Source organism: Schistocerca gregaria, chromosome 8 (assembly GCF_023897955.1).
Source record: "Schistocerca gregaria isolate iqSchGreg1 chromosome 8, iqSchGreg1.2, whole genome shotgun sequence".
Classification (NCBI taxonomy): domain Eukaryota; kingdom Metazoa; phylum Arthropoda; class Insecta; order Orthoptera; family Acrididae; genus Schistocerca; species Schistocerca gregaria.
In genome coordinates, this window is record NC_064927.1 from 427,134,212 (window position 1) to 427,206,300 (window position 72,089).

The window sequence follows — 72,089 nt, forward strand, 5'->3', positions numbered from 1 at the left end:
TAGAGGTACTCAGGGTACCCTCCGCCACACACCGTCAGGTGGCTTGCGGAATATGGATGTAGATGTAGATGTAGAGCGCCTGCGATGGTGTACTCAACGACTAACCTGGGTCCACGAATGGCAAAACGTCATTTTTTCGGATGAATCCAAGTTGTGTTTACAGCATAATGATGGTCACATCCGTGTTTGGCGACATCGTGGTGAAGGGAGAAAGGTGGGGTGGTTTCTCTTGTCCGCCGGGAAGACAGGTCGAGTTAGAAGCGAGGCTCCACTCAAAACGCACGGTCGAGTAACGGGAGCGGCTTTAAAAGAACGGTCGCGAGTAAATATTTCTTCTGTTAAACAAGATATAAAGTAAAGGTATTTGTTACCAGAACGGCACATGTCATGGGCAGTGTCTATCAAGAGAGTGGAAAAGGAGAACTGCGTTAATGTGTTGTAAAGGGTTGAGTATAAGGGCGTAGCCAAGATCCGGCAAATTTCGAATTCTGTGACGTGTGTGCCAAAGTGTTTTCTCTATTAAAACAAGTATAATACAAACGTTGTTAACAATTAACAACTGGCATCCCTAAACACTCCACTTCAGCAGGATCTCAACCTACATGGAACCTGTCGCATGAGCGCTGTGCGACGAGGGACTACCGAAGCAGCAAGACACCAGATTAGCGATACAGCGACCAGCAGCAAGACACCAGATTAGCGATACAGCGACCAGAGAAGTACTTCCTTCTCGCTACAATGCCACTGAGGGCATTGTAGAGTGAACCAAAGCGATGTTGTTCGAACATGGAGGAGATACAAAGAGACAGGAACTGTCGATCGCATGGCTCCTACTCGGAGGAACCCTGACAGCAACGCCACCATGTTGAACAACGCATTTCGTGCAGTCGCAGGACGTCGTTTTACGACTCGAGCTGTGTGCAATAGGCTGCATGACGATCAACTCACGTTCTCTTCACCGATGAGTGTCGCATATGCCTTCAACCAGACAATCCGCAGAGACGTGTTTGGAGGCAACCCGGTCAGGCTGAACGTCTTAGACACACTGTCCAGCGAGTGCTTCAAGGTGGAGGTTCCATGATGTTTTGGGGTGGCATTATGTGGGGCCGACGTACTTCGCTGGTGGTCATGGAAGGCGGCGTAACGGCTGTACGATACATGAATGCCATCCTCCGACCGAAAGTGCAACCATATCGGCAGCGTATTGGTGAGACATCCGTCTTCATGGACAACAATTCGCGCCCCCATCATGTACAAATTGTGAATGACGTCCTTCAGGATAACGACATTGCTCTACTAGAGTGGCCAGTATGTTCTCCAGACATGAACCCTATAGAACATGCCTGGGATAGATTGAAAACGGCTGTTTATGGACGACATGACCCACCATCCACAATGAGGGATCAACGCCGAATCGCCGTTGAGCAGTGGAACAATGGGGACCAACAGTGCTTGGATGAACTTGTGGATAGTATGCCACGACGAATATAGGCATGCATCAATGCAAGAGGACGTGCTACTGGGTATCAGGGGTACCGGCAAAGCCGGTCGCGGTGGTCTCGCGGTTCTAGGCGCGCAGTCCGGAACCGTGCGACTGCTGCGGTCGCAGGTTCGAATCCTGCCTCGGGCCTGGATGTGTGTGATGTCCTTAGGTTAGTTAGGTTTAAGTAGTTCTAAGTTCTAGGGGACTGATGACCACAGCAGTTGAGTCCCATAGTGCTCAGAGCCATTTGAACCATTTTTTGGGTACCGGTGTGTACAGCAATCTGGACCACCATCTCTGAAGGTCTCGCTGTATGGTGGTACAACATGCAAAGTGTTGTTTTCATGAGCAATAAAAAGGGTGGAAATGATGTTTATGTTGACCTCTATTCCAATTTTCTGAACAGGTTCCGGAACTCTCGGAAACGAGGTGATGCAAAACTTTTTGATGTGTGTAGAAAGGAATAGTCCATAGAATTATCACTACACCGGGACCCCCAGTATGGCACAAAGCATGTAGACTAGATCCTCAAAAACTCAACGCTGCAAAAGAAGCAGTTGATCAAATGATGTCGCGTGGTGTGCTTCAATAATTCAAGAGCCTTTGGTCCTCGCAAATAAAAGCCGGTCTAAGGAAAAACAGATCGGTTCGCATGTGCGGTGACTGTCGTACATTGAATGCTTGAAGTGTGCATGATTATTACCCATTAGCGGACATTCAAACTTTACCCCCTAAGTCGCAGGGGCTGCAAAAGTCGTCTGCTACTTTAAGTGGCTCATTTCCTAATCTAATTTCCTCAGCATCACCCGATTTAATTCGACTACATTCCAATAGGCCTGTCCTCGATTCACTTTTGTTAATGTTCATCTTCATCCTCCTTTCCAGACACTGTCCATTCCGTTCAACTGCTTTCCAGGTCCTTTGCTGTCTCTGACGGAATTACAATGTCATCAGCAAACCTTTTATTCCTACTCCATGAATTTCAATTCCTACTCCAAATTTTTCTTTTGTTTCCTTTACTGCTTGCTCAATATACAAATTGAATAACATCGGGGATAGCCTACAACGCCTTCTTACTCCATTCCCAACCATTGCTTCCCTTTCATGCCCCTCGACTCCTATAACTGCCTTCTGGTTTCTGTACAAGTTGTAAATAGCCTTTCGGTCCTTATATTTTACCCCTGCCACCTTCACAATTTGAAAGAGAGTATTCCAGTCAATGTTGTCAACAGCTTTCTCTAAGTCTACAAATGCTAGAAACGTAGGTTTGCCTTTACTTAATATATCTTCTAAGGTAAGTCGTAGGCTCAGTATTGCCTCGCGTGATCCAGCGTTTCTACGGAATTCAAACTGATCTTTCCCGAGTTCGGCTTCTACCTATTTTCCTATTCGTCTGTAAAGAATTCGTATTAGTATTTTGCAGCCTTGACTTATTAAACTAATAATCTTCACACCTGTCGACGTTTTACAATTATTTACAATTTTTTTAAACACTGCTTCAACAGGTGCGTTTGAATCTGAGTCTGTAGTTTGATTATTGGAATGTAACCGCTGCTATTGCGGCATTGTCCAGCGCTCGCACTTCCAGTGACGTATGCTGCACGCGCACTTGAGGTTGTTAACGCTGCAGTTCAGTTGAGCTGTCCATGAATGTGCTTCAGTTAAACTTGTTTACCCAAAACCAACAAAAGTGTTCATCCCAATGCTGAAACGTGGTGTGCTGAAACTTGGGTATAGTGAAACCATCGATGCTGTGGCGAGGAAGTTCCATCATTTGCGATCCAGGCGTTCGTTCCTGTCATTATCCACATGTTTCAGCGGTTGAACCAGGCTCACGCTATCAGCATTCTGAAGTTCCTTGAATGGGTTTAAGGCTAGTCTCCAATGCCTCCTTCGTGGTAGAATGTCTTGTCGTTACCCGATTCCACCGAGGATAGAAATGTCTGTTACTCCCCAGCACTGGCACGCGTTTTTCTTTTTCTTCTCTCTCTCTCTCTCTCTCTCTGTGTGTGTGTGTGTGTGTGTGTGTGTGTGTGTTTGTTGTGGCTTTTTTTAACGGGATCACACACGGAATAACGGGTTCCAACCCTTCACAAACTGTTCGCAGCACATTTACAGTTATTAATTGATATATGTAGTTCTAGAAAACACATTCAGCTTTCCATTACGTGGTAGTTTTTATATTTCATCACTGTTGCCATAACCTGAGTATTTACATATTGATACACCGGGTTGGCGTATTTCGTACGTGTTAGTTTTCATATGGCTTTTATATTTCTTTAAATAAATATTAGACAATAGACTGTAGAGAAATTATACGTACAAGACAGTTAACATTACGTACATCTCTTGCGATTTTATGTCACATAACATATTTCTGGTTTTACATTAACATTTTTGTCACATTTTGCTCACGGTCATTACCTTTTCATTTATTACCAATCTATATTCATAGCCTCATCTTACTTTAACATTACACAGGTTCTGTTTTTTTCAGTCTCATTTTTCAGTACTGACAAAATATTTGCATATAACATTATCAAATGATGTGCATGAGTTTTGAGCTCATACACCCGCACCTGACGCGAGTATCCATCGTTTCAGATGAGGAGGAATAAACGCTTCATAACACGAAATCGCGAAAAGCCTACGTAACTACGCTTATTACGAACAGGAAGAACCTTTCATTTTTAATCTGCTACTGCAATCCTTCGTTCATCACGAGCAAACTACTGAGTACATAATTTCATGGCTGGCTACTGGTGTTAATCCACTTACTTCGAGTTTACTGTGTACTTATGGATTCTGGCAGTACGATATTGTGTTATACGAGCGTCATTATCGACTGTAAACAGTGTACCTCAGTGTCGGTGACTTATTCTTCCTTTGCTACATGATATCACTGTTGTGTATTCTGTTTTGCATGAATATGTCCCTACGAGAATTTTGCAGATGAACAAGCGTAAAACAGTGTTGAGACAATTTGTGTTCGTGTGCAAATATACTGTACTAACTCCTGCTTGGCGCTCTTCTCGGTCACATGGACTTGTAATGCTTGGTCTGACCACTTTTCATTTGGTAACACAAGACCTAAGTTCAATCTTTTTATACTTCTTGTGTACCGTAGCTTTTTTATACACACATTCACACCATCAAACTCACACATATTTTTGCACATATAATTATTTATTTTCGGTCCGGCCCTTGTGCTTTTGTGCCGAACATCTAACTACTGTGTTCTCTATTTTACCCAGGGCGTAACTCTGTATCGTTCGCTGCTAGGACACCTAAACACTAACTTAAAACTACCTGCAAAGTTGCTCTCTAGCTACTAATGCATCCCACTTTCAGTATTCATATATTCAGTTTCTGTCAGTATGCAGTTGATTCTGTATCAGTTTTAATGAGTTTTAAGAACGCACATGTCCGTACTGTTTTGACTTACCTTTTTGCACCTGGAAAGAAAAGTGCTGTCATAAGCAGGGCACAATCCAGTCTTTCGTAGTATATTCAAGTCTTTAATTTATATTCCTTCATTCCTCACATACATATTCCCTTTCGTGTAGCGTGTAAATATCCACTTGTATAAATGTAAAGGCCGGCCGGTGTGACCGAGCGGTTCTAGGCGCTTCAGTCTGCAACTGCGCGACCGCTACGGTCGCAGGTTCGAATCCTGCCTCGGGCATGGATGTGTGTGATGTCCTTAGGATTAGTTAGGTTTAAGTAGTTCTAAGATCTAGGCGACTGATGACCTCAGATGTTAAGTCCCATAGCGCTCAGAGCTATTTGAACCATTTTTATAAATGTAAATTACTTGTACGTGGTGTAGTGTGTAGCTGGTTTCTGTAGATACTGTTTACTCCGACCCCTGTATACGTATTTCTTAGCTTAGTTCTTCCTAATTTCTTAATCTTAGTTTAGTTCCCAATGTAGATGTTTTATTTCCTTACTAGTCAACTAAATTTACAAAGTTTCTCTAAGTGTAGACTCCTCGACGTTTCTTTGCTAAGCTACGATCGCTGTCTCTCGGCGATCCGTCGGCTTACACTACGCTCTCGGAATGCGCGGAGGTTGTCAACCTTAAAGATAGCTAGTGCGCGTACGCTGTTCTGTCCCCACTCCACTTTGCTATTTACGTGCGCTGCGTTTTAATCGCACACGTACTGTGTGTTTAAACAGTAGTGTCAAATAATTTCTCACCCTCGGTGAGGGTAATATTTTCGGAGCTTTTCTGGCCCGTAAACACACAGTTAAAAAGTCTTATATAACTAAATCTTACAGACATGAAATAGTCAAAACGAAATCTTCCCTTAATGCTAGACATCAATCGTAACAAGTATATTCTAGCAGACAGTATGCCATCTCTTATGTACATCTATATGCATTGCCCTTAGCTGAGCTTGGTCAGTGTCAAATTCTCTTTAGTGCACAAATACACATAAATATTTTTTTGAGTAGAGTCCTTTTCCTTACCATTGTTTTATACATTAACTTATAGGCTCATGGGTAAGATACTTTTGCTATAACAAATGGCCCTGTGTACAGCAGTTGCCACTTGCAATTCAACTTACAATAATTTGCCGATTTTGGACGATTCCTGAGCAGCACTTGTCCTTCTTTAATGTTGTCAAAATAAGTTTGGCATTACTTGGTCCATAGCTAGGGGCGGTTCTTCCACAGAAGATTCAATAGAGCATCACTGTTTAAAAGCTGCTGTGGTTTAAATTTTCTGATGAAAGATACTAATCCAAGATATCCCATCAACTGTTTCTCATTTTGAGGTACAAGTTGGATAGCGTCGAGCTTCTTAGGGTCTGGAAGTATTCCTTGAGGTGATATTATGGTACAAGGAATTTAACCCTTTCCTTACCGAAATGTGGCTTTGTTAGGTTAGCTGCGACTCCATATTCTGAATAACTGTACAGGACTTGAGCTAGCAGCCTTAAGTGTTCTGATCACATGGAATGAGTAAATCACCAACGTACATTGTGACTCTGCTTAATAGTTTAGGTCTTGAGACTGGACCTATAGCATAAATAAGGCTCCTTGCAGTGACTTTAAATCAAAGGGGACAACACAGAACTCATAGCTTCTGCTTCCATGTATAAAGGCAGTTACTTACGGCTGTCTTCATGTAGTGCAATTTGCTAGTATGAGACTTACAGATCTTTTATGGTGAAGTACTTTACGTTATGCAATTTTAGATGTTGTTCTTCCATGTTGTCAGGCCACATCCTGACAGGCACAACAATTTTGTTTATTCCTCGTGCATCGAGCATGAAGCTGACAGTACTGTCTGATTTTCGAATGCCCAAAATGTGGCTACAGTGTGGAGATAAGGATGGTTGTATTATTTCCCACTTGATCTCTTTCCTCACAGCCTCCTTCCTGGCCCATGAATTGGTAAAACGAAAAGGAGAAGGTTTTGTATGGGTATGTCTCCATTATGTGGTTGTATCCTTCATTTTTACCCGTGGTCTAGGGGTAGCGTCTTTGATTCATAATCAAAACGTCTTCGGTCCCGGGTTCGATCCCCGCCACTGCCTAAATTTTGATAAAAAAATCAGCATTGGCGGCTGAAGACTTCCGGCATAAGAAGTCAGCTTCTTTGTGCCAACGGCCTTGTCAAAGAGGGCGGAGGATCGGATAGAGTTTCAGGGCACTCTCTTGTCCTAGGGGTGGGAAATTGCCCCTAAAGGCGGAAGAATCAGCAATGATCAACGACATGAGGATGCAGAAGGCAATGGAAACCACTGCATTAAAGACACGTAACGTGTATCCACAGGACATGTGGCCTGTAGTTGAAGAAGTGTCATGATGATCTCTCCATTGGCAAAAGATTCCGGAATAGTCCCCCATTCGGATCTCCGGGAGGGGACTGCCAAGGGGGAGGTTACCATGAGAAAAAGACTGAATAATCAACGAAAGGATGATGTTCTACGAGTCGGGACGTGGAATGTCAGAAGCTTGAATGTGGTAGGGAAACTAGAAAATGTGAAAAGGGAAATGCAAAGGCTCAATCTAGATATAGTAGGGCTCAGTGAAGTGGAAGGAAGACAAGGATTTCTGATCAGATGAGTATCGGGTAATATCAACAGCAGCAAAAAATGGTATAACAGGTGTAGGATTCGTTATGAATAGGAAGGTAGGGCAGAGGGTGTGTTACTGTGAACAGTTCAGTGACCGGGTTGTTCTAATCAGAATCGACAGCAGACCAACACCGACAACGATAGTTCAGGTATACATGCCGACGTCGCAAACTGAAGATGAACAGATAGAGAAAGTGTATGAGGATATTGAAAGGGTAATGCAGTATGTAAAGGGGAACGAAAATCTAATAGTCATGGGCGACTGGAATGCAGTTGTAGGGGAAGGAGTAGAAGAAAAGGTTAAAGGAGAATATGGGCTTGGGACAGGGAATGAAAGAGGAGAAAGACTAATTGAGTTCTGTAACAAGTCTCAGCTAGTAATAGCGAATACCCTGTTCAAGTGTCACAAGAGGAGGAGGTATACTTGGAAAAAGGCCGGGATATACGGGAAGATTTCAATTAGATTACATCATGGTCAGACAGAGATTCCGAAAACAGATACTGGATTGTAAGGCGTACCCAGGAGCAGATATAGACTCAGATCACAATGTAGTAGTGATGAAGAGTAGGCTGAAGTTCAAGACATTAGTCAGGAAGAATCAATACGCTAAGAAGTGGGATACGGAAGTTCTAAGGAATGACGAGATACGTTTGAAGTTCTCTAACGCTATACATACAGCAAGAAGGAATAGCACAGTAGGCAACACAGTTGAAGAGGAATGGACGTCTCTAAAAAGGGCCATCACGGAAGTTGCGAAGGAAAACATAGGTACAAAGAAGGTAGCTGCGAAGAAACCATGGGTAACAGAAGAAATACTTCAGTTGATTGATGAAAGGAGGAAGTACAAACATGTTCCGGGAAAATCAGGAATACAGAAATGAAATAAATAGGAAGTGCAGGGAAGCTGAGACGAAATGGCTGCAGGAAAAATGTGAAGACATCGAAAAAGATATGATTATCGGAAGGACAGACTCAGCATACAGGAAAGTCAAAACAACCTTCGATGACATTAAAAACAACGGTGGTAACATTAAGAGTGCAACGGGAATTCCACTGTTAAATGCAGAGGAGAGAGCAGATAGGTAGAAAGAATACATTGAAAGCCTCTATGAGGGTGAAGATTTGTCTGATGTGATAGAAGATGAAACAGGAGTCGATTTAGAAGAGATAGGGGATCCAGTATTAGAATCGGAATTTAAAAGAGCTTTGGAGGACTTACGGTCAAATAAGGCAGAAGGGATGGATAACATTCCATCAGAATTTCTAAAATCATTACGGGAAGTGGCAACAAAACGACTATTCACGTTGGTGTGTAGAATATATGAGTCTGGCGACATACCATCTGACTTTCGGAAAAGCATCATCCACACAACTCCGAAGACGGCAAGAGCTGACAAGTGCGAGAATTATCGCACAATCAGCTTAACAGCTCATGCATCGAAGCTGCTTACAAGGATAATATACAGAAGAATGGAAAAGAAAATTGAGAATGCTCTAGGTGACGATCAGTTTGGCTTTAGGAAAAGTAAAGGCACGAGAGAGGCAATTCTGACGTTACGGCTAATAATGGAAGCAAGGCTAAAGAAAAACTAAGACACGATCATAGGATTTGTCGACCTGGCAAAAGCGTTCGACAATATAAAATGGTGCAAGCTGTTCGAGATTCTGAAAAAAGTAGGGGTAAGCTATAGGGAGAGACGGGTCATATACAATATGTACAATAACCAAGAGGGAATAATGAGAGTGGACGATCAAGAACGAAGTTCTCGTATTAAGAAGGGTGTAAGACGAGGCTGTAGCCTTTCGCCCCTACTCTTCAATCTGTACATCAAGGAAGCAATGATGGAAATAAAAGAAAGGTTCAGGAGTGGAATTAAAATACAAGGTGAAAGGATATCAATGATACGATTCGCTGATGACATTGCTATCCTGAGTGAAAGTGGACAAGAATTAAATGATCTGCTGAACGGAATGAACAGTCTAATGATACACAGTATGGTTTGAGAGTAAATTGGAGAAAGACGAAGGTAATGAGAAGTAGTAGAAATGAGAACAGCGAGAAACTTAACATCAGGATTGAGGGACACGAAGTCAATGAAGTTAAGGAATTCTGCTACCTAGGCAGTAAAATAACCAATGACGGACGGAGCAAGGAGGACATCAAAAGCAGACTCGCTATGGCAAAAAAGGCATTTCTGGCCAAGAGAAGTCTACTAATATCAAATACCGGCCTTAATTTGTGGAAGAAATTTCTGAGTATGTATGTCTGGAGTACAGCATTGTGTGGTAGTGAAACATGGACTGTGGGAAAACCGGAACAGAAGAGAATCGAAGCATTTGAGATGTGGTGCTATAGACGAATGTTGAAAATTAGATGTACTGATAAGGTAAGGAATGAGGAGGTTCTACGCAGAATCGGAGAGGAAAGGAATATGTCGAAAACACTGATAAGGAGAAGGGACAGGATGATAGGACATCTGCTAAGACATGAGGGAATGACTTCCGTGGTAGTAGAGGGAGCTGTAGAGGGCAAAAACTGTAGAGGAAGACAGAGATTGAAATACGTCAAGCAAATAATTGAGGACGTAGGTTGCAAGTGCTACTCTGAGATGAAGAGGTTAGCACAGGAAAGGAATTCGTGGCGAGCCGCATCAAACCAGTCAGTAGACTGACGACAAAAAAAAAAATCCTATTATTATGCCAGGATGTCATTCATAAACATGAGCATAACATAGTAAAAGCTCCTACTGCTTCCTTCAGTTCAACTATAAGAAACGATGACTCCCTTGCCTTGGAATGCACGATCTCAGGTCCTATGTCTTCTTCCTGTGATTTTTCAATTCTGTGTGTGGTTACGAAGATGACGCTTGCAAAGAAGAATTGTATTCGAACGTCAGTAGTGTGTTTTTGTTTGCTTTCTCTGGCGTTTGACTTGACTAGGTTCACTGTATATTGTTGGTCGTTTACAACGAAATAATACTTCCCCTTACCAATGTCATTTTGTGCTTGGTTCTTCCTAAAGGTGACTGCTCCGATAAGGAAGTTTACGGTTGCCTTTCAACCACACAAAAAATACACTACTGGCCATTAAAATTGCTACACCAAGAAGAAATGCAGATGATAAATGGGTATTCATTGGACAAATATATTATACCATAACTGACATGTGATTACATTTTCACGCAATTTGGGTGCATAGATCCTGAGAAAACAGTATCCAGAACAACTACCTCTGGCCGTAATAACGGCCTTGATACGCCTGGGCATTAAGTCAAACAGAGCTTGGTTCAAATGGCACTATGGGACTTAACATCTGAGGTCATCAGTCTCCATAGACTTAGAACTACTTAACCCTAACTAACCTAAGGACATCACACACATCCATGCCCGAGGCAGGATTCGAACCTGCGACCGCAGCAGCAGCGCGGTTGCGGACTGAAGCGCCTAGAACCGTTCGGCTACAGAGGCCGGCAAAACAGAGCTTGGATGGCGTGTACAGGTACAGCTGCCCATGCAGCTTCAATACGATACCACAGTTCATCAAGAGTAGTGACTTGCGTATTGTAACGAGTCAGTTGCTCGGCCACCATTGACCAGACGTTCCCAATTGTTGAGAGATCTGGAGAATGTGCTGGCCAGGGCAGCACCAGTCTTAAGTTCCTCGTCTGTTCTGACTCCCTGAGTGCCCTTCAGACCATGCAACACTTGTACCCAGCGGGTACGGTCGTCCAGAACATCCATGATTCCCTGCTCCACCTGCAACGGCAGGGGAAGGAGGTTTCTTTCTGCTGGGTGCCGGGGCACGTAGGTATTAGGGGAAACGAACTGGCGGATGTGGCTGCCAAAAATGCATGTTCCCTCCCTCACGTTGTTGAATGTGCCGTCCCCCTCCATGCTGTAACCTCCCTTTTGCGTTTTCGTGTTATGCATCAATGGGAAGAGGAGTGGCTGGCAGTTTCTGACAATAAGCTGCGTCTGGTCAAGGCCACTACGCGACCATGGCGTACGTCCTACCAGTCAGACAGGCGGGATGAGGTTCTGCTCACTGGCCTCCGCATCGGGCACAGTCCCTTAACGCATGGTTTTTTACTCCGGCGGGAGTGCTTGTGGCTTCCAGATTACTGTCCGCCACATTTTACTTGACTGTCTTTTATTCTCTGACCAGAGGGCGGTGGTTTCTTTGCCACCGGATTTGCCCTCTATTTTGCAAGACAACGCAGCGACTGTGGTTAAGGTCTTACGGTTTTGTGTCCTGTCCAATCTGTTGCCTCGGATTTTAGGGAGAGGGTTTTAATGTGCTGCTGGGTGACTGGCTCATCCAGGTTTTAGGTAAGAGGTCCGCCAGTCACGATTACCTCCTTGTTTCCCTTCCGTTTCTGTTCTCTTTTCCTTGTGTTTCCTTTCCTTTTTTAGTGTGTTTCTTCTCCTCTTGTTTTGCCTCTGTATGTGAGCATTTGGAACTGCGTCAGGCCTGTGTCTTTTAGCCGTTCTCCTTGTTTGGTGTCCGTCTTCGTCCCTTCACCGCATGTGTTCCTGTTTCTTTGCGTTTGGGCGCTGATGAACACGCTGTTTAGCGCCCGTAAACCTCAAACACACACACACACTCGAACATTTTCTGTATCCAGAGAGACCCGTACAGGACCTGCAACATGCGGTCGTGCATTCTCCTGCTGAAATGTAGGGTTTAGCAGAGATCGAATGTAGAGTAGAGCCACGGGTCGTAACACATCTGAAATATAACGTCCACTGTTCAAAGTTCCGTCAATGCGAACAAGAGGTGACCGAGACGTGTAAACAATGGCACCCCAAGCCATCACGCCGGGTGATACGCCAGTATGGCGCTGACGAATATACGCTTCCAATGTGCGTTCACAGCGACGTCGCCAAACACGGATGAGACCCTCATGATGCTGTAAACAGAACCTAGCTTCATCCGCAAAAATGACGTTTTGCCATGCGTGCCCCCAGGTTCGTCGTTGAGTACACCATCGCAGGCGCTCCCGTCTTCGAACTGTTCGTGCAGATGGTTGTTGTCTTGCAAAAGTCGCCATCTGTTGACTCAAGGATCGAGACGTGGTTGCACGATCCGTTACAGCCATGCGGATAAGGCGCCTGTCATCTCGACTTCTAGTGATACGAGGCCGTTGGGATTCAGCACGGCGTTCCGTATTACCCTCCTGAACCCACTGATTCCATATTCTGCTAACAGTCATTGGATCTCGACCAGCGCGAGCAGCAATGTCGCGATAAACCGCAATCGTGATGGCCTACAATTCGACCTTTATCAAAGTCGGTAACGTGATGGTACGCATTTCTCCTCCTTACACGAGGCATCACTACAACGTTTCACCAGGCAACGCCGGTCAACTGCTGTTTGTGTATGAAAATCGGTTGAAAACTATCCTCATGTCAGCATGTTGTAGGTGTCGCCACAGGCGTCAACCTTGTGTGAATGCTCTGAAAAGCTAATCATTTGAATATCACAGCAACCTCTTCTGTCGGTTAAATTTCGCGCCTGTAGCACGTCATCCTCGTGGTGTAGCAATTTTAATGGCCAATAGTGTACATTGTAAAGAGACCGATAAGGTAGTTTACTATTAAAATTTCAACCACAAGGAAATCATATTGTAAAGAGAAGCTATCAATTTGAATAGGAATCCACGCCTGCAGTTTTTTGCATTTAAACTTACCTCCTATAGCTGTTTTGGATTTTACAATTTTGGACCGGGAGTGTCAGTATGTGTTGTCGTTTTTGTAAATGGTCGAGCAGACACTGTGAAATTATATTCGTGGCAGCTCTAATGTCCAGTACTATGGGTACTATTAAACCAAGTATTTGTGCATTGACTTCTGCCTTTGCTGTGTCTTCATTTTCATACGCAGTTGGTAATATCTTGCAGATACAGGTCATCTTTGATATCATCATAGGTGTCGTATCTAACAGCTTTTAACTAGTTCCATGCCCCCACCCCTATTACTGGTCATCGAATGGAGGGCCTATCGGCTCACGTTTTTCCGAATCACCCTGAGCACTGACCTCCTCGATAGGTGTAACCTAAACTATGTGCATATTATGCATCTGGTTTCGCCAGTTAGTATCTTGCCCGGCACTCGATTGGAAATTTCGTTGTCCCTGGCAGCTATTCGAAATGTAACTCTGATTGTGCTGCCGGTCGCAGGTTCGAATCCTGTATCGGGCTTGGATGTGTGTCATGTCCTTAGGTTACTTAGGTTTAAGTAGTTCTAAGTTCTAGGGGACTGATGACCTCAGATGTTAAGTCCCATAATGCTCAGAGCCATTTGAACCATTGTCTGATTGTGCTGATTATAGTCAGGCGTCGGTGGATTATTTTGTCGCCCGTTTGCGTTCTGCCCCGGCCAGTGGCTATTCGGGTCATTGTACCCTTTCGGCGGCGCATTGTACGTTTGTCGACTATAACCATTCTGGCCATGAAATACTGACCGATTGAAATTCTGTCCTTGGTTATTTTTGAATCCTGCTTTGAATTTTTGTGGCTTTACGTTACCAAATTGGTTCCTGTTGGCATTACTAAAGGGCGATAATGCTGCCAGCTGTATTTGTTGTTGTTGCCATTCCCACTGCGTTGTTCATTAGTTCTTGTGGGGTCTGCTTTCGTGTTGTCACTTTGTGTTTGCGCATGTCTCTCTCTCCGTAGATAAAATCAATGGAATCGAGAATTGAGAGGAAATGCTCTACATTGTGCTCAGGAAGGGTGATTAATTTCTCACTTATGTTATCATGTAGTCGGCTTTTCAAAATTTGACTTCTACGTGTGATATCGTGTTTGTCCAATAATGGGTTTACTGCCGAATGGCTCAAGCGTTAAACGCTTCGGGCCTCAATTTTTCTTGTACTGCGATGGACCATAACTTGTCTAGAAACGCCCTTTCAAATTGTTCGTAGGTGTCACATTCGCCGGCCGGAAGGCCGAGCGGTTCTAGGCACTACAGTCTGGAACCGTGCGACCGCTACGGTCGCAGGTTCGAATCCTGCCTCGGGCATGGATGTGTGTGATGTCCTTAGGTTAGTGAGGTTTAAGTAGTTCTAAGTTCTAGGGGACTGATGACCTCAGCAGTTAAATCCCATAGTGCTCAGAGCCATTTGTCACATTTTCCCGCCACATCACTCTGTGTATAACCTACGGCAAAGAATATCTTGTGCTCTTCGATCTTGTTCGTTGGGAAAACGTTCCGGAAGGCTGGTTTCTTTCACTTACATTCGGAAGAAAGAAACGGAAACTGCCTTTGTCGTAATAAGCTCTCATCCAAGAGCAAAGTGGAATGGCAGCCAGCACTGCCCGTTACCGACGTGGCATTGTTTTGATGTATCGGATCGTACTCCGAATACCTCTGCGCGACAGGGCAGAAGTCGGCAGGGCCTGGTGCATGTTATAGTTCCAATCAATTTCACCCGGCTGGTTAGGGTTCAAGTGTGGACAGTTGTTTGGATTATCTATCCCGTCTGTTGACACCTGACAGCTTGGCGTTGAATGTTCCCTTTCCTTTTCAATGTTACTAACGATCTTAGTCACCAGTTTTTCCTCCTCTGCTTTCAACCTCTGATGTTGTTCTGCTTTTAGTTCTGCCTTCTGTACCTTCATTGCTTCCTCTATTACATCTACGCACCCTTTCGTTCATGGACTACCTTCTTGTGCCAGTGTACAGCCTTGGCCTAGGATACCAACCTTGGCTCATTTCTTTATTTCCTTAATCTTTTTTATCTGTCTTTTCTCAGTTCTTTCTTATGAACTGAGTATCTAAACTTGTGCTGCTTAGTTGCAATGACAAGTCTTTTACCAGTTCAGGTAGACATTTGTACTCTGTTTGAAACCCGTCAACGGTACCGGAAAGAGCATTTACTGTATATTCTGGCACAATTATGACTGTCCCTGTTGCATTTTTGTCTGAGCCTCAGACACCTCCTTCACCTTTTCCGCGAACTGTTCTTGTGTCTCGCCTACTCATGACACTTTTTGGTTTGAATTATTTATATCTTTTGACAAATCCCTGAGCAACCGTGTTTTTGGGTCTTTCACCATACTTAAAAGTTAATCCGATAACTCATTCGAAAGTTCAGCAAGCAGATCTTCTGCCAAGTCATTGAACTGTTATGTTATGTCGCTTTTTAAATCATAAAGAATTTGCTTTTGTTGTTCAAGTAACTCTCTTTCTGTAACTGCCTGGTGTCTTAAAAACTCATTAAATTTTTCGATAATACTTCGTTTGATTGTTTGTTCTTGCTTCCTTAAACACGACTTAAAATCATTGTAGTCTTGTTTAAACAATTGTTGCAACATTTGCCTCTTGACCGGGGTTTCCAGTGTGCCCAATGCACCCTGTCCAATCACTTTTGCTTTAGGCATAAGTGTGTCAGGCAAAGAATGATTTAATAAGTTCGTGCAGTCGCTTGTTACATTTTCACTAGGGGAAAAAATACTCCCTGGAGAAAACTGTGACCCTGTCTCATCTACTGTCACCATTGTATTTTTTCGAATGATAATGTTACTATCATCTGTGTCCACGTTAACTGAAAACTGGTCATCGTCACTGCGACCGACATTTTCAGTTTCCATTTCACTTGTTGCCACGTCCATTTCGGGGACATCTTGTGCCTGAAACTTCCTGGCAGATCAAAACTGTGTGCCGGACCGAGACTCGAACTTGGGACCTTTGTCTTTCTTGGGCAAGTGCTCTACCATCTGAGCTACCCAAGCACGACTGACTCCCCGTCCTCACAGCTTTAATTCCGCTAGTACCTCGTCTCCTACCTTCCAAACTCTACAGAAGCTCTCCTGCGAACCTTGCAGAACTAGTACTACTGAAAGAAAGGATATTGCGGAGACATGGCTTAGCCACAGCCTGAGGGATGTTTTCAGAATGAGATTTTCAATTTGCAGCAGAGTGTGCGCTGACATAAAACTTCCAGACAGGTCAGGACTGTGTACCGGACCGAGTCTCGAACTCAGGACCTTCGCCTTTCGTGGGCAAGTGCTTTACCATCTGTTCTTTCCTTTCCTTTCCTTTTTTTCAGGAGTGCTAGTCCTGCAAAGTTCACAGGAGAGCTTCTGTAAAGTTTGGAAGTTAGGAGACGGGGTACTGACGGAAGTAAAGCTGTTAGGACGGGGCGTGAGTTGTGCTTGGGTAGCTCATGCGGGAGAGCATTACTTGCCAGCGAAAGACAAAGCTCCCGAGTTCCAGTCTCGGTCCGGCACGCAGTTTTGATCTGCCAGGAAGTTTCATATCAGCGCACACTCCGCTGTAGTGTGAAAATCTCATTCTGGATCTTATGCCTGGCTATCCGGCAGTGGACTGACAACAACGTGCCTATTGTGTGTACTCATTTTTGATAATTTTACAAAGCGACAAAATAATTGAATATTTTTGAAAATGAGATATTCTGTTTGTAATAGTGAGGATGCCACTACGGCCGGCCGCGGTGGTCTCGCGGTTCTAGGCGCGCAGTCCGGAACCGTGCGACTGCTACGGTCGCAGGTTCGAATCCTGCCTCGGGCATGGATGTGTGTGATGTCCTTAGGTTAGTTAGGTTTAAGTAGTTCTAAGTTCTAGGGGACTGATGACCACAGCAATTGAGTCCCATAGTGCTCAGAGACATACCACTACGAAACCTATTCAGAGGTGCCTCGCTTATATGCATCAAAATACACTGTCAGCGTAACTCAGTTGTATGCACACATTTCTCTCCGTAACATTAATTTTCTGTCCAAATGTCTACGTACTTTACGAGAATGCTTCAATTTAGGAACTGGATTAAGAAAGGTACTATGATCACTAATGACAGAGACTCTACTAAGCGCAATCATGCACTCGATCCATCGAGAATTTTCTTGCCTTTTCGTTGGCTTTCTCACTCCTTCCGGGATTAATTCTGAAACTGATTATGTTTAACCTTTTGCATATCACGTGATTTCCATCGCCATTGCGACAACATAGAATCCCATTCGTGAAACAGAGAAAGACAACAATTAGTGTAATAGAAAATTTACGCAATTATATAATTATTTGAAATTATTACAAACGTTCTAACTCTCTTCCGATGAGGACGTCCTAGTGCAGGTCGGTTGGGGAGAGACATAGAGCGGACTGTCGAGAGCTGTAGCAATTATCATTTAGGCGCGCCAAACATTGCCTGCCCAGAAACGCGAGCAACCATATATATGTGCGTGTTAAGACGTTGTGGCAGCTCTGGAACGTTGAATAAAAACTAATTCCTTGTAGTCTTGGTGTGTCGCTTGGTATTTACCTTTTCTCTCCGACGATGTACAATAATGCCGGCGAGGTTGCGGCGGCTATTTCCTCTTCGTGTTGACATCGTCTACGAAAGCATTCATTTAAAAAATGCAAATATTCGTGACATCGAGAGAAGGAAATTAGGACGTAGCTCAGTAGAACAATGAAAACATGCTGCTTCCGGATATTATAACATTTAGTTAAAACAGTGCTGAGAGAGCGAAATTACATGCTCTTTCTCGCACCAGTTCAAAAGACCGACAGGCACCGAAATCGGTGAAATAACAAAGGAGGTACATAAAATAATTGCTATTTTAACCTTCAATTTTTTGTTAGCTTACCGAGATGGACATACCTCCCTACGATATTTTTCCCGCGCGGGGACAGCTAGAGTATTTCTTTATATGTGCAGGTCATTTACAGAAGCTACGCAAAAAGGAGCATGGGCAATGTATTAAGGGCGGCGTCAGACCTTTTTTTTTTCATGAGTCTACTGACTGGTTTGATGCGGCCCGCCACGAATTCCTTTCCTGTGCTAACCTCTTCATCTCAGAGTACCACTTGCAACCTACGTCCTCAATTATTTGCTTGACGTATTCCAATCTCTGTCTTCCTCTACAGTTTTTGCCCTCTACAACTCCCTCTAGTACCATGGAAGTCATTCCCTCATGTCTTAGCAGATGTCCTGTCATCCTGTTCCTTCTCCTTATCAGTGTTTTCCACATATTCCTTTCCTCTCCGATTCTGCGTAGAACCTCCTCATTCCTTACCTTATCAGTATACCTAATTTTCAACATTCGTCTATAGCACCACATCTCAAATGCTTCGATTCTCTTCTGTTCCGGTTTTCCCACAGTCCATGTTTCACTACCATACAATGCTGTACTCCAGACATACATCCTCAGAAATTTCTTCCTCAAATTCAGGCCGGTATTTGATATTAGTAGACTTCTCTTGGCCAGAAATGCCTTTTTTGCCATAGCGAGTCTGCTTTTGATGTCCTCCTTGCTCCGTCCGTCATTGGTTATTTTACTGCCTAGGTAGCAGAATTCCTTAACTTCATTGACTTCGTGACCATCAATCCTGATGTTAAGTTTCTCGCTGTTCTCATTTCTACTACTTCTCATTACCTTCGTCTTTCTCCGATTTACTCTCAAACCATACTGTGTACTCATTAGACTGTTCATTCCGTTCAGCAGATCATTTAATTCTTGTCCACTTTCACTCAGGATAGCAATGTCATCAGCGAATCGTATCATTGATATCCTTTCACCTTGTATTTTAATTCCACTCCTGAACCTTTCTTTTATTTCCATCATTGCTTCCTTGATGTACAGATTGAAGAGTAGGGGCGAAAGGCTACAGCCTTGTCTTACACCCTTCTTAATACGAGAACTTCGTTCTTGATCGTCCACTCCCATTATTCCCTCTTGGTTATTGTACATATTGTATATGACCCGTCTCTCCCTATAGCTTACCCCTACTTTTTTCAGAATCTCGAACAGCTTGCACCATTTTATATTGTCGAACGCTTTTGCCAGGTCGACAAATTCTATGATCGTGTCTTAGTTTTTCTTTAGCCTTGCTTCCATTATTAGCCGTAACGTCAGAATTGCCTCTCTCGTGCCTTTACTTTTCCTAAAGCCAAACTGATCGTCACCTAGAGCATTCTCAATTTTCTTTTCCATTCTTCTGTATATTATCCTTGTAAGCAGCTTCGATGCATGAGCTGTTAAGCTGATTGTGCGATAATTCTCGCACTTGTCAGCTCTTGCCGTCTTCGGAATTGTGTGGATGATGCTTTTCCGAAAGTCAGATGGTATGTCGCCGGACTCATATATTCTACACACCAACGTGAATAGTCGTTTTGTTGCCACTTCCCGTAATGATTTTAGAAATTCTGATGGAATGTTATCTATCCCTTCTGCCTTATTTGACCATAAGTCCTCCAAAGCTCTTTTAAATTCCGATTCTAATACTGGATCCCCTATCTCTTCTATATCGACTCCTGTTTCTTCTTCTATCACATCAGACAAATCTTCACCCTCATAAAGGCTTTCAATGTATTCTTTCCACCTATCTGCTCTCTCATCTGCATTTAACAGTGGAAATCCCGTTGTACTCTTAATGTTACCATCGTTGCTTTTAATGTCACCAAAGGTTGTTTTGACTTTCCTGTATGCTCAGTCTGTCCTTCCGACCGATTGTTATAGCGGAAATAATGTTGACACCTTTTTGGATTGCAGTTCAGAGGGTAGCGCAACTGCAGAGACACTATTTCAAGAACGCAATGCTCGTGCAGCTGTGCCGATTGTTCCGGTAAATGCACTCAGAATTGTAACCGCGATCATCGATACAAGCCAATCAGAGATCAGGTTCAGCTGAAATACCAAATATTCGAAGACGGTTTTCAGCAGCCAGTTTTTGTTGTCACATTTATGAACGTAGGAATCATCTTCGGTACAGGTTGGATGACAAAAAAATGTTAGTGATTAGATTTTGTAAAAGAATGTGCTTCTATAAAGAGTAAGGAAGAAGAGATGGAGATTTGATTTAAAGGACTTGTGGATAAACACTGTAAGTACACTGTGACTGCCGTTTTGCTAAAGAAGGAGTGGGAGCAGCGACTCCACAGTTTCGACGGCAGGGTAACGACGTGAAGTCGCGAGATGACACAAACGGCTCTTCTACAAACATTCACGCGAAAATAAAGCAATTAACGGAGCTTACTGAGTATCAAAGGAAAGATGTGAAAGAGGTATTACAGTTAAGCCCAGGTGAACTTTTGTCTCAGCCCGCAAGAATGAGAGGTGTGTTTGTAAATTAAAAGTAAAACCACACGAACCATTTGGTATGAAATCTTACTCTGTTCTGTCAGCCAAGAGTCCTGCGGCTGGCAAAGAGATCGAAAGAATGCTAAGTGCGGGAATTATACAGCTGTCAGATAGTGAGTACTGTAGCCTCGTATATTCAGTAACAAAGCAGGATGGTACTACCAGGACTTTATTGGAAGCCAGAGTAATCAACAGGACAACTCTTCTAAAAAAGGATCACGCGAAAAATTTAGAAGAGCTGATTACAATGATCTCAAAGCGTCAAATATTTGACGGAAATTAGATTTCGTTTGTTCAAGACCTTTCTGCACAACTCAGTCAATTATTCACTGACCAGTCACATTAATGTGATCACCTGCAGCACATTCTGCAGCACAAATCTCTGCGAGACATGCAGGAAGAGAATCAGTGTGGATCTCTGGAAGGTACCGACAGGAATGTGCAACCAAGCAAATTCGAGTGCCATGGCCAGCTTCCTTAAGTTGGTCTGTTGAGGATCCATAGTGTGAACAGCTGAATTGAGGTGGTCCCACCGATTCTCGATTGGGTTTAAATCGGGCCAGAGGTGTACAGTTAATTTACCCTAGTGCACTTCAGGCCACGCAGGAGGATCGTAAAAACATACCGCTCGTACAGATTCCCGTATGGAGGACATAGTGATAGACATCCCTGGGGTTGTGAAGCAACTGAATGGGTTGAAAATAAATAAATCACCAGGTCCTTATGGGATTCCAGTTCGGTTTTACAGAGAGTACTCTACTGCATTGGCTCCTTACTTAGCTTGCCCAACGTAAAGTTCCGAGAGACTGGAAAAAAGCGCATGCGACGCCTGTATGTAAGAATGGTAGAAGTACGGATCCTCAAAATACAGACCAATATCCTTAACATCGCTTTGTTGCAGAATTCTCGACCATATTCTCTGTTCGAATATAATGAATTTCCTTGAGACAGAAAAGTTGCTGTCCATGCATCAGCACGGCTTTAGAAAGCATCGCTCCTGTGAAACGAAACTCGCCCGTTTTTCACATGTTATCTTGCGAACCATGGATGAAGGGTATCAGATGGATGCCATATTCCTTGACTTCCGGAAAGTGTTTGACTCGGTACCCTACTGCAGACTCCTAACTAAGGTACGAACATATGGGATTGGTTCCCAAGTATGTGAGTGCCAGAATGAGATTTTCACTCTGCAGCGGAGTGTGCGCTGATATGAAACTTCCTGGCAGATTAAAACTGTGTGCCCGACCGAGACTCGAACTCGGGAGTTTTGCCTTTCGCGGGCAAGTGCTCTACCATCTGAGCTACCGAAGCACGACTCACGGCCGGTACTCACAGCTTTACTTCTGCCAGTCCCGAGTTCGAGTCTCGGTCGGGCACACAGTTTTAATCTGCCAGGAAGTTTCAAGTATGTGAGTGGCTCGAAGACTTCTTAAGTTATAGAACCCAGTACGTTGTCCTCGATGGTGAGTGTTCATCGGAGGTGAGATTATCATCTGGAGTGCCCCAGGGAACTGTGGTAGGTCCGCTGTTGTTTTCTCTCTATATAAATGATATTTTGGATGGGGTGGATAGCAATGTGCGGCTGTTCGCTGATGATGCTGTGGTGTGCGAGAAGGTGTCGTCGTTGAGTGACTCTAGGAGGATATAAGATGACTTGGACAAGATTTGTGATTGGTGTAAAGAGTGGCAGCTAACTCTAAATATAGATAAATGTAAATTAATGCAGATGAATAGGAAAAATAATCCTGTTATGTTTGAATACTATATTAGTAGTGTAGCCCTTGACACAGTCACGTCGATTAAATATTTGGGCGTAACATTGCAGAGCGATATTAAGTAGGACAAGCATGTAATGGCGGTTGTGGGGAAGGTGGATAGTCGTCTTCGGTTCATTGGTAGAATTTTGGGAAGATGTGATTCATCTGTAAAGGAGACCGTTTATAAAACACTAATACGACCTATTCTTGAGTACCGATCGAGCGTTTGGGATCCCTATCAGGTCGGATTGAAGGAGAACATAGAAGCAATTAAGAGGCGGGCAGCTAGATTTGTTACTGGTAGGTTTGATCATCACGCGAGTGTTACGGAAATGCTTCAGGAATTCGGGTGGTAGTCTCTAGAGGAAAGAAGGCGTTCTTTTCGCGAATCGCTACTGAGGAAATTTAGAGAACCAGCATTTGAGGCTGACTGCAGTACAGTTTTACTGCCACCAACTTACATTTCGTGGAAAGACCACAAAGATAAGATGAGAGAGATTACGGCTTGTACAGAGGCATATGGGAGTGGAACAGGGAGAGATGATGCTAGTTGTGGTACGAGGTACCCTCCGCCACGCACCGTATGGTGGTTTGCGGAGTATGTATGTAGATGTAGTTTTAGGTGCCCATACACTGTGAGCTGTGTGATATGTTCCATTGTCCTGCTGGTAGATGTCATCATTCTGAGGAATACGAAACTGAATGTAGAGGTGAATATGGTCCACAAGGGTAGATGCATAGTCTTGTGTTCACCCAGTGTGCCTTCCAGGATGACGAGACGACCTGGGCAATGCCTCAAAAACATTCCCCTGATCATAAGGCTCTCTCCTGTGATCTGGACCCTTCTGACGATTGTTACAGGGTGTTTCCTTTCAGATATTTCACTCTGTACACACCAACAGCCATCAGTCTGATGTAGCATAAAATGCGATACATCTGAGAAGGCCACCTGTCACCGCTCAGTGAACGTCCATTTTTGGCATTGGCGTGCCAATTGCAGCCTTTATTGCCAATGAGCAGCAGTCAGCTTGAGTGCATCGACCAGGCACCCGATGCAGAGGCCCATAAGCAGCAATGTTCATTGCAGAGATACTGTCGGTAGCCCCCTGTTTCATTTACGTGGGCCGCGCGGGATTAGCCGAGCGGTCTGGGGCGCTGCAGTCATGGACTGTGCGGCTGGTCCCGGCGGGGGTTCGAATCCTCCCTCGGGCATGGGTGTGTGTGTTTGTCCTTAGGATAATTTAGGTTAAGTAGTGTGTAAGCTTAGGGACTGATGACCTTAGCAGTTAAGTCCCATAGGATTTCACACACATTGGAACATTTTTGAACATTTAGGTGGTCAGCTGCACAACAGTTGCACGTCTATTCACCCATACACATCTGGGCAGCCATCGTTCATCCCTGTCATCTATGGCCCCATGGTGCACCACAAGTTGCCTCATTGTCAGTTTCGAACAGCGACGTTTTGACATGCACAGAATAATTTAAGCGTTTTATCATACGAATAGTTTAAAAGCTAATCTGTTTCAGAAATGCTTCCCTTCCACCCTTGGACGTCATAAAAGACATATATTCCACTAGAAATGGAATGAAGCCCAAAAGGAAAATAAGAACCCAAATGAGAAAATAAATTGTGCCAAAACAGAAGAACATTCCAAACCCCATGGCTGGATAGAGGATATATCGCGCAACAACAGCCTCACACTCTCCACCCCAGAGATGTGGAAAAAACCTGCCGTCTACCAATGGTTATAGCACGTTGACGCTGTGGTCTGGATTGGTCTGTGTATGTGTAACTCTGTGTATATAGATTGGTTCAGGTAGTTCCTATGAGTGTATATACTGTTTCAGATAGCTCCAATGGGTTTACTGTAGAAAGTGTTGTGTCATATCCTGTTTTTATACGTGGAGCGCAAGTGTTAAAATTAACGATCACCCTAAGATGCAGACGCACTAACCTGTGCCAGTGCACAGTGTGAGATCGTTTTGTGGCCATTTAACTAATGTTGTCGAAACGTGTCTGTTCCACTCTTCCTGCTGTGGTTACTGCCGACCTCGCCGCCACCCGTTTACCACCAGTGTGCACGCGCAGGCTTATGCGGAAGCGCATGCGCCGTAACAGCTGTTACGCCTGGCTTCCACTTTGCCATCTGCTGGCGACCACCTTAACTGCTGGCGCTTCTCGGTCAAGGGCGTCACAGAAGCAGCTGCTTCGAAGGCCTGCCTCCTTTTTTTCGCAGCAGTGCGTCTGTCTGAAGGCGCGTCAGCCAAGTAACAAACTTCGCCCCTCGATTCGAATGAGGCTTAGTGCATTCCACGACGCATTGTGCACTTCACAACACATCCCCCGACAACTTCTACATCGTGTCCTCCTTGCTCCTATGACCTCCAGTTAAGACTACAGCGAACCGTATGACTGTTAGAAGCAGAGCATAGAGAAGTAATGAATTGTATAGCGCATCATTAAAGTACATCGATATAAAAAGGTGTTTACCGTTTTTGTAGGCATTTTCGAACTATTTTCTAACATTATTGTAAACTTAATTTATCAATTTCAGTATTCTTTTTCTGATGAGTCAGTTTTATTCAAATAGTGTATAATTCAAAGATTAAATAATATCGTCTGATTAGGTTTTCATTTATCTTGTTCTACTATGATCTGTGTATTTCTGCATGACTTTTTCTACGTCTTTTGATCTCTCTTTTTCACATAATTAAACATTTTAAAAAATATATTTATTTTGAGAAAGTTTTGCAACTCCTCTGTTATGTCAAATGATTGCACCGATTGAGAAGCGTCATTAGCCAATCAGCCTAATAGAAAATTTCAGGTGTTTATAGAGATCCGACAATACTTTTGTCCTAATTAGTTACATAACAGGCTGAGAAGTACTTGACTGTATGTATATGGAAATGCTATTGGTTTATAAATTACTCTCATCTTATTTACTTTTCTCCTTCATTATTTAATTGTTGCCACAGCTTCAATGGTTCAAATGGCTCTGAGCACTATGCGACTTAAATTCTGAGGTCATCAGTCGCCTAGAACTTAGAACTAATTAAACCTAACTAACCTAAGGACATCACACACATCAATGCCCGAGGCAAGATTCGAACGTGCGTCTGTAGCGGTCACGCGGTTCCAGATTGAAGCGCCTAGAACCGCACGGCCACAACGGCCAGCGCCACAGCTTCAAACTGAGACAAGATACCACCTTTTTCCTGTGTGACAGTGTACCATTGTCAAGTTTTCAACGAATATGTATGTTATCTACTTAAATATTGCCTTCGTAATTCTATGTTTTTGTTGACATTATATATCTTTCCACCAGTTAAATTTATGTTGTAGTTGTTGTTGTGGTCTTCAGTCCTGAGACTGGTTTGATGCAGCTCTCCATACTATTCTATCCTGTACAAGCCTCTTCATCTCCCAGTATCTACTGCAAATTACATCCTTATGAATCTGTTTAGTTTATTCATCTCTTGGTCTCCCTCTACGATTTTTACCCTCCACACTGCCCTCCAGTACTAAATTGGTGATTCTTTGATGCCTCAGAATATGCCCTACCAACCGATCCCTTCTTCTAGTCAAGTTGTGCCACAAATTTCTCTTCTCTCCAATTCTGTTCAATACCTACTCATTACTTATGTGACCTACACATCTAATCTTCAGCATTCTTCTGTAGCACCACATTGCGAAAGCTTCTATTCTCTTGTCTAAACTATTTATCGTCCACATTTCACTTCCATACATGGCTACACTCCATACAAATAGGTACTTTCAGAAACGACTTCCTGACACTTAAATCTGTACTCGATGTTAACAAACTTCTCTTCTTCCGAAACGCTTTCCTTGCCATTGTAAGTCTACATTTTATATCCTCTCTACTTCGACTTCGCTCCCCAAATAGCAAAACTCATTTACTACTCTAAGCATTGCATTTCCTAATCTAAATCCCGCAGCATCACCCGACTTAATTCGACTACATTCCATTATCCTCATTTTGCTTTTGTTTATGTTCATCTTATATCCTCTTTTCAAGGCATTGTCCATTCCGTTCAGCTGCTCTTTCAGGTCCTTTGTTGTCTCTGACAGAATTACAATGTCATCGGCGAACCTCAAAGTTTTTATTTCTTCTCCATGGATTTTAATTCCTGCTCCGAATTTTTCATTTCTTTCCTTTACTGCTTGCTCAGTATATAGACTGAATAACATCGGGGATAGGCTTCAACCCTGTCTCACTCCCTTCCCAACCACTGCATCCCTTTCATGCCCCTTGAGACTTATAACTTCCATCTGGTTTCTGTACAAACTGTAAATAGCCTTTCGCTCCCTGTATTTTACCCCTGCCACCTTCAGAATTTGAGAGAGAGTCTTCCAGTCAACATTGTCAAAAGCTTTCTCTAAGTCTACAAATGCTAGAAACATAGGTTTGCCTTTCCTGAACCCTTTTTCTAAGATAAGTTGCAGGGTCAGTATTGCCTCATGTTTTTCAACATTTCTATGGAATCCAAACTGATATTCCCTGAGGTCGGCTTCTACCAGTTTTTCCAGTTGTCTGTAAAGAATTCGCGTTAGTATTTTGCAGCCGTGACTTATTAAACTGATAGTTCAGTAATTTTCACATCTGTCAACACCTGCTTTCTTTGGGATTGGAATTATTATATTCTTCTTGAAGTCTGAGGGTATTTGACCTGTCTCATATGTCTTGGTCACTAGATGGTAGTGTTTTGTTAGGCCTGGCTCTCCCAAGGCTGTCAGTAGTTCTAAAGGAATGTTGTCTACTCCCAGGGCCTTGTTTCCACTTAGGTCTTTCAGTGTTCTGTCAAACTCTTCACACAGTATCATATCTCCTATTTCATCTTCATCTACATTCTCTTCAATTTCTATAATATTGTCCTCAAGAACCTCGCCCCCGTATAGACACTCTATATACTCCTTCCACCTTTCTGATTTCCTTTCTTTGCTTAGAACTGGGTTTCCATCTGAGACCTTGATATTCATATAAGTGGTTCTCTTTTTTCCAAAGGTCTCTTTAATTTTCCTGTAGGCAATATCTATCCTACCCCTAGTGATATGCAGCTCTACATCCTTACATTTGTCCTGTAGCCCTCCCTGCTGAGCCATTTTGCATTTCCTGTCGATCTCATTTTTGATACATTTGTATTCCTTTTTGCGTGCATCATTTACTGAATTTTTATATTTTCCCCTTTCATCAATTAAATTCAATGTCTCTTCTGTTACCCAATGATTTCTATTAGCCCTTGTCTTTTTACCTGCTGCTTTCACTGTTTCATCTCTCAAAGCTACTCATTCTTCTTCTACTGTATTTATTTCCCCATTCTTGTCAATCGTTCCCTAATGTTTTCACTGAAGCTCTCTACAATCTCTGGTTCTTTCAGTTTATCCAGGTCCCATCTTCTCAAATTCCCACCTTTTTGCAGTTTCTTCAGTTTTAATGTACAGTTCAAAACCAATAGATTGTGGCCAGAGTCCACATCTGCCCCATTAAATGTCTTACAACTTAAAACCTGGTTCCTAAATCTCTGTATTGCCAATATATAATCTATCTTATACCTTCTAGTTATCTCCAGGCTTCTTCCACGTATACAGCCTTCTTTCATGGTTTTTGAACCAAGTGTTAGCTATGATAAAGTTATGCTCTGTGCAAAATTCTACCAGGCGGCTTCCTCTTTCATTTCTTCCCCCCAATCCATATTCATCTACTACTTTTCCTTCTCTCCCTTTTCCTTCTATTGTCTCCCTTCACTATTTGAATAATTTCTTTTATCTCGTCATACATCACATGGAACATAAATGATTAAAAATTCTCCAGTTCGAGTCAATACACAGTCACAATTGAGGGCGCTAATGATGTGTACATGAATGAGTTATCCAAAGCTACTAAAAATTTGAAAAAAACTTTCAGCACTGCAAGAAGAATACCAGCATCTTTTTATTTTATTTTTTATTTTTTTTTATTCCACATAGGCACGACCTTATGAATGCTTCTATCATGAATAAAGAGATCACTAAGGCCAATCGACAGTTTGGGAAGATGTGCAAAGCATTCCAGAATTCACATTTCCTGTCTATAGATTCCTTGGAGAGGGAACATTTCACACAGCATGGTCTATGTCTTAACAGCAAGGGAAAAACACTACTAGGACGAAAAATTCAAAACTTACTTCACTCATTAAACAGATGCATGAACAGTGAACCTTTTGCTGTTCTGCCTCTGATAGACCAGTCCACAGTATCTTCTGCAACACAGAAATTGTCATCAGAAACGGAACAGGCTATACCATCAGTATGAGCAACGACAGTATCTACTACACCTACAGAAGCTTTAGAAACCACCCGCTCCATGAGCAAAAGAAGAGTGTCTCCACCAGGTCATCTGAAGGATTTTTTATTCAAGACAAGCAGCAACCAAACAACGAGTTGAGCAGTGTGAGGGATTCGAAAGACAACATATCATTAACTATATTATATCAAAATGTCCAGGGTCTAATTAGTAAGATTGCTGAACTAGATATGCTTTTGATGCATCAATTAAAGGATATTTCAGTTTTATGTATAAGTGAGCAATGACTAAATGAAAACCAAACTTGTACAGCCAGAATAACAGGATTTGAAATGATCAGTAACTCTTGTAGAGAGAATTTTAAAGGGGGAGGAACATGTGTATATTTGAAGCAAGGAACTGAATGTAAAGAAATTAAACTCAGTAAGATAAAACACATTGAAAAAGAGTTCGAATACAGTATGTGCAAACTCATAGAACCCAAAATAATTATTGTGTGCATATATCGTTCCCCATCAGGGAACTTTATGACGTTTTTAGGCAGTGTTGAAAGACTTTTTAGTGAATTAAGACATTTTACAGAGAGCATTATTGTACTTGGTGATTTCAATGTCATCTTTAAAGTGAACTGTCAAAAAGTATCAAAACTAAACAATTTGTTATATTCACAAAATTTAGCACCATCTGTCCATGAATGCACTAGACATGGAAAACACTCTGAAATGATAATAGATCAAATATTTTTTGACTTGCAAAAGCTAGATCTTGTTATTGAAGTAACTGACACAGGGTTCTCGGACCACAAAGCAATAAAACTCTATATAAATAATGTACTGGGCACAAATTCTAGAATACATGAGAAATATATATACAGAATATGTATCAATGAGGACAATATCAGTGTTTTTAATAATTTATTAAAAAACTCAGACTGGGATTTAGTCAAAGTCGACACTGTGGATATAAAATTCGAGTCATTTTTAACTTGTTATAAACATAACTATGAAATTGCATTCCCTCTTAAGAAAATGAAAATAAAAAGCAAGCCTAATACTTGGGTAACACAGGGGATACGGAAATCTGGAGAGGGACTTAGAAAGCTAAGTAAATCAGCCAGGCTAATTCCAGTTCTGAAACAGTATGTCACCTGTTACAGAAAATTGTACAGGCAAGTCATTAATGCAGCAAAAAAGTTACATAATGACTCATACGCCAGTAGAAGCAAGGGTAACAAGAAAATGAAATCAGTTTGGAATGTGATAAATTCAACTGTAGGCAGAAGTAAAGTAAGAGACAGCCGCTTTGTTCTTAAAAGTGAGGACAAAACTATAAGTGATCCTTTACGTATTGCCAATATATTCAACCTTCATTATGCAAGTATTGTACAAAGCCTCATAAAAACCCAAAGACAAGCAAATATTAAACATAACATCTCCACAAATCCTAAAACTATGTTCTTATACCCTGCAAGTGTACAAGAAGTACAGAATACAATCAACAAACTAAAAAAATAAATTGTCTTGTGGCACTGATGGCATTCCAGATAAAATACTTAAACACAGCATAAATATTGCTCTTCCCCTTGTAGACATAATTAACATCTCTTTCAGCACTGGCACTTTCCCTAAATAACTAAAGCTGTCATAATAAAACCATTATATAAAAATTGTAATCATCATGATGTAAAAAAACTTCAGACCCATATCCTTGATATCATGCTTCTTAAAAGTTACTGAAATAATAATGCATGAAAGACTCTCCACGCTTTCCTGAACACAAGTAGAATATTAGTCAGTGAGCAAAATGGGTTCAGAAAAAAATAGGTCAACTGAAACAGCTGTATATAATTTCCTGAAACTTCTCCTGACCTCTATAGATCATAATGAAGTAAACTGTTGGGTGTTTTTAGATTTATCAAAGGCATTTGATGTTATTGATCATGAATTATTGCTTGAGAAACTATATTGCTGTGGTGTACGTGGTACTGTTCACATCTGGTTTAAATCATACCTCTCAGACAGACACCAGAAAATAGAAATAGTTCATGAAGGAACCTCTTACTTTTCAGAATATAAGAAAGTTAGTAATGGAGTGCCACAAGGTTCTGTGCTGGGATCCCTCTTGTTCTTGATTTTCATAAATCACCTACCAAACTGTTTAACACTAGCTAATGCTGTATGGTATGCGGACGATACAAGTCTTTTTATTAAAGCTCAAAATGAGACTGACTTGCAACAGAAAGTAGAAATAACAAAAGATGAAGCAGGAAAATGGTTTAGAGATAACTGTTTATTTGTAAATGAGAAAAAAACAGTATGAATGAATTTCAGCCATGTATCGAATAAAGTAAAGCCCAATATAGTTTTGAAACTTGGTGAACAGAAGATTTTACAAATTTCAAACACAAAATTTTTAGGTATCTGGTTAGATGAGCATCTAAAGTGGGATAAACACATTTGGAAATGCTCAATAAAAAGCTAAGTAAATGCTGCTATATACTCAGAATGAAGCAGGCAAAAAGGAATACAGACGTCTCAAAAATGAGATCGACAGGAAGTGCAAAATGGCTAAGCAGGAATGGCTAGAGGACAAATGTAAGGATGTAGAGGCTTATCTCACTAGGGGTAAGATAGATACTGCCTACAGGAAAATTAAAGAGACCTTTGGAGAGAAGAGAGCCACGTGTATGAATATCAAGAGCTCAGATGGCAGCCCAGTTCTAAGCAAAGAAGGGAAGGCAGAAAGGTGGAAGGAGTATATAGAGGGTCTATACAAGGGCGATGTACTTGAGGACACTATTATGGAAATGGAAGAGGATATAGATGAAGACGAAATGGGAGATACGATACTACGTGAAGAGTTTGACAGAGCACTGAAAGACCTGAGTCAAAACAAGGCCCCCGGAGTAGACAACATTCCATTGGAACTACTGACGGCCTTGGGAGAGCCAGTCCTGACAAAACTCTGCCATCTAGTGAGCAAGACATATGAGACAGGCGAAATACCCTCAGTCTTCAAGAAGAATATAATAATTCCAATCCCAAAGAAAGCAGGTGTTGACAGATGTGAAAATTACCGAACTATCGGTTTAAAAAGTCACAGCTGCAAAATACTAACGCGAATTCTTTACAGACGAATGGAAGAACTAGTAGTAGCCGACCTCGGGGAAGATCAGTTTGGATTCCGTAGAAATGTTGGAACACGTGAGGCAATACTGACCCTACGACTTATCTTAGAAGCTAGATTAAGGAAGGGCAAACCTACGTTTCTAGCATTTGTAGATTTAGAGAAAGCTTTTGACAATGTTGACTGGAATACTCTCTTTCAAATTCTGAAGGTGGCAGGGATAAAATATAGGGAGCGACAGGCTATTTGCAATTTGTACAGATGGCAGTTATAAGAGTCGAGGGACATGAAAGGGAAGCAGTGGTTGAGAAGGGAGTGAGACAGGGTTGTAGTCTCTCCCCGATGTTATTCAATCTGTATATTGAGCAAGCAGTAAAGGAAACAAAAGAAAAGTTTGGAGTAGGTATCAAAATCCATGGAGAAGAAATAAAAACTTTGAGGTTCGCTGATGACATCGTAATTCTGTCAGAGACAGCAAAGGACTTGGAAGAGCAGTTGAACGGAATGGATAGTGTCTTGAAAGGAGGATATAGGATGAACATCAACAAGAGCAAAACGAGGATAATGGAATGTAGTCGAATTAAGTCGGGTGATGCTGAGGGAATTAGATTAGGAAATGAGACACTTAAAGTAGTAAAGGAGTTTTGCTATTTGGGGAGCAAAATAACTGATGATGGTCAAAGTAGAGAGGATATAAAATGTAGACTGGCAATGGCAAGGAAAGCGTTTCTGAAGAAGAGAAATTTGTTAACATCGATTCTAGATTTAAGTGTCAGGAAGTCATTTCTGTAAGTATTTGTATGGAGTGTAGCCATGTATGGAAGTGAAACATGGACGATAAATAGTTTGGACAAGAAGAGAATAAAAGCTTTCGAAATGTGGTGCTACAGTGAATGCTGAAGATTAGATGGGTAGATCACATAACTAATGAGGAAGTATTGAATAGGATTGGGGAGAAGAGAAGTTTGTAGCGCAACTTGACCAGAAGAAGGGACCGGTTGGTAGGACATGTTCTGAGGCATCAAGGGATCGCATATTTAGCATTGGAGGGCAGTGTGGAGGGTAAAAATCGTAGAGGGAGACCAAGAGATGAATACACTAAGCAGATTCAGAAGGATGTAGATTGCAGTAGGTACTGGGAGATGAAGAAACTTGCACAGGATAGGGTTGCATGGAGAGCTGCATCAAACCAGTCTCAGGACTGAAGACCACAACAACAATAACAGCTCAGAATGCTGAAAAACTGCTGCAGTGAAAAAACAGTAATATGTGCTTATTATGCTCTTATGCATAGTCTATTGCAGTATGGTATCTTATTTTGGGGTAATTCGAGTCTGGCAAACCGCTCATTCATTATTCAAAAATGAGCATTAAGAATAATGAAAGGGGCTGCACCAAGAGGGCCCTGCAGGGAAATTTTCAAAGAATTTCAAATAATGTCACTTCCATCTTTATATATCTGTGAAAGTATCTGCTTTTTCAAATCTCACCCCCAGTTGTCTTCTTTAAATAGTGAGTGCCATGACTGCCCAACAAGGCACAGGAGTGGTTTCCACAGAGAAACACACAAAACAGCCCAATATCACAAAAGTGCAATATATCACCCCATAATCCTTTTTAGTGCTCTTCCCTTAAGCATCAAAGAGATAGAAAAGTTTTACATTTTTAAAAATGAGCGCAAAGTGTTATTAAGAGAATGTTTTTACAGTGTTATAGAGTACATGGATTTTTCAGAACATAATGACATAGTGGTTAATGATAATGATAATTCATATTTGAATAAATGTATGAAAATAGTCTGCCTGTACACACTATAACTAATTAATTATTGTTTGTTCTGTTATTCTCTACTAGAGTGGCCAATGATAATGATAAGTCATATCTGAAAAACAAATGTATGAAATAGTATACACTATAAATAATTAATGATTGTTTGTTTTGTTATTGTCTACTATACACTGCATGACATATATATTTATATATGTTTTCCCACTGTAGGCCTGTGTTATTAATTTACTGTATAATTACAAACTCATATAATGTAACATGACAACTCCTATATCATTGTATATGATAAAATGGATACTCAATAAATGAATGAATGAATGAATGAACATTTCATCAATCTCTTCATCATCTGCAGAGCTAGTTGGCATATAAACTTGTACTACTGTAGTAGGCTTGGGTATCATGTCTATCATGGCCACAGTAATGCATTCACTATATTGTTTGTAGTAGCTTACTCGCATTCCTATTTTTTTATTCATTATTAAACCTACCCCTGCATTACCCCTATTTGATTTTATATTTATAACCCTGTGGTCACCTGACCTAAGTCTTGTTGCTCCTGCCACCAAACTTCACTAACTCCCACTATATCTAACTTCAACCTATCCATTTCCCTTTTTAAATTTTCTAACCTACCTGCCCAATCAAGGGATCGGATATTCCATGCTCCGATTCGTAGAACGCCAGTTTTCTTTCTCCTGATAACAATGTCCTCCTGAGTAGTCCCCACCTGGAGATCCAAATGGGGGACTATTTTACCTCTGCAATGTTTTACCCAAGAGGACGCCATCATCATTTAACCATACAGTAAAGCTGCATGCCCTCGGGAAAAATGATGGCTGTAGTTTCCCCTTGCTTTCAGCCGTTCACAGTACCAGCATAGCAAGGCCGTTTTGGTCTGTGTTACAAGGCTAGATCAGTCAGTCATCCAAATTGTTGCCCCTGCAACTACTGAAAAGGGTGCTGCCCCTCTTCAGGAACCACATGTTTGTCTGGCCTCTCAACAGACACCCCTCCATGGTGGTTGCACCTATGGCATGGATATCTGTATCGATGAGGCACGGAAGCCTTCCCACCAATGGCAAGATCCATGGTTCACAGGGGGAAAATTATGTTAAGTACACAATATATACATTAGTTGTAGGCACACCTCCATCTTAATGACTGATTGACCTTTGTAATCTATCTTGGACGACTTGAATGTTTAGTTCGGGGTTTATTATGAATTTCTTCTCTTAGATTTTACATACATGTGATGAACACAATGTCGAACATTTTAGAGTTGATATGCAAGGGTACCATTGCTGTAGGGGGGGGGGAGGGGGCTGAAAATTACATCAAGGTACAAAGATGAAAAACGAGGAATAGTATGAAGCACACTTTGCAGAAACTGCGAAGAAAGATTCAACATGCAGATTTGTTGTCTGCCTTCCATTTCCCTAAAATCCAAGTCAGTTAGGTGATTCTTACCACAATGCAGCAAACACTTCTCTGAGATTGGACAGAGACAGATGAGATATCCAAAGTCTAAGGGAAGTTACAATGATTCCAAGAGATAGTATGAAGATATTCATCAGGAACAGTGTGTCAGAGATAAAGAAAGTCACATCAGCCATGGCATTGAACCAGGTATCTACAATGCAGACACCAGCATCACAAAGATTATCTTCTGCAGACATGTAAGGAAACAGCCTGTGATGGGATAACAACCCTGGCTTAAAAAAGAAGTCACTTCTTGGCCTGTATTAGACACATATAACGTTTCTGCATTTGAGGAGGTACCAGAGAAAAGAGCTAAGGCCCTCTGTCAAATCAGCAAAAAATCCAAAATGAAGAAGAAATCGATTGGTACCTCTTTCCTCCAGAGTCACCACACTTTGGCAGAATATGGGAAACATATGCAGTGAACAGCGGGAAACATATGTCCAACACTTGAAGAGTTGACAACCCTCACTTGCCAAATTGAGGTTTGCTTGAACTCTTGTGTTCTCACACCACTACCTTGTAATCCCACTGTTTCCCAAGTCCTCACTGCAGGTCATTTCCTGACTGAAACGGCAATCAGAAGCATCCCCCAGACCATCGTGCAGCCACCCTGAGCTTGCTCACAAGGTGGAAACTACTGCAGCAAGGGTTCCACATCTTTTGGTGGTGACAATCATCTGACTACTTGCATCTCATCTGCAGCATTGAACCAAGAGGATGGTCCTCAGTCAGAATGTGCAACCTCACACTCTGGTCGTAGTAAGGGAAGACAACCTGCCACCCTTATGCTTGAAGCTGGCCATCATTGAAGAAGTACACACTGGGCATGATGGAGAGCTCACTATTTTCACACCACAAGGGGTTTTCAAGAAACCAATCTGAAAGCTATGTCCTTTACTGAGAGAAGTAATACAAAAGTAAGCACTGTACTCATTTTTTTCTGTGTGTAGCAGACTCAACAGTATTTCATCATTTTGTATGTTTTAGTGTATTATTTATAATAAGAAACTCTATGAAAAGAATACCTGGTTGAAACATGCAATTAAATGTGTCCTTACTTGTGTTATTTTTGTGATTCAGCAGGACATTTTTACTTGTATTAGTTTGGAAAGAACTTAATATTTCTTTGTTTGTGGTTGATGTGTTTGGCCACTACATTTAACCATGTCACTGGAGAGAGCTACCCTCTTTGGAGGTATTTGTGCCTGAGGGACAATGGTCAACAGGCCAACCCTCCATGAGCACCTATGGGAAGACTCAACGGCTGTCCTAAGCTTGTTACTGTGGGTCATGTCTGTCGATTGACAAATATATATATTTTGATTTGTGAATATTAATGTGTGTAATAAGTGATTATGTAGCACCTATCATCATTCATTACAATCCGAATGGATCGAAACCATTATACAGGGTGTTTTCGTAAGAGCGACAAAAATGTAACAGGACATAGAGAATGGTCCACAGAACAGTTAGAGGCAGGGAACCTGGGGTCAGAGAAGCCAGCTTTAGGAGATACAGATGTAAGCATGTCCACAACGTTGACTAGTATTGCCTGTTTTCCAGCTTATTTTCAACTAACATACATTCAAGTTTACATGTACTGCACTGCTTATTTACAAGTACACTCTTTATTTCCTGCAAGCAAACAAGGAGGATGAGCCTGATTACCAGGAAGTCACAATGCAAGTTTTGTTTACTTTAGTTGTCCATAAGGTGGCTCTGTTGTATTTACATTGTCCCATAATAGGATGTGTTATGAATCAATGACAGTCCCATTCATTAGTCAGTGCTGTCCAGGAGATGTTCTGTACAACTGTACAATATGATGGAGCAGTACTGGTACAGTATTTCCTGGTCTCTGGATTGGAAGGGGAGGTCCTATTCCATGGTCTATGAGGTCACCTGACCTGAATCCCCTTGATTATTTCCTATGAGGATATCTACAGTTACCTGTCTCAGTACATTTTGTAAGATACAGTGCAAACAGTACATTCATTATGTCAAAGGTGGTATGTGCAGTTAACTAATGTATGTAAAAAAAACTACATACTAATGTGATTTTAATCCTTTGTCTCCAAAACCAGATTCCCTACCTCAAATTGTTCAGTGAAGCATCCTCTACATCCTGTTAAAGTTCTGCATGTTCTTCTGGAAACATCCTGAACTGTTCTCCTAAATCCATGGTCCTCTGGTAACATTTACAGTTTACATTTCCATCTGTGGATGCTAACAGTTACAGTTGCTGTCGTGCAGAGAAATTTTTGACTGTGTCTTGCCAGTAGTGGCCAGTTATCCTTCACTACAGCACACTGTAAATATCACATTGAAATTTTGCCATTTTGCTTCAAATGCAAGCCAGAAATCACACTAAAACTGAACTATTTCTCTTTGAATACGAGCAGTAAATTGCTCCAATATTACTTCATTTTTCTTAGAATGCATGTTGGTAAAAATAAAATAGACAAAACTTGTTTTGTAGCACACTCTTCGCAGTTACAAGAAACCAGTCTCAAGTGCTAAAATGACTGTCAGCCATGCTACATTCATCTCAGAGAAGTGACACAGCTATCTGTTTTCTACTGCATATGCTCTGTTATGAGGTCAGGCATCTATGATTGTTGCTTTGCTCACTCCAGTAGTTCAGTAGTTTTCTTTGAAACTGCACGTAGCACACTGTGTAAGTGTAGAATGTGAGGACTCAAAAAAAAAAAAAAAAAATTCTGGTGACGATGCTATGGGCGAGTGGTGTAAAGCAAAGACCAGTAATTTTTAGACCCGAATTTAATTGCCACTGATACCAACATTTTTTGTTAATTTTGTTTTATTCCCCACAACTTTTAACTATTAATTATATGTACATACATAAACATATCTAGTAGTCACAGACCCTGCAAACCATGTACTGCTTCTACAAACTGCTTCCATTTGTTTCTGTTTTGTGCTCGGTTCCTACAGGTGTCTTCCATCTCCAGGGCTGCCAGGTTCATCGCCAGGTTGTCCATCCAGTGCTGTCTTGCTGCTCCTATGGGCATGTGGTGTTCAGTTTCCCCTCAAATGCTTTCTTCACATGTCTTTCCTCTGATATATGGGCTACATGTCATGCCCACTGAAATTCTTTTGCTCTTCAGCTTCTATAGTATTGTTGTTTGTTGCATCAAGAGGTAGGTTCCCTCATTCCTCCTTCTTCCTCATTCTCCTTTATCTAAGATTGGTCCCTATATCTTCCTCATTACTTTATTTTCATAAGTTAATAGTTTTTCCTTTCATGTTTTCTCATGCTCCAAACTTCTGAACCATACATGACTGCTGTATATCATTGCATTATAGATTCTCATCGTAGTATTCACTGATAAAGATTTTGACCTGAGTGTATCCCTAAGGGAATACATGCATTTCATTTGCACTGCAATTCTTTCTGTGATGTCCATTTCCAAAGCCAAGTATTTAAGTGGTGAACTCTGCTGAACCTCATGCCACCTGTCACAAGAAATTCTTACTGTTCTTCTCATCTTCCTAATTGCATTAACTCCATTTTGTCTTGATTCACCTATAGCCCAACCTGCTATGCATACATAGTTGTCTTTCTTCTGGTACATTTCTTTCAACTCATGGACTGATTCACTTAGCAGTACTATATCATATGTACATGTGAGACAACGGAAATTACCATCCATCTGTACTCCAAACCAGTTTTGTTGCCTACATTCCCTTATTACTTTCTCTAAAATGGCATTGAACAGAACACACAAGAGAGTGTCCCCTAGTCTGAGACCTGCCTCAGTCTCAAACTTTTCTGTTGTGACCCCTCAGAAATGCACAGCTGCCATCGATTCATCAATACACGTTTGCAGCATTCTAACTACTTTCTCAGGGATTCTGAAGTTATGCAGTGTATTACACAGGCTGTCCCTGTGGATACTGTTGTTAAGACATTGAAAATCGATGAACAATTTTCAAACAGTAATCTTAGGTTGAAAATGTGATCTATTATTGACCGGTTGGTCAAAAGCCAGCTTAGTATTCCTGTGTGTTATTCTCTATGAATGGTTGTAATATTCTGAGAATAATGATAGACACTAACTTGGTTACATTCAGCAAGCAGATACCTCTGTAATTACCGACTTCCATTATGCTATTGTTGCTGTATATAGGGGATGTTATGGCCTATTTCCATTCTTCTGGTGATGTCTCATTGTTCCATATCAGCTGGATCAGTTTATATATTTCTAAGTGTAAGTTCTCCCCTCCCTCTTTGATTAATTCTCCTGTTATTCTGTTCTCCCTTGTGAGCCTTGTTGTTTATGAGTTTTTTGCTTTCAATCTTCACATCATCTTCATCACTTCCCATTATTCTTCATCTTTCCTTTCCTCCATGGTGTCTATATGTAGCTCCTCTTCTGGGTCTGGATGGTTCAAAAGTTCTGAGAAGTATTGTCTCCATATTTCTACAAATCCTTCCTTGTCGTTTATCAAGTCACCATTCTTATCTCTAATTAAATCAGTTGGGCTCTCAAATCCACATTTGCAATTTTTGATCTAATTGGAAAAATTGTCTTGAATTCTTGTTGTGGCTTTCTGCCACCACATATTTTAATAAACTGGTTAGATATATTCTCTTCTCAGTTTGTAGGATTCACTTTGTCTCCCTTCTGATGTTGAGAAAATGTTGTCTTTTCTGCTCATTCTCCCTGTTAGCCTGCCACTCCTCCCTCACCTTCAATTCTTTTCTGTAGTCTTCTGGCATGTCTCATTGTACCATCCTCTCTTCTTCAATTTCTTCTTTCTTCCCAATGTCTCCTCCACTACTCTTAGTACTGTGGCCTTTAATTCTTCCAACTTTTCCTCTACATTCTCTCTTGTTTCTGGGTATTCTAGGGCCCCAAAACAGTTTTTGATTTCCATAGCATACTGATCTTTAATTTCACTATCTCACTGTTTCCTGACATTCAAATCAAATGAATACATTTGATTTAATTACCATTACTACCCCTGTAAGTCAAAAGGCTTAAGGGTAGATGGTGGTAAAACAAGTGTGTATACAAGGAAAAGTATGAAAGGTTTTCTGTAGATAATCTGCTGGAGATGTCCTTTTCCAGTAGATCTTCTGAGGAGACAGTAAGATGTAAAGAGTTAAGTAGATGTGCTTCAAATTTAAATCTAACAACAGAGGGGCATGGCATGAAGCTTACCGATTTGTCTCACTTAACAATGATGGTAGCTAGGAAAGCAGGGCACAGGGCCTCCTGGACTAAAAACACTGACCCCAGTACAGGATAAATGTTTTAATTTTCAATTTATTCCAAAAGACATAAAACAAGCTCACTGGTATTAGCATTAACATTGACTGATTAACATCCAACACAAAGGACTTGTAACATTTAAATCAGCATTACATAAACCAGCAAGGCAACAACCTTACAAGAGGCTGCTCTCTTAAAAAATTCTACCTCACCATTTAAAAAAAAAAAAAAAAAAAAAGCACAGAGCTTTAACAGTAGTTAAACAACAATATTCTTGTTTCTGCCTTTTCTTTGCTCCACTAGCCTTAAGCTAGGTACAATTGTTGCTTAATTTTACAAAAGTAATTTCAGACAAATATTAGCACCAAATTATCAGGTAACAGCAACAAAGGTGACTATTGATGACTCAATTTGATAAGTCATTTGTTCTGAAAGATTTGTGCATGACAACTAATAACAGAGAAAAATCCTCACACAAACATTATGTTGCTCTGATCCCAGTCTCAATAAGGTCAAATTGAGAAGCACAGAAGCAATCATTTTACAACTAGGTGCAAACTTACTTCTAAAAACCTTTCCATTTATCATACATTAAACAAACTGGGTTAAAAAAAGTTTCAGCTGAACAGCCTACCCTGATTCCCAACGCTTGGTATTAATTAAAAACAATAAACCCCTTTCCCCTTTTATAAATCTTTGTATTATGGACAAACTACAATTACCATTCCTTCTAGCAAGAACAAAAAACTCCCACTTAAAAAAAGAAAAAAGAAAAAGAAAAACAACCAAGAAGTCATAGGATCACAGCACAAGCCGCTTAGCTAACCTGAAACTTAGTCACACAATTTGACACTGCACACTAGGCAGGACACTTAGACTGCATACAACTAGATCTAAAACATAAGAAAACACTGTTAACAAACAGAAGTTGCTTCAGCAACTAAACTTTGCTACAGTACTGAGTAGGTAATTTATAGCCCTGAGAATTGTCATGAAAAAGGGCACCAGTGATTAAATTACCTGTACAATTACAGCTAATGCTCATATTCCAAATTATTTTTCAAAAGGAACAGAGAAGCATGAACCTTAAATGTGTCGCCAAATACAAATTTTGCAGCTGTAACTTTCAAGTATGATATTCTCATAATAATGCCTTTTATACATGGCTTAAACAACAACTAGAAATATTAATGTACCAAACACTTTTGAATTCTGCTTCAACACCATTTGTCTAACATGTTAACGGAAACACAGGAACACCTAGCATTTTTTTTGTTTTTGTTTTTTACAGCTCTCATCAGAGATCTTACAGAAGGAAATGCATTTCTTTAGCACAACAAGAAAGTACAGACGATTTCCTTTCCATATTCTTAATACTACACTCAGAACAGCCAGGGTTCATGGTGGTGGTGCTGGTTAGTGTCTAACATCCCGTCGACAACGACGTCATTAGAGACGGAGCGCAAGCTCGGTTTAGGGAAGGAGTGGGAAGGAAATCAGCCGTGCCCTTTCAAAGGATCCATCCTGGCATTTGCATGAAATGATTTAGGGAAATCATGGAAAACCTAAATCAGGATGGCTGGAGATGGGATTGAATGCAAGTCCAGTGTGCTAACTACTGCGCCATCTCGCTCGGTGGCCAGGGTTCAGTCAGAACCAAACAACGAGATTGGATCAGGCACTGAATCAGGACAAATATTAATGCTGGACAATGGCGTTAACACTCTAACAGTGTTAACATGAGTCAGACGTGGAACAGTAAGTGTGATTCACCATTTAATGTCAATCAGAGCAGTGCAGCAAGGCAACTCTGCCTTTTCCCCACACCGGCTATGGTGGGCGCCAACACCAACCAGCTGTCGGAAGTGCCCACATCTGCTTCAGGCTGCGTCCAAACATTAGTTCTCCTGTAAGGAAGTCGCCACATAATGTTGGCCCACAGAGCTGTGCTACCAAACTAACTGCCATGCCACTCACTGCCTAATGCTCGATACCGATTGCCCCCTTGCTAGCCACCACACCCTCTCTTTAAGCCACTGCCAGCCAATTGCATGGATTGTCAGCAAACTTCTACACTCTTGTATATAAACCGGCATGAACAAAAGGTATAGGCAGGAGATACAGCTCAACCTCCCACCTTCAAATGAAAATCAGGGAGGGAGGAACCAGATCTTTTATACTAGTGCTCATCTCTCAAAGGTTTTGGTGCATGGTGTGTGTAACTCTTCTTGATGTGGATCAGGCACACCCTCATGCGCTTCTCAATCTGGGTATTGTTGAGCAGGAAGTTCGCTTGTGAGAGGCTCTTAATCATGCATGCACATCACATGAATCTGAGAAACAACTTCTCAGTAATTCCCTGGCTACTCTTACTCTACCTCCAACAGTTTTCCAGAAAAATCCTTCCACCAATGGCAATAGAGATGACCCGTCTCTCCTTGTCGTATCTCATGCCCTTCTGGTAGTATTCCAGCATGATATTATTCTTTTGGTTGATCTCTTCTGGGTCCAGCTGTTAAGGCAAGAGATCAAGTGCCCAAAGGTTGGTTAATGGGGAGTTCAAGGAAAACATAAACATCAACTTGACAGTTGTAGTCTTATTTGCTTCATGAGTCACTACATAGCGGTTCCACCTGCTTTTATTTATTTCTTTGTGTATTGTTTGTTGTCCTCAGTGTCGACGTACTGCATTGCTACACTGGCTGAAAAATGGGGTTTGTAATTTTGACACTGACTACTGTAAATAATGTAGCCAACAAATGCACAGTCGCGTTTCACTGTCTTCTACTTTCACTTTTCACAAACTCCCAATACTACACAGGTATATGTATGGCCAGTGCACTATTGTTTAAACTTTTCATAAGCCTCATTAATAGTTTGCAGGCGAACCTCCACATACTACTACAATAGTTTTCTGTTGAACAACTACGAGCAGTAAAAACATAACCACATAGTTCACAGTCCTTCAAATAAATTGAACAGTCACTATCATCACTTTAACACACAGCCTATTGGTGTAACACCTATTTCACTGTTAAGTTGATACACTGTTGTCATTCTAAGCAACACAGGTTCCTTGTCTGAAACTCAGATGTGGACTGACTGACTGACTGTCTTGTGACCGAAAACTGGGCCCTTATATATCCTCACAATAACAGTTATAGAACTCACACATTGTTTGAAGTTAAATTTACAGAAATTACAATTAAAAATTAACTCATTTGATTAACTGAATAAATAAAAAAAATGGTCCTTTTTAACAGTTTCTTCTACTGCTATAGTTAAGCCAATTTATTTGTTTAAATCATGAAATTAATAAATGTAAGTACACAAACCATGCTTTTGACAAAACTGTTAATTACTTTGGAATTAATTAAGGTCTAGTTTTGCTAACATGTTTTCGAATAGAGCCAAATAAATCCTTTAAGAACTATTAGTTGCTCCTCTAAATGTCTATAATTAGTACAGAATTTATATTTGTTTATACATCAACAGTAGAATTTAATTTAAAAAACAATTACTGATTTCACCCTGTAACAAAAGATACTAACTAGGAATAGTCAAAAAAAAATTAGAAAATCAATTACATCCATAAAACTAATCACAAATTACATCTGTTGTTATACTCTTTAAAACCAAGGGCAAACCTTTATCTTTTATGAAAATGCAGGTTATATTCATGTATGTTGATGGTAATTAGCTAAAAGTAAGTAAACAAATTTAAGGAGGCAGTTGGCAAAACAAGAGGGGAAGTAAAAATGTCTCAGCTTGCTTTGTCACATCACCCCCTCATTGGATTGAACAGATAGATAATGCAAATAGCTAACTGAACTATTCAGTGACCAAATGGACCCCAAAAAGTGGGTTTAAATTTACACACAAAATATATTACATGATAAATCTTATCAGAACTACAGTACATATGTTTTTTTTCTTTCAAATTTATACTTATGTGAACTGGCCATACAAAAATCCTGAAACAATATATTTATTTCCACTGCATTGTACCATCCACAAAAGATCCACGAGTTATACATTTAACAAAAATTATACATCTTCATCATGAGTGATGTCCATTTTAGATAAGAGAAGATTACCTTTAAAATACATGTCACTTCATACAAGTCCTGTCTTGCTTCAGATAGTAAATCTTTGTGGGTCACAAAAAGTTAAATTACACTGCGCATTGCAGTTCACTGTTTATACAGAAAATTTCACTTGCTCAATGTTTAGTACCTTTCATAATCACTTTCACTTTTGCAATGAGCTTTAACACATTTTCTCACCAAGTTGGCCATGCCTTCAACAGGTCCAAGTGGCAGTCAGTTAGGAAATGCACTGCTATCAGTTCCCTTGGAGGTGGTTCTCCTCCGCCACAGTACGCGAAAAAGAAAGCAGACAAAATATCCTACCTTACTACACTCACTTTTGCTTCTAACTTAAGTCTAAAAAAATAAATATAAATAGATTACATAATTCTTATAACATTACAATAATTAGCACTAAATTTGACTATAGTATGAAAGGCGTGGACTAGTAAAAATTTAAAATCAAGTGCACATTACACTACAAAACATTACACTTAAGTCATAACTGTCTGAAACTGGTTAAACTTGGAAGATTTGGGTCTCTTTCCCATTTGAAAAATAGCAAAAACCCACAATGTGCATTATCTCTAGTAACAACTCAAGATATGCAGTAGCATAGATTTACAAATCATTATGAAAGAGAATAGATTCACTATTACGTAGCTTAATTACTATTCAAATCAAAATTAAGGGCGTGGAAGTTGTACCAAACTCTACTCAACTCTGAGCACTACTCTCATTCAAACAGAAAATAAAATCCTCACAAAATTATAAAATGTGACCAAATAGTTGACCTGTCAGAATAGTCACATCAGTCTAGAAACACAGTTATTAGTTAATCATCAGATGTATTACCCTTTGTCCCAGCATTACCACTTTAAGATTGTGGCACCTCTGGCATGGAGCATCATGTCTCTGGACCCGGTGATCTTTGATTCTACTTCTTTCTACCTCTATCTGCATGCTATGTTCATACAGCCATATTGTATTCACCTGGTTCAGTGTTTAAATAAATGTTCATTCAACAGCAAAAGTGTGTTATTACCGATCCATGACTTGTAATATCCACAGTGATGACCCCGACATTGTTGTTGTGTGTTCGGGAATTATTTGTGCTTCTTTTCATCTTTAACAGACAAGGTGTGCCAGACCACATTCTCTTCAGAACAATGGATCTACCAGTGTTGCCAGTGTTGCCAGTTCCTTGCACCCTATTAACTGTGCTTGCATTTTTACTAGTGTTCCTAATGTATGTTTGATTAAAAGTGAACAATTAATTGGCCCCAGCCATGCCAACAACCACTTAACCATAACCAGCCCAACATGGCCACTGTCAAGTGCAGCTACGCAACAATGGCTGCTACATTGACAGTGCACACTGCTTAGTGACATTGTGAATGATAATTGTGTGAAGGACTTTGTGTTTCATCCATCAGCTGAGCAGTTGCCTTCGGTTTGGTGTGATGTGCCAACAGCATTCGAGAACTGTAATTTGAACATTCATGCTCATTGAGTCGCACATTCTTATATGCCTGACATCATATCCCCCCCCCCCCCCCCTCCCCGCCCCCTCCGCGTGCCGTCTCAGTGGCTCCGCTTGCCTCAACCACGTTGGTTTTTGTGACCATCACTCCGTGGTCACACCACAATCGCCTTCCGTTCGCTCTCATAACAGCCTGCCATTGCTAATGCCTTGCTTGCTGCCGCTGCCAATGTGGCCTCCAATGACTATGCAGCAGTCCGACACACATGGCCCTGTCGGCGTGGTTTCTGAGGCACCCACTTAGTGCTGGACGCCAGCTCCATCCACCACACTGGCACCATAATTTATTGTTGAAGTGAGCTAGCTTCTCACCGCCATGCTCTGCACTGTCGGGTTTGGGGGGGTGGGGGGGTGGAGGGTTGCTGTGGCACCTCTGGCATGAAGCATCATATCTTTGGACCTGATGATCTTTGACTCTATTTATTTCTAGCTCTCTCTGCACATTATGTTCATACAGCCATATTGCATTCACCTTGTTCAGTGTTTAAATAAATGTTCATTCAACTGCAATGTGTTATTACCAATCTACGACTTGTAATATCCACAAGATCATAATTCCTCAGAACACATAGAAGTTTTCAGATAACCTATAGATCCAATGATGCACCATTATATGACTTGTAAATATTGCTCTTTCTGTTAATCTCTCACTCCAGCTGCAGTATCATGAATTGCACAATATAAATAGTAGCTAATGTTGCCTAGTTCAAAATTTAAATCTTCAATACAGTTACACCACATTTGTTTGTACACAGTTATCTTTTTCATTACTCAGTCATGTCTGTCAGCACCGTTATTTTACTTACCTTTCTTATCTTGTTAACTAGTGGAGAGCATTCTCAAAAAATATCCCTACTGCAGAGACAGGCTCCCTAACATTATCCATTATTTTATTCTTTTCCTTATTGTGCTTCATTATCTAATAAATAAACAGCTGCTGTGCTTATTCACTGCAAAACTGATTCTAGTGAACAACACTCCACAGTAACAGATCCTTATGCTAAGGCAAACTTAACTCTCATTACTGATCAGACAAAATTATCACTTAGAAAAACTATTATTTGCTTGACATTCTATGAACTTGCTTAGTATTCTAGCCTGAAGGGTGATATACATACAAATCTTGCTTACACATTCCATATATTACTCCAGGCAACTATACTTAAAATTGGAATTCCTTGGTGTTATAAAAGGCTGTACCATGACATTTCTATACATAGATATTTATCTCAATACACTGATGGCATTTAACACAAACACTTCTACTATACACCAATTAATAGTAAGATCTCATATTTAAGATGGGTTTTACTGCATATTGCTGCACCAATTAGCTGATTACTTCAGATGTTAATTATCCTTCACATATGCTGACACCTTTTATTTTCAGTTTACCTTAACTCTTTGTATGACATAAATTCTTTAACCTTGGTACCAATTTACTTTCTTTCATCCTCTTGTGATTCTATTACTTATAACTAACACAACATAATATATACATAGACACACAGATAACACTAGAGAAACCTTTTCTACAATATTCCTATACTACTGGACAAAATTATATGAAAGTCAAAGATAGTGTTTCTGGTTTACTTATAAATTACAGATAGGATAGGAAAAGAGTTTGACTGCCTCAGGAAACATGAAAAATGAGACAGACAGCTGGGTAAGCATTATTGCTACATAATGATTCCAACACAGAATGTTGAACACCCTACTTGCTATTTGCACAAGAAATTAGTTCCAAATATTACATCAGTGCGGAGAGTTTGGATCACCAACAAATTGCACTTCAACAGCTGTCCTGCCAATTTCACAGTTAATAGTATCTCTTGTTTCACACTCTACCAGTAGCACCAATGATTTTTATTCCAGACACATGCATCTCCACTATACCCTCTGTGTTCTTAATGCTTTGTGACATGCCATTCAAATCACTACCACTGTCCAATATACACTTAACATGTGTACATCGCACACTTGCTGTTATTACAGGGTGGCACACTTCCTTTTTGCTTACAATGTTATCTTCATACAACAAATCCTCATTAATCCTTTCTTTCCTTAACACATTGCCCTTTTTATCAATTATAGATTCAAATACCCCGTTCTTACCACTACTGGATTCGTCATTGCTTTATCATTACAACTACAGTTAGAATCAGATCCACTGTCACTTATGCTATGCTTTTGATTTTGTACCACTTCCACATTTATCTCTGTTTCAGTCAATTTTGAATCTACAGTTTCATTTACTTTATCCAGTTTTTCCTCTACCATTACTGCACACTTAGTTTCTACCTCAGTTTCTGAATCATTTTTAATCTCATTGACTTGGTTCTCAAGTTTAACCATATTTTCAGCACATTGTTTCTCAAAAACCTTTACCTTCCTACTATTGTCATCACAATGTTTCTCTTTCTCTTCTACACACTTACTACTCAATGTTCATTTCTCATTAGTGTTAGGTACTACTTTCTTTAAACTATTTTCCAACCTATTAACATCTTCTATCGTACTTATATTACTCAACATATTCATAATTTGCCTTATCATCGCTTCCACTTCTCTGTATGTCAGAAACTTTTGTTGGCTGCTGTGGCTGAGCGGTTCTAGGCAGTTCAGTCCAAAACCGCATTACTGCTTCAGTCACAGATTCAAATCCTGCCTTGGGCATGGATGTATGTGATGTCCTTAGGTTAGTTAGGTTTAAGTAGTTCTAAGTCTGGGGGACTGATGGTCTCAGCTGTTAAGCCCCATAGTGCTCAGAGCCATCTGAACCATTTTTTTTGTCATAAACTTTTGCCCTTGCAGATTTTCACTACTAGATTCCTCCTTAACCATAACTTGGTGGCAAAACAGGAGGGGAATTAAAAATATTCCAGCTTGCTTCGTCACAGCTATATTGAAGGGAAAGGATAACCAGCTTAACAATACGTCCAATCGCCTTTGTGATTCCACATGATATTCAATGAGAGTAGACTTAAGATTTTGTTTCATTCTTTCTGCAAATGAGAACTGCAAGGTAATAAGGTAGTGGTGATATGTGTTATTCTCCAGTCAAAACAAAACTTACTAAACTCCATGGAGGTAAAGGCTGGGGCATTGTCACTTACTACAGCCTTGAGAGGACCAAAGCTAGTGAAGACCCACTCAAGATGCTGTATACTAACAGCTGCTATGGTACTAGTGCTAGGTATCAACCTATAGAATCGGTGCACACATCAACCACAACCAAAATGTAGTGATTACCAATCTGTGCATGGGGCAACATACCTAGATAATCAATAAACAATTTGTTCATAGGTATTCTTGGGTGGACTGCAGTAAAACACGCTTAGGGCTAGTATTAAGTTTCACTACCTTACATGGCTCACATTTCATTTCCAATTTGTGAATGTCGTAGTCCACGCCATTACAAGTTACAAGCATAGCTTGAGCATGTTCCATGACACCACAAATGCCCCCTACACACAGACTGATGGCAGTACTTGAATGAATTGGGGGATTAAACTTACTAGCGTGGGGCTGAAAACTTTGCAAGTCCTTCTGCATGGAGTAACCTCCCACAGCTTTTAATTGATCTAACTTATTATGGATGGATTGTAATTCTTGGTCACACCACTGTTCTTCCTTAAGATTGGGAAATAAGGATGGCATTTCTGTTAAACCTACTGTGCACTTCACTTCCCACAGTGGCTCTGGCTCTTGCTCATCCTCAACCTCTCAGAAAGTGCAGCTTAAGGTGTTGGCAACTTATTTTCCCCCTCTAGTATGAAAGATACCAAACTGAAAGGCAGAAATCTCCACTACTCACTCTACTATTTGTCCAGTCTTACGAGGGCAGGCCAACATCCAACTAGTTGCACATTTCGAGTCTAAATGTGCGATGTTACAAATAAAATTTGTGACTTTCCAGTGCAAAAAGGATAGCCTAGGCTTCTAACTCATATATAAAATATTTAGACTCAGGGCCTGGTAACGCCCTCAATGCATACACAAGAGGCCATCTCTCACAATTCTGTTCTTGTAATAGCATGGTTGCCACCTACATCCAGGATCTGTCTACCTGTACAATAAAAGGGAGGTTGAAATTGGGAATCCCTAACTCTGGAACCATGCTTAAGGCCTGTTTCAATCCTTCAAATGCTCAGCATTGTGACTTTCCTCAGACAAAATGGATGTCCTTCCTATGCATCTGGTTAATTGCTACTGCCAACTGAGTGAAATTGGGTATAAATTCTAGAAAAAAGTCCACCATGTCAATTAAACAAGCAATGCCTTTTTTATCCTGCAACACCAGAAACTGTTGGATAGCCTTAGTCTGGCTTTGATCAATGTCGACTCCCTTTTGCAAGATGATGTGTCCTAAGAAGGAAATCTCACTGTCAGCCAAGATAACCTTGGTAGCTTTTACTGTCAAACCAGCTCCTCTAAGCCATTCAAAAACTTTGTGTAGGTGACAAAGTTGCTCCTCAAAATTGGCACTGTGCACAACTACATTGTCCAAATAGTTATACAGGAACTTAAAACTGCCTAGAACAGAACCTAACATATGGACAAAATGGCCACACCAATGGCCAGCTCAAAGGCGACTCTATTAAATTGAAAAAAAAAATATATATATATATGTATATATATATATATATAATTTGCACAAAATGTCATAACCAGTTACACACTTCTGTGAGGGGAATCTGGTAGTAAGCCTGGTTTAAATCCAGGACTGAAAAAACTTTTGCTTCTGCAAACCACGTAAAACAGTTATGTATCTCCAGTAACAGAACAGACTCCAAAACCATTTTCTGGTTTAAGGTGCGATAATCAACCACAGTTTTAACTCCTTCACCATAAGGTTTAGGGACTAAAAATAAATTAGGGTTATGTAGAGGGAAACTGGGGGTTGAATCACATTGTCTGCCAGCAATTCATTAACAATTTTGCACAATTTCTCCCTTTTAGGTGGAGACAACCAATACAGGGTCTGGCACATGGTGTTCTTATCAGTAAATCTTATGTGATATTTAATTTTATTTGTTATGCTTAAACCATCATTAAATGCTTCCAGAAACTCACCCAGAAAATCAATCAGCCTTCTGATAAATGACAAACTTTCACCTTAGCAGCCTCACCACCCGCTTTATACCCTTTGATGCCAGCTCCATGAGAACACGTTTTAAAACTTTCCTCAGGCCTGAATTTAAAGGAAAACTGACCACCAGCATAGTCCACTAAACACTTAGTCAACTGAAAAATCCACAACCTAGAATAAGTTTAGCTGACAACCTCTTGACAACCCAACACTTGAGCAGCCATTCAAATGGTGAATTCTTAACTTAAAGTGAGTCCAACATACCTCCCCGAGAGGCTTCCCACCAGCAGCAATACATAATGATTCTCCAATTTTAGCCATTACAACCTGGCTGTTTGCCTGTACCTTTTACACCAGGCATAATTAAGAAGAGATACACTACTGCCAAAATCCAGCAGGACGCTGACAGGTTCTGTACCCCATAACATACACACATTTGGTAGCCTCCCATACTTGACTGCACATACCCTACAACAACCCAGTGAGAACCTCCAACACCCCTTTCCTTTGGTGTCAGCTGTTTCCATGCCTATTCTTAGGGATTAGATGCTCCCTTACAAAATGCCTCGGTTTGCTGCAACAACAACACACTACTTCAGCAGCAGCATAGGACTGACCAGATAGAAAATTGATATTATTCACCTTGTCCTGGCAACAACCTATGTCTAATTTTTCCAGCTTACATTACAGTCACCATAACGAATATTTTCAATGCAGACCAGTAATTTGTCTAAGAGAGCAGAACACAATGGTTTGTCACAAAAGAGAATCCTTGATCTATTTTCCAGCCTCATCCCTTCTAGAATACTAGGCACCACCCCAGCTTCAGAAATTTCTACACACAAGGCTAAGATGGCAAAATGTACTTCACTGATATAAAGAGCTAAGGGTTCATTTTTGTGTTGCACTTGATAAACATGTATATTTATAAACTCGTTCTTCTTGTGGCTCCCAAGACATTTGTTCAAAAGTGGCTTACAAGTACCCCACAATGTTTTCTCATTCCCTAACATCTCTGCAATAATCCTGACCAAATGACCCATGGCTAGTCAATAAACAACTTGCAACACAACATCATGATCTACTTGCAACACATTTGTCTGTTTATGTAACTTAACCGATAAGCACAAAAGGTCCCTTAATTGGTCAGTACTATCAACAAACTCTTCACCCATTTGAGAATAACCGCAAGTGGATTAGATAACCTTATGAATAGTTCTTCATCATACCAATTTAAGGATAACATCTGATGTTGCAGGGAGAAAGCTTCACCCTGCAAGGCAACAATCATACAAAACACTCCACTCTTAAAAATTCTTCCCCATCCTTTTTTCGAAAACAGCAGTGAAATGACAATATTATTGTTTACCCCTTTTCTTTGCTCCACTAGCCTTTAGCTAGATGTTGCTTAATTTTGTAAAAATAATTTCCGACTAATATTAGCACCAAATTATCAGGTAACAGCAACAGAGATGACCATTGATCACTCAATTTAATGAGTCATTTGTTCTGAAAGATTTGTGTATGATAACTAATAATAGAGGAAAATCTTCACTTTAGATTAATCTTTACTGCTCAAAAGAAGAATTAATGTTTTTAAAGCTGGTAACATTAAACTCATTGTTATTGAAATAGTGTGTGTAGTGTCTTTGTTTGTATGTCTGTGAAGGAAACTATCTTGATCAGTGTTGACTACTCCTGCAGCATACTTAATTTTGTACGTGTAGACAAGCTACTCTCATGGTGTAGAAGCAGCTTCCAACTCTGATGGTTGCCTGTAAAATTGCTGAAATGTAAGAGAAAGAAAAATTCTATAAGATCTTCTCGAATTGGAACGCTGCCATTCACCTTTGGTCATTTGATGATTGTCTGCGAGTGAAATGAGTTCTTTTTAGCAGAGAAAACTCTCTATGCTTTTGACCATGTTATTGAAGCGAGTTCTACAGCAAACATCGACCACCAAATGTTTGAAGTCCTATACAAGCTTGTAGTACATAATAGTTCACCACAGAATGCTTTGCTCAAAATTAAATATTTGCCATTATGTCTGAAATGCAATAGCCTATATTCTGGCCATTACTAAACTCCACATTAACATTACATACTGCTTGTGAATCTCAAAACACAAATTATACAATGTGGCAGCTAACAATGACTGTTTCATTGCACACACATGTCCTCTCGTTACCCTGTCTCACAACAAAGTCCCCTCACATTCCGATTTTCTTACTTTTCTACACTTTCCATAGAGCAATGTGAAGTCAAAGAATAACTGTCTTGTTTGCACAGGTGAAACACACCACCTCACGATATGTATTAACTTTAGACCAATAACAATAGGAAGGTCATTGAACCGATCAGTATCGATCCACGACTTTCACCGGCTAGCATGGTCCAAGGGGTATTACAACACAGACATTACCTTGCTCTGATCTCAGTTTCATTAAGGTCAAATTAAGAGGTAGGGAAGCAATCATTTCACAACCAGGCACAAACTTAGTTCTAAAAACCTTTCTGGTTACCATACATTAAACAAACTGGTATAAAACAAATTGCAGCTGAATAGCATATCCTGATTCCCGTCACTTGGTACTAATTAAAAACTATAAATCATTTCCCCCTTTACAAATCTTTTGTCTTACATGCAAACTACACTTACTAGTACTACTAGCAAGAACAATAAACTCCACTTTTTTTTTAAAAAAAAAAAGGAAAACAACCAAGAGCTCGTGGGCTCTTGCTGTATGGTCAGTTACAACAGCACAAGCTGCTTAGCCAACTTGGTCACACAATTAGATACTGTGCCTCAGGCAGTACACTTCAGCTGCATACGGCTAGATCTAAAACAAAAGAAAACACAGTTATCAAACAGAAGTTGCTTCAGCACTAAACTTTGCTACAGCGAGTAGGCAACTTACAAGCTCGGACACTGTCATGAATGAGGACACTACTGGTTAAATTATGGGCATGGTTATAGTAGCTAGTGCTCATATACCAAATTATTTTTTGAAAGGAGCAGAGAAGCACAAACCTGAAATGTGCAACCAGATACAAATTTTGCACCTCGTACTTTCAGGTACAGTATTCTCATAACGGTGTCTTTTATACATGGCTTGAACAACCACTAGAAGTATTAGCATGCCGATCACTTTTAAACTCTGCTTCAACACCGTGTTTAACATATTAACTGGCAAGTGCCACAGTAAAAAAAAAAAAATGCAAAAACAAATTTTCACAACTTTCAAAAGAGATCTCACAGAAGGAAATACAAGTCTTTAGTGCAACAAGAAAGCACAATCAGTTTCCTTTACATATTCATAACTTTGCGTTCAGAACAGCCAGGGCACAGCCAAAACCAAACAATGAGCTCAGACCAGCAGCAAATCGATACAACTACTAATGCTGTACATAATGAAGTTAATGCTCTACCAGCATAAACAGTGCTAATGTACATAGAGTATGAGTCAGACATGGAGCACTGGATGTGACTCACCATTTATTATCATTTCAAGCAGTGCAGCAAGGCAACAACCCCATCTCTTGCCTGGACCTACTATGGTGGGCACAGACCATCAGTGACAGCCCATGGCAGCAACCAAGTCTCCTTCTTGCCCCCACCAAACACCACTTTCACTGTTAGAAAGATGTCCCACAGAGCTGTGCTGCCAAACTAATTACCACGTCACTCACTCCTAAAGATTGGTACTGACTGCTCCCCTGCGAGGCTCTCTTTAAGCTGCTGCTAGCCAACCGCAGTGGTTGTCAGCAAACGTCTATGCTTTCACAGATAAACCAGAGAAAGTAAAGGAATTGGCAGGAGTTTGGCTCAAATGAAAATATCAAAATACTTGTCAAATATTTTGACCAGCTTCCTAACTGTCCGAGACCAGTCCATCAGAATGCATCAACACTCACAAAAATGTAGACAATAATTTGCCCCCTACTATCAAAGAAATGGAAGAAGTGATTAAAAATCTTATAAAGCTAGTGGATAACTCTCTGTACAGCAGAAGTGTTGAAATGGTCTCTGCCAAAAATAAAAAATGAGCTAAAAGTAATCTTTGAGAATACTAGAAAAAAAGAAAAACTTCCAGGAAAGTGGAAGGAGGCCTTGATACATTCGCTACATAAGGTAGACAATAAACAAGATGTTAAGAACAACAGAGGAATATCTTTTCATTCAGTTGCGTATAACATCAGGAAGATATCGACCTCTAGATGAGAATGAAATGTGTCTGGCCTGTGTGGAGCAGACATTCTTGCACAGAGTGAAAGGAAGGTAGTGAATTCTGTGACAATCTTTGATGCAGAGGTATGTAAAATTGCTCTTGTGAATAACATATACATAACTTTAACTCCATTATGTATGTCTGGAAGTAGTTCATGACATACCAAGGTCCACTCTTCCTACTGTAGCGACCCTGCATCTGCCATGGAACATGCAATAAAGTCACTACACTGGATCCGTTTGGAATGGGTATCACATCATGACAATGGGGCCATTACACATTGCTTCACCCATTATGCTGCATCTGGATTACATTGCTAACATGACCGTAGTGCAAGATGTGCAGTGTCACCACTGTGCAAATACAGTAGTGAGAATCGAGTGCACTGACAATCCACGCCTCATGCCTACAGAGAAAATTAGTCTAACTTTTCCTCAACATTGTCAGCCTACAATGAATCTGTTCTTGGACTTTGAGAACAAAGCTGCCATAGACAGCACTTTTTACTAACAAAGCTTGCAACATAATCATAATGCCCCTTTCGTGCCTACTGTTCCTTCCACGCCATGAATTGGGTACGAGCAACCACTCACAGTGTCATAACAGCCAGTTGTGTGCCACAAACAAAGCCACAATTACCTCTCTGGCCTCACCACCAAGGTTCACCCCACACCTCATACTACCATAGTTGACCCCTCTTACCCAGCTTTATGGTTCATAACAGTGGTCAGCATTTTTCAAGTAACTGGAAGTTTAGATGATGATTCAAAATACATTAACCTGCTCTGCTATCTGGTGGCACAGACCAAATTAATCAGCAAGCTTATCCTGTCTCCACCACATGCAAAATAGCACAGCAAAGACTGTTCTCTTGCAGTAGCTGCAAGAGGTTATACACAAACAGCATCTCCATGATAACACACCCACACAACTTTGGCTTCACATTTGCATAAATATTGATTGGACTTGTGAAATTCGCCTGTTTTATTTCTTCATTGATGGTCCTCGATATACTGCATTGTTATACTGGCTGAAAAATAGGTGGGGGGGATAGAAGTTCAACACTGAATACTTTAAATGATGTAGCCAACAGTTGCACAGTTGTGTTTCATACTTCTTTATTTCACTGTTGAAACCCCCCCCCCCCCCCCCCCTCAATAATACACAGTTATAGGGCCAGTTAACTATTGGCAAATTATGATAAGCCTCATTAATAGTTTGCAGGCATACGTCAGCATGCTGCTACAATAGTTTACTGTTGAATATCTCTGAGCAGTACAAACCAAACCACACAGTTCACAGTTCTTGCAGCATAATATGGTATGTATTGAACAGACATTGTCATTGTTTTAACACATGGCCTAATTGTGTTACACTTATTTCACAGCTAAGTTGATGCATTGTTGTTGATATAACCAATGTGTGTTCCTCATCTGAAACTTGGCCACAGACTGATTGTCTCGGGAACAAAAATCGAGCCTTTATATATCATCACAATAACAGGTACTGAAACCATCAATTGTTTGATGTTTAATTTATAGAAGTTACAATTAAAACATAACTCATTAATCGTAGCATGTAGGCTTTCACGGCTGGCATCTTCAGTAATTAAAACTTCCGGGCTAAGAGGCTGTGGTCCAATAGTAGAAATACTTCTCCCTGACGTTTCATTGCCAGCTGCGGCAACATCATCTGAGGTGAGTCGTAGACCTATTGAAGAACTTTGAGTGCATTTGGGATTCCTATATAACAGACATCAGGAAACCGATCACTGATATGGACCTCCTGCAGTTCTTTGGGCTATCGCCCAATGTAGTATGAGCAACATGAAAGCACCATACTGCCGGGAATCACAACAAGGGACTTTTTGCTACAACCAAGCCTACTGGGCTCCATCTGCCTAAACACCTCAACGCTAATGACTCCTCTTCTGACAGTCCTCTTGTCAGCCACAAACCTTGCTGTTTGAGCTCTGGGCTGGCCTACAGGATGCTAAAAATGCAAGACAGGAACTTCTGCAAGCAGCCATTGTCCAACCCTCTGCCAGCCCATGGGCTTCTGTATTAAGCTTTTACTTAAGAAAGAAGGTCCAGTCAGACTTTGTGGAGACTATAGAGTACTCAGCTCCAGATCTGTACATGATAGCTACCTTTTAGTTAAAATGCAGGACTTTAGGCATGCACTCACTGGTGCAACCATATTCAGTGTTGTCAACTGTGAACTGACGTATTTAGAAATACCAAAGCATCTCAAAGACATCCCAAATATGCGCATCCTCACTGCAATTGGACTGTATGAGTTCCTCTCCATCCTGTGTAGTCTCAAAATGCCACACAAAAATGGCAATATTTTGTTGATGTATTACTCCCTTGATTTCTGTACTGCTGCTTATCTTTTCCAGAAGCCACAATGAATACTCACATCATCTAGATCAAATTCTACCTGCATTATGACAATGTAGTATTGTAATTAAGGAAACAAAGTTGCAACTTAGATAAATGGAGGTGACTCAATGTGTCATGGATCAAATCATCAGAGATATGCATGGATATATGAAAAATCTCCCACTGTCAGAGACTTTTTGTGACCTTCATCAGTTCCTTGGAATCCGTAAATTCTATAGGGAACTCCTTCCCCATGAAGCTACATTGTAGTTTCCTCCCATGAACACCTTACCAAGCAAAGATAAACACAACAAAAAGAAAGTTTTGTCATCTTTGGAGATGACAGAATCATTCCACTGGGTAAAGATTTGTTTAACACAAGCTCTTACTTTGATACACCCTAGCACCAAAGAACAACTCACCCACACAACTGATGCAGGTGGCACTGGTGTGGAGGCTGTGCTGTAACAGATGGTTGACAGGGTGCCTCAACCTCTTCAGTTCATCTCAAATATGAAGTACAACCTAGGTCATCAGCTTTTGACTGAGAGCTGCTTGTGGTATATGCAGAGGTCAAATACGAGATGTGTTTTTTAAATTAAGGTCCGTTCAAATATAAGTACACACACAAAGGTTATTTCAAAAAAAGTTAATTTATTTTCATGAGGTACATACTTCACTCTATTTTTCAACGTAGTTGCCAAGTTTGTTGAAACATGTATCATGTCTCTCCACCAATTTTAAAATATCCTCTTCATGAAAACTTGCCGCCTGCTCCAATAACCAAAACTTCACCGACATTTTCACATTGCCGTCACCATTGTAACAGCTGCCACTGAGGTGTTGTTTAAGACGGAGGAACAGATGGTAATTGCTTGGCGCAAGATCAGGACTGTAGGGTGGGTGGTCTAAAACGCGCCAGCCAAAACTGCCAATAAATTGCGGATCTGACCCGCAGTGTGAGGTCTTGCATTGTCATGGAGAAGGAAAATTCCCTTTGTCAGCATGCCACATCTTTTGTTTTGAATTGCTCTGCATAGCTTTCTCAGGGTTTGGCAGTATGTTTCTACATTGACAGTGGTTCCTCATTGCATGAAGTCGACCAACAAAACACCATGCCTATCCCAAAACACCGACGCCATTATTCTACGCTGGGACAGAGTCTGATTGGCCTTCACCTTTACATGCAAGTGTGTGTGTGTCTCCATTCCATCTTCTGTTGCTTTGATTTGAGCGTGATATGCAAAACCCAGGTTTCATCTCCAGTTACAATCTGACTCAAGAACCCATCACCTTCTTCATGATAATGAGTCAAGAACTTCATCGCACACTCAAATCTTTGGTTTTTGTGGTCCTCTGTTAGGAGTTTTGGGACCCAACGGGAGCATAGTTTCCTAAACTTTAGGAGTTCAGAAACAATGTTGTAAAGCACTTACCTCAATACATCAGGAAATTCATTTGAGACATCTGTTATTGTGAAGCACCTGTTCTTATGAATCCTCACTTCAACTGAAGCCACCAAATTGTCTGTAATCAAAGAAGGGTGACGGAGCAGTCCTCATCATGGACATTGTCATGGTCATCTTTGAATTCTCATACCAACTTACACTCTTTACTTTCACTCATAACAGTATCACTGTACACTTCACAAATTTGTCGATAAATTTCTGCAGCAGACAGGTTCCTTGCTGACAAAAAACCGTATCACTGAGTGAACTTCACACACACGGCAGGTGAGTTGATAGTCTTAAACATTTTGAAAGCACAGAACAGAACTGTATAGGTTAGCTACAGAGCTGAAACTGAGGACAGTTGTTCCCAAGGCATGCCAGTACATGACGCATGCACTTGTTGTGGTATGCGTATGAACTACTAGTGTCTACAATGAAACGGACCTTACTTAAAAAACATGCCTCATCTTTGATGATGACATCAAGAGGCCACCTGGGGACTATGTGCCTGGATCACAAACATTTGGTGGAAGCCATCAAGAACTCATCTCAAGATGCCAGTCCACACCAGTTCAGACATTTAGGCCTTATTGCACAGTACACCTCTAACATACATCAGTTTCACAGTATGGAAATATCATTGCAGACTACTTTTCAAGATTCAACCCAATTTCTCTCAAATATGACTACAAGCTCATCACAACTTGTTGCAGTTTGCCCTGCTTTGTTTATCTCTTCATTTGATGTCCTCAATATTGACATACCGCATTGCTACACTGGCTGAAAAATGGGTTGTAGATTCCGACACTGACAACTGTAAATAATGTAGCCAACTGGTGCACAGCTGCATTTCACAGTACTTTAATTTCACTGTCCACAACCTGCTAACAATACACAGTTATATGGCCAGTGTACTATTGTTTAACTTTCAATAAGCCTCATTAACAGTATGCAGACAAACCTGCACATACTGCTACAATAGTTTCCTGTTGAGCATCTACGAGCAGTAAAAAGCCTAACCACAAAGTTGACAGTTCTTGAAGAATAGAAAGGTATGTACAGAGCAGACACCATCAGTGTTTTAACACACGGCCTAATTGTGTAACACTTCTTACGCTGTTAAGTTGATGCATTGTTGTTGTTCTAAGCATTACAGGTTTCTTGTCTGAAACCTGGCCATGGACTGACTGTCTCATGACCAAAATTTGGGTCCTTATATATCATCATAATAATAGGTGCTGAAACTATACATTGTTTAAAGTTTAATTTACAGAAATTGCAATTAATACTTGTTGTTGTTGTTGTTGTGGTCTTCAGTCCTGAGACTGGTTTGATGCAGCTCTCCATGCTACTCTATCCTGTGCAAGCTTCTTCATCTCCCAGTACCTACTGAAACCTACATCCTTCTGAATCTGCTTAGTGTACTCATCTCTCGGTCTCCCTCTACGATTTTTACCCTCCACACTGCCCTCCAATGTTAAATTTGTGATCCCTTGATGCCTCAAAACATGTCCTACCAATCGATCCCTTCTTCTAGTCAAGTTGTGCCACAAATTTCTCTTCTCCCCAATCCTATTCAATATCTCCTCATTAGTTACGTGATCTATCCACCTTATCTTCAGTATTCTTCTGTAGCACCACATTTCGAAAGCTTCTATTCTCTTCTTGTCCAAACTAGTTATCGTCCATGTTTCACTTCCATACATGGCTACACTCCAAACAAATATTTTCAGAAATGACTTCCTGACACTTAAGTCTATATTCGATGTTAACAAATTTCTCTTCTTCAGAAACGCTTTCCTTGCCATTGCCAGTCTACATTTTATATCCTCTCTACTTCGACCATCATCAGTTATTTTACTTCCTAAATAGCAAAACTCCTTTACTACTTTAAGTGTCTCATTTCCTAATCTAATTCCCTCAGCATCACCCGATTTAATTGGACTACATTCCATTATCCTCATTTTGCTTTTGTTGATGTTCATCTTATATCCTCCTTTCAAGACACTGTCCATTCCGTTCAACTTCTCTTCCAAGTCCTTTGCTGTCTCTGACAGAATTACAATGTCATCGGCGAACCTCAAAGTTTTTACTCCGTCTCCATGAATTTTAATACCTACTCCAAATTTTTCTTTTGTTTCCTTTACTGCTTGCTCAATATACAGATTGAATAACATCGGGGAGAGGCTACAACCCTGTCTCACTCCTTTCCCAACCACTGCTTCCCTTTCATGCCCCTCGACTCTTATGACTGCCATCTGGTTTCTGTACAAATTGTAAATAGCCTTTCGCTCCCTGTATTTTACCCCTGCCACCTTTAGAATTTGAAAAAGAGTATTCCAGTCAACATTGTCAAAAGCTTTCTGTAAGTCTATAAATGCTAGAAACGTAGGTTTGCCTTTTCTTAATCTTTCTTCTAAGATAAGTCGTAAGGTCAGTATTGCCTCACGTGTTCCAACATTTCGACGGAATCCAAACTGATCTTCCCCGAGGTCCGCTTCTACTAGTTTTTTCATTCGTCTGTAAAGAACTCGTGTTAGTATTTTGCAGCTGTGGCTTATTAGACTGATTGTTCAGTAATTTTCACATTTGTCAACACCTGCTTTCTTTGGGATTGGAATTATTATGTTCTTCTTGAAGTCGGAGGGGAATTTCGCCTGTTTCATACACCTTGCTCACCAGATGGTAAAGTTTTGTCAGGACTGGCTCTCCCAAGGCCGTCAGTAGTTCCAATGGAATGTTGTCTACTCCGGGGGCCTTGTTTCGACTCAGGTCTTTCAGTGCTCTGTCAAACTCTACACGCTGTATCGTATCTCCCATTTCGTCTTCATCTACATCCTCTTCCATTTCCATAATATTGTCCTCAAGTACATCACCCTTGTATAAACCTTCTATATACTCCTTCCACCTTTCTGCCTTCCCTTCTTTGCTTAGAACTGGGTTGCCATCTGAGCTCTTGATATTCATACATGTGGTTCTCTTCTCTCCAAAGGTCTCTTTAATTTTCGTGTAGGCAGTATCTATCTTACCCTTAGTGAGATAAGCTTCTACATCCTTACATTTGTCCTCTAGCCATCCCTGCTTAGCCATTTTGCACTTCCTGTCGATCTCATTTTTTGAGACGTTTGTATTCCTTTTTGCCTGCTTCATTTACTGCATTTTTATATTTTCTCCTTTCATCAATTAAATTCAATATTTCTTCTGTTACCCAAGGATTTCTAGCAGCCCTCGTCTTTCTACCTACTTTATCCTCTGCTGCCTTCACTACTTCATCCCTCAGAGCTACCCATTCTTCTTCTACCGTATTTCTTTCCCCTATTCCTGTCAATTGTTCCCTTATGCTCTCCCTGAAACTCTGTACAACCTCTGGTTCTTTCAGTTTATCCAGGTCCCATCTCCTTAATTTCCCACATTTTTGCAGTTTCTTCAGTTTTAATCTACAGGTCATAACCAATAGATTGTGGTCAGAGTCCACATCTGCCCCTGGAAATGTCTTACAACTTAAAACCTGGTTCCTAAATCTCTGTCTTACCATTATATAATCTATATGATACCTTTTAGTATCTCCAGGGTTCTTCCACATATACAACCCTCTTTCATGATTCTTAAACCAAGTGTTACCTATGATTAAGTTGTGCTCTGTACAAAATTCTACTAGGCGGCTTCCTCTTTCATTTCTTAGCCCCAATCCATATTCACCTACTATGTTTCCTTCTCTCCCTTTTCCTACACTCGAATTCCAGTCACCCATTACTATTAAATTTTCGTCTCCCTTCACTATCTGAATAATTTCTTTTATTTCATCGTACATTTTTTCAATTTCTTCGTCATCTGCAGAGCTAGTTGGCATATAAACTTGTACTACTGTAGTAGGTGTGGGCTTCGTATCTATCTTGGCCACAATAATGCGTTCACTATGCTGTTTGTAGTAGCTTACCCGCATTCCTATTTTCCTATTCATTATTAAACATACTCCTGCATTACCCCTATTTGATTTTGTGTTTATAACCCTGTAGTCACCTGACCAGAAGTCTTGTTCCTTCTGCCACCGAACTTCACTAATTCCCACTATATCTAACTTTAACCTATCCATTTCCCTTTTTAAATTTTCTAACCTACAACTCATTAAATTAACTGGATACATTGCAAAATTGCATTTTTAACAGGTTCTTCTACTACATGTTTTAAGCCAAATTACTTGTTTAAATGATGAAATCAACATTTTGACAAAACTGTTAATTACTTTGGAATTAATCAAGGGATGGTTATGCTAATATATTTCTCACTAGAGCCAAATAGATTCTTTAAGAATACTAGCATTTCATCTTCCAAATGTTTACAATTATTACAGAAATCATATTTGTTTATATGTCAACAATAGAATTTAAGTTACGAAACAATTACTGATTTCACCCAATAACAAAAGATACTAACTAGGAATAGTCAAAATAAATTAGAAAATCAATTGCATACCAAAAACTAAAAACAAAATTAGATCTGGTGTTAAATTCTTTAAAACTGAGGCCAACCTTTCTCTTATATGAAAATGCAATTCTATTCATGTATATTAATGGTAATTAATTAAAATTGAAAAAAATGAATTTAAGGAGGCAGATGGAAAAACAAGAGAGGGGGGAAAATGTCCCAGCCTTCTTTGTTACAAACTGAACAAACAAATGATCCAAGCATCAAAGACCTCACAACATCTAGGGCACGAAACTTTGCATCGACCACTGGTTTCCTCATGTGTCTCAAGCAACACTACTCTGCAACATTTTACAGAATAAGCCATGACTGCTAACGCATCTTATGATATACTGCAAAATATTCAACGAGTTACATAACCTGAGCCATGCCAACATCCAGCCAATGGTCTACCTAGTGACAGATAGATTCCACTATGGTCGCAGGTTCGAATCCTGCCTCGGGCATGGATGTGTGTGATGTACTTAGGTTAGTTAGGTTTAAGTAGATCTAAGTTATAGGGGACTGATGACCTGAGCAGTTAAGTCCCATAGTGCTCGGAGCCATTTGAACCATTTTTTTGACAGACAGATTCGTATGGGCCAGTGTCAAACAAGACTGTCATTATTGGGCACAAAGCTGTCTCACATGCTAGAATAGCAAAATTCATGTTCTGCCTCACCTTGGATGCTTCCCCATCCCAAAACCTTGTTCCTGGCATGTCCACCTCACCACTGTAGGACCCCTGGTTGCAACACCTCATATATGTCATCGCCAGGATGTCACAATTGGTGGAAGCTTTACCTATATGTGACATCACAGCCGAAACAACTGCACATGTAGTTAGCAAGATGTTGAATGCCCACTTTGGCACAACAGAAGTAGTTACCACTGATCAGAGATGTCAGTGTGAGCTGGCCTTCTTCAGTGAACTAAGTCACCTCTGCCGGATCATCCGCATGCGGACTTTTGCTTTTCACCTGAAAAGTGATGGCACAGGACCATGAAGGTGGCCCTCATTTGACACAGTGGATCCTGGACTGAGATGCTGCCATGGGACATGCTCAGCATACAGTGATGATCTCTGGCAGAAGTGGTCCTATGGAGAGCTGCTCGCTTTGCCTGCAGTCTTTAGCCAGTCTACAGATGATACAAATCTGCCAGCCTTTCCTACACTAGAGCATAATGCTCAGCAACATATCTGGGACAATCATATCCCAACACCCTCAACTCATTTGATACAAAAAGTGTTTATACAAAAGGACCTCACTTCCTGCAACTTTGTGATGTTGGGAGCTGATGATGTATGAGCATCTCTGCAGCCCTCTTCATTCAGACTTGTACAGGGTGCCCAAATGCAGTCCACAGACATTGAATTAAATTGCAACCTGCACTCAAGTGAAACATGGGCACATAGTCAGGGGCAACACAATAAATTTCATGTATTTTTTAACAATAACCTACAACAAATACACCACATCATGGCTTCAACAATTAACAGCAATTTCAGATGGCACTGGTGTTACAGAGGCAATGTAAGGTATAGCTTTCTCAACCAAATTGGTCCTGCAGCCTTCTTGACAATTGCTTTCATAAATATAATAGGAAATACGAAACTCAGGGAAACTCTAAAACACACTTATTAAAAAATTACAAACAAAGCACCAACAAATGAAGTGGTGAATAACATCCCAATTTAAAACCAGAATTCTGTTTTTAAAGACCAAACTTACTCAGACAATCTAGCTGTAATTAAAAACACTCCACACAGTAAAACTTATCAATAATTGAAGGAACCATGGAAACTTAAATAAAGAAACTGCAGGTAGAAGAGCTGTGATTTTTAAAGGAAATTAAAATTACTTAACTAGGCTAAATCTAATCCCAGTCACTGAGTGTAAACCAATCAAAAGAATTTCTCTCTTATCACCCTGAATGGCAATTACAGGAAAATTTAACTTCAAATAAGTGAGCTAGCACTTGAACAACTTACAATATTATGTGAAGCAAAGCAAATTAGTACATAGAGAAATTCCTATGCATGCAGCACCTTGAGCCCTCAAAATATAGGTATTTTGTAGGCAAAGTCATTCATCACAATTGCAGACAAATAACGGAGGCACTTGTTCCAATGCAAGCCAAAACTATTTGCATGCAGACATAACTCATCATTTTGCGCACTGAAATGTTGGTAGTTTACCACAATTTAAAGTGTCAGTTACATATCAGGAGGCATCCACAAGTAGTAGAGGCAGGGCCTGAGATCTCCACCTGTTGCACCAATTGGCCACAAAATAACACCTATATTAAAAAATTGTATTTGACACTATACACTGTGGCTACCATGGCCAGTCCCTTCCAAGGTACATAATGTCACCACCAAATGACAGTTAGGAGTCCATCAGGTGGAGCCACACTGCATGCACCATACTAACTTTTGGCTCAAATGGACTCAACAACAGCTCACTAGCCAGATAAGGCAGTGACAATCCAGCCCCTCATACACAAGACACTGGCAGATGGGACACACTCCATGAGCGCTCTCTTCCAGCTGGGCCAGGTGCCTCCTTTATCCCAAATCAAATGCCTCCTAGTGAGGTGCCGGTATAGTACAGCCTCGAGTGCAGCCACAGATGTTTGACTATCCACAGTGAACTAGCTCAACTGTGAAAAGGGGGGTGGAATTCAGAGAAACAAGTAATTTTTATGGTTAGCCATAGTGGGGGATTCCGTGGTTTAGACAGCATTTAAGGAACAGGATGTAGGACTCGGTTTTAGTCAGGGAAATGGATAATTTCCTGAACTGGTGCAGGGTTCCATTGTGGCAGGGGTGGCATTGGAGAAAGGGGAAATGATGTAGGAAATGGTCAAATGGAGCAGTTAGGTGGTTGTGAGGGGAGCTGGATAACAGAAAAACACACATAAAACTCATACAGATACATAAGAATATGCACAAGAATATAAAATGCCTGTAAACACATAAAACACTTTTAAAAAAAGGCAGGAAAAAATGAGATATGGGACAAAAGAAGAGAGAGAAGGGGAGGGGGGAATTGGTTAGGTCGAGGTTCACAAGTTCATGTGGCACAGTTATATGTGGAAAATAACAAGTGAAAATGTGCGATTTGGAAGGTGATAAAAAAACACAGGAAAGCAGAAAAAGAATGGACAGTGAGTAGGGTAATGCTGTAGAAAAAAGTAACAAAGGAAAATAGCACTTGGCTTGGGATTGAAGAAAGGTCTTTAGGTAAAATCAGACAATGAAAAATTCAGGTTGAAACATCAACAATATTATGAAAAGGATGGATAATGATGACATGCTGAGCTGCAGACAGCTACAACGAGAAAACTGTTATGCATTGTGATTTTGGCCAAAGCCTTCTTCAGCAATGAAATGGAAAATGCACATTCACAAAACAAGGACATCATAGCAAAGCTCCTTCTCATCCCTCCTCAAGTGGAGTTCTGTCACCCACTCAACCTCCACAACATCCTAGTTCATCCCTACACCACTCCCAATCCCAACCCCTTGCCACAGGGATCATATTGCTGTGGAAGATCCAGGTGCAAGACCTACCCAATCCACCCACCCAGCACTTCCTCTTCTAGTCCTATCACACATTTGTTCTACCCCATCAGAGGCTAGACCACCTGTGAAAGCTGCCATGTCATGTACTAGCTCTTCTTCAATCATTGCACAGCTTTTCATACAGGTTGTTCCAAAAAGAATCAACCAATTTTTAAAAAATCACAAGTGTTATGTTATTTGAGATATGTGCATAGCAACATGCTGTTGGAAAGAGCAAACTCTTGAGTTTTACATGGTTCTCACTAGGTAGCAGCAATGTACGCCCACTTCAGTTCTAGTAAAAATGGTGTTGGAGCAACAGAAAGCATTTTGTGTTCTACATTTTGTGTAGTATGGGTCGGTAATAACTGTTCAGAGTGACATTTGTACTAGGTATGATGTGAGTCCTCCGACAGCACAGAGCATTAGACAATGGCATGAACAATTATGAGAAATGGGTTGTTTGTGTAAAGGCAAATCGGCAGGTTGTCTCAGAGTGTCTGACATAGATGTCGAATGCATCCATATGCATTACAGAAAGCATATATCTCAATATGCTTGAGAACTTTCTTTTCCCACAGTTGGAGACTGATTCAAATGACTTCATTTACCAGCAGGATGGGGCACTGCCACACTGGCATCTGGAAGTTTGGGAATTTTTAAATCAAAGGGTTATTGAATGACGTATGGACCACATGATTCAGCTTTTTCTTACTGGCCTCCAAGCTCATTGGACCTGACTGTCTGTGATTATTTCTTGTGGGGGTTTATAAAAGACTGTTTTTGTGCCTCTGATACCAACAACAATGAATGAACTGAGTCATCACATAACATCAGCTGTGGAAGCTATAACTCAAGACACACTTGCTGCAGTGTGGGAACAATTTGCATAGTGCATTTACATATGCCTTGCAACTCAAGGGGGCATATTAAACACCTATAAAAAAAGTATGAAAAAAAATGTTTTTGAGTTTCCTGTTCATCAAAAAATGAAATTCATTTTATATATTTATTAGTTTTGGAAATACAGACATGCCAAATAGGATGATTCTTTTTTATACACACAGTACATTCATTACTACCAACCAGCTGTCCACTGCGATGAATGGCGACCACCAAACTGTGGCCAAGAGCAAGGTGGATCACACTGCGGCACAACATACAGTTGAACATAACATGCTTGATTTCAGCGACTGCTTCACAGCCTGGGCCATCTGGATCCTCTCTTCCATCACCATATTCTCTGAACTGCACAGATGGAAGTTATTCTTGCAACAGACTCTCCACTACAGAAATAACATCAGCTTCAACCTATAACATCATACTGTTCTCACGTCCTCCACCCAACAATTTTTGCCCCCTCTATACTACCACCTCCTTCAAATTCACATTGCCTCACCCTCACTATGCACTGCTCTCTGCCATGCACCCACCTATCTTTTTCCCTTCTCTTCTCCCATCCTTTTCTGTCCCCTTTTCATCATCCACTCCTTGTGCCACAGCCTTCTGATGCTGTGCCTGGCAGCATTGTCCTGCTACGACCTAGTCCCTGCATGCTCCGCCAGGCAGTCCTGACCTCTCCCCATACCTGTACCCTGCTATCCCTTCTCTGCCTCACTTCAGACTGCTGCTTTGATGTGACACACATCGCGCATGCATTCTGGCCAAAGAGAGTCCTAATGTGCACTTGTGATATGCTTGCTTGTGTGAGTGTGGTTTTTATTTTTTTTTCCTTTCTGAAGAATGCTTTGGCCAAACAATCAATATGTAACAGCCTTTTCATTGCATCTGTCTGCAAATCAGTGTGTTGTCTTTAGGCTGAATGGGAGTTTACCCTTTTCATAATATTGAAGTATTCACAAAGATTTAAATAAAAACTGTGATTATTTTTGTTTAAATACAACACAGAAGTATCAGAAAGATTACTTTTCTACAGTTTTTATTGCTTGCATTCTGAGCTAATATGATGTACGTAATAGCTTACAAAAAAAGTGGGGACACTACACGTACTTCCCAGAGATTCAATACTTCAAGAAACAAGCAGAAGAAAGAGAAGAATATTTTATATTTAGGTAATACTGATGAACAGATTGTCAGGGGACTGACATATAACTTCCATGTGACATGTTTCCTTTTCTGATGTTGTCAGTATAGCAGTAAATGACAATGTATGCTGTGCTGCATTTCTTGCACCTTTTTTTGTTTTATACTGTTTCGTTCTGGCTGTTTGTGGTTGGAAATGTTTTGCTTCAGTTGATGTAACCACCTCTTTTTGAAAACTCTAATGTGAAACTATTAACTTTGAATATGTGTATATGTCAAGTTGTTCGTCTTACTGACATAACCTGTTAGTAAAGTCATTTGTAGACTCACCAGCTGTAGCATAAACTCCAGCCACCAGCCCTGGTGGGTCCATTGGTTCCAGCTGATCACTGTGTTGTCCTCTGCCAAATAGCGTCATTGGTTGTGGTATGGAGGGGCATTTGATTAGTGCAGTGCTCTGCTGACCACTATCAGTTTCTGTGACATGCGGCTGCTACTACTCAGTCCCATACCTCCTCAACTAGCATCATGAGGCACAGTGCACACAATTCCAGTCTCTCCACCAATGAAAAGTCCCTGATGAGGCGAGGAACCGAAACTGAGTCTTCCAAATGGCAGTCAGTCATGCTGACCATTCAGCTATGGAGGCAGAAACTCTCTAGCTGTAGCTTAAAAGTTATTTGGGGTAGATATTTGTGTGATGGCTTCAGCTGTAGAACTGTATCTTGCCTACCATGTGGTGGTCATTCGCAATGGCGAAAAGACTTTCCTTCTCATCCCGTCCGGTAAATCTCCCATGACGCAGGCTTCTGGGTGACTTTTCTGAACTGTACCTCCTTTCCTAAACCTCTCTAGTCCTCTTCCTTCACCCCTCTTCCTTTTCCTTCACTTCTTCTGACAGAAAAAGGAGCTACTGACTCTGAAAGCTTGTAAATCCTAACCTGTTTATATGTGTGTTCCCCTGCCACCACTTGGTGAGTAGATTTTTTTATCTATCCATTTACATTATATTGTCAATAATTGATTATTTTCATGACAGATTTTTATTACTTAAGCACACCAAGTAATCAGAGAGTTCACAATAAGACCTCACTGAAATTCAATTACCTGCATGAATTTTATTCTATGTTCACAGCTCTAATTTATATTACACTCACAACATATTGCTACAAAGCAATCCGTTTATTACGGTCACTTAGAGCTCCTTCCAAATATGTATGTTGTGGTGTGAGTACTGTAAGACCTTCAGTAGACACACCATCAGATTATTTGACTTATCACTCTAGCAAAGTAGGCGAGTGTCAGCAATATGTCTCGTGGTCTTATCGTGGCTTGTTTATCTTCTGCCATTAGGTCAGATGATAGAAATGCCACTTGCACGCTTAGAGTAGCAGATTGACGGTGACCAACTTTAAACAAAACTTGATTAATTTTCACACACATTTATTAAAATAAAAAAATCATAGATATTACGTAACTTGATTCTGGATGCTGTTTACAATGGACATTCTGTAGTTCCTTTGGTCTTGGTACGTTAATCTTATTCTGACATATCTCTGATACTTGACAAAGTGTCTATTCATTTCTCTTCGTGGCTATGTACAGGAATATGATAATCTTATTAGGTGCAGACTGAAACTTGCCTACAGACTAATGCAGACTAATGCAGACTGGTACAGACTAATGCAGACTGACTAATCAGAGGCCTGTACACTAGTTATAATACCTTGCGCGTTCAGGCATCACTGCGTGAGTGTGATCTGTGAGGAGAAAAGGTTCTACGTTATCAGTAATGTCATTGGCTTCGTTACATATTAATACATGGATCGGCGGAAACAGAATTTGGTCCATCTGTAAGACAGCGCCATCCCGTAGTGCGGAGACGGATGAGCGCTGTGCCTGCGCTGTTGTGCTTAGCAGGGCGCGCTCTAGTGGGAAAGTTGTGTATGCGCTGACTACATGGAACTATGTACACAACATATGTATACAGACAAATTGTTGGAAGCAGCTTGCAGGACATGTGCATGTACTTTCAAAACAATGAGCATGTGGCAGTACTGTGTCATCCACAGTGGGCACTTCTGGCATGTGTGTGTGTGTGTGTGTGTGTGTGTGTGTGTGTGTGTGTGTGTGTGAGAGAGAGAGAGAGAGAGAGAGAGAGAGAGAGAGAGAGAGATCTCACCCTGACAGCCCACCAAGTGCCCCACTATATTCTATATTTAAAGCTAGCCGAGCTACATTAGGCCTCAGTTCTCTATTTGTACTGATACAGCTCTTTGTGTATGTAACTGGTTCCTGCTTAGTGTAACTTAAATACTGTGTTCAAGTTGTTAGTGCTTGCATGGAATAAATGGAGAGAGTCAACTGACCTGACAGTTATAAAGTGGTGATCAATGTGAGCACTTATAACTTGTGCAGTAATATGTGTGTACACAGCTGTTATTTTAAAATTAAGATATTAACTTCTAGGATAGCTAACAAGGACATACACGGATATCACCACCTACTGCACTGAAGAAGGAAATTACGTAATGATGTGAACATATTATTTTTGGTCCTATCTTTTGCAGACCCAAAGATGGCAATAGAGCACTGCTAAAACTTGTCATCTAAATGAACAAATTATTGCAATGATCTTGGCAGCTGAAAATTTATCCTGTGTTCACAGTACTACAGATTGTCCAAACAACAATAATGTCAGAATTGTACATTGTCATTGTTGTGGTCTTCAGTCCAGAGACTGGTTTGATGCAGCTCTCCAAGCTTCTTCATCTCCAAGTAGCTTTGCAACCTACATCCTTCTGAATCTGCTTTGTGTATTCATCTCTTGGTCCCTCTCTACAA